Raw genomic sequence first — 62,592 nt, 5'->3', positions numbered from 1 at the left:
CTCCACAAAACTTTTACCAAAGGAATCTTCTTGTTACATAACTCCTGCACTTTCCTATCCAAAATCTGCACTGGTACCTCCTCATACACTAGTTAATCACTGAACTCTAATTCATCATAGCTGATAATATGAGAAGGATCTGGAACGTACTTCCTCAACATTCAAACGTGGAATATGTCGTGCATCCTAGATAATACAAGTGGCAAAGCTATCCTATAGGCCACTAGCCCCACTTTATCTAAAATCTCAAATGGACCGATAAACCTAGGGCTAAGTTTACCCTTCCTTCCAAATCGCATAACCCCTTTCAACGGAGCTATCTTCAAAAATAAATGATTACCAACTTCAAATTCCAGATTTCTACGGTGATTATCAGCATAACTCTTCTGTCGGCTCTGGGCTGCACTGATCCTGTCCCTGATAAGCCGAACCTTATCACACGCTTACTGAACAAGCTTTGGTCCCACTACTCGTCGCTACCTCACTTCATCCCAAAATAAAGGGGAACGACATCTCCTACCATATAGTGCTTCAAACGGTGTTATGTTAATGCTGGTCTGATAACTGTTATTATACGCAAATTCCACCAGCGGCATGAATTGAGTCCAACTACCCCAAAATCTAATACACACGCTCGAAGCATATCTTCCAATATCTATATCGTCCTCTCAGTGTGTCCGTCAGACTGAGGATCGAATGTCGTGCTAAAATACAAATAAGACCGTAGAGCTTCCTGTAAACTCTTCCAAAATCGTGACGTAAAGCGTGGGTCTTGATCCGACACAATAGAAACCAGCACCCCATGAGAATGAACTATTTCTTGAATGTAAATCTCTACCAAACGATTGAGAGAGTAGCTGATCTTGATAGGCAAAAAGTGGGCGTTCTTAGTTAAACGGTCAACAATCACCCAGATGACATTCTGGCCATGCAACACTGTCGGCAGTCCTAACACAAAATCCATAGATATATGATCTCACTTCCATTCTGGGATAAATAATGGTTGTAATTGCCCTACCGACCTCTAGTGCTCAGCTTTTATCTACTGACACGTCAAACACTGGGCTACATATTCGGCAATCTTTTTCTTTATACCACTCCACCAGTACAACTCTCGCAGATCCCTATACATCTTCATATTACCAGTGTGACAACCTGTTTATTTTCCTCATTTTTTATAATAATAAAATCAATATCACAAATCCCAACTCAACAAATCATAATCCACCTGGACTTGTGGGTACCAGGGATACATCAGAAACACATCACGGAAGCCTATGCAGCAGGAAACATAAATCACAAACACCTCATTATACCATACATCACGATACTAGAGTTACTACAATCACTGTATACATATATACACAACACTCAACCCAAAAAGATGTCTTAGGGCCATTTTCACAAAATACATCCTACCATGTCAAAATACTTACCCTTCTGGAAGGGCAGATTTACCGTACTAGATCAGCGGGGCTTTACCCGCTGTCCTATCAGGGGCTCCTGAAAAGTTTATAAAATTTTCGAGTGAGACACCTCTCAGTAAGGAAAATAAACTAATACTAGTGTGTGGCAACAAGAGTATTCTGTGTTACACATATATCATATAGAAACATATTTAACAACTGTTATGTCATATTTGGGAAAACATATATATCATCATAACATGGTTGAACATACTGCATTTTCATAATCATATTTCATCTCATAAAGTATAATACAAAAACATTTCTAGTAGGTTAGCTGGCTGTTGATATATTACCCTCACATGACTGGGTTGTGTGGCCCGAAGACGAGACCTGACAATGGTTGGCTAACCACTGCCAAGTCAAAAGTACAGTCTGTAAGTCTGATGGGTCTACCAGACCTGGTCCGTACACCGGGGCACTTACACACTTCTTAAAAACCACATCGACCATCCAATCTCACACCACTCCATACAATGGCGTTAACACAAATATCATGATCACGAAGACCATGGACACATAGCAACGGTACCATGCAAGTGCTAGCCTAGACCAAGCTAACCAGGTTCTGATATCATATAACATATACTAAAATTGTGACACATGGATATTTCATATCATTAGTTATCAAATCAATCATATCATTTTGCATATAAACGTATATCATGAAAATCATCGGCTCGTACGTCGGTATTACACATTTTACCATAGCTCGGTCCGTACGCCGGTAAATCATAGCACAGCCCGTACGCTGCCAAATCACATCCATAGCTCGGCTCATACGCTGGCAAATCACATACATAGCTCAGCCCGTACGCTGGCAAATCACATCCATAGCACGACCCGTATGCCGGCAAAATATATCCATAGCTCAGCCCGTACGCTAGCAAATCATACACATAGCACGGCCCGTACCCCGGAAAAACATATAAAAATTTCGGCCCATACGCTGATTTTCCATTATAAAAATCCGTATCATAATCATATTTCCAGAAAACTGTATTTCAAAACATTTTCTACTCATGCCACACTAACAAGTTTTTCACATATTCAACATACCATCATTTTCAACAATGTTTTCTCAAATATAAATCATATATATGAACATAGTTACTTTCCTAAAATCAAATGCTATATATACATACATTTTCTTAAAAGAACTAGCTTATTTTATCCCCTTACCTGATTCTTGAAAATCCCCTAAGAAAATCTATCTCGCACCCATAAGGTTCCCTACTCAACACCCTGAAAACAACATTCCCCAGAACTAAAGTTTAATATTTCTACGTGTATATCACTTCCTACAACTGTTTAACCAAATACTGAGTAGAAAGTCTTACCCTGGATTTGGGATGGTTTCCAACTCAGCCCCACCGACGATCTGCTTCGGCAGACTTGCAAAGAACTTTCCCAGGAGCGTCGTGGTGGTTTCAGATCGTCGAACCGGCAGAAATCTGGCCCGAAATTGAAGAGAGAAGGAGGAAGGACCGAAGGGTAGGAGATAGAAATGATCTACGCATAAAATTTAAGCTAAAAATGAACTTTAGGCCTATTTAAACTGTGGCCTTCATCGACGAGCCACGTCACCTCGTCGACCAGGTTAATACAAAATTCATCAACGAACTCTCCCCTTCGTTGACAAAATTCAAAAACCCCAAAATCATCCTCTCGGTATTTCCTCGTCGACAAGCCACGTCACCTCGTCGACGAGTCCTGTAGAAAGTTCTTCGACGAACTCCAACCCTCGTCGAAGAGCTCCTGTTATACCCTTGTCAACGAGTCCCCTATATTTGTCGATGAGGAGCTGAAAAATTATTGAGATTATCCTTTCCAAAATGTAATGTCGTCGACAAAGTCGACTGCCTCCTTCTGTTTCTGGTTTCCATTTCCCTTTCTTTTATTATTTAAATACCATTATTTTTTGGGTCGTTACAACCAGGATGAATTGTGTACAAAGATCTGTGACCCTCCTCTAAAATAGTCTTTATGATCTCAGTATCAGCAAGAACGCATAATCTAGAACGGAACCGCAAAGCTCCGTCATTTGCAACACTGAATTCCTCCCCTTGGCCACTCTGCACTCTATCCCTCACCTCTGCTAATTCTGGGTCTTCTCTCTGAGCAGCTTTAATCCTTTCCTATAGAGTAGGCTGCACCACTAAACTAGAAGTACAAGCCTACGAACCACTCTCGACCAACTCTATAGTGAATCTCTCCATATCCATCATGATCAGATATTGGATCTCTATAGCCGTCAACACTAATTCCCTAGATTTCCTGATCAACGCATCAGCAACCACGTTTGCTTTCCCTGGGTGATAACTAATGGTATAATCGAAATCCTTAATTAGATCCAACCACCTTCTCTACCTCATATTCAATTCCTTCTGCGTGAAAAAGTACTTCAAACTCTTGTGGTCAGAAAAGATCTCATACTGCTTGCTATACAGGTAATGCCTCCAAATCTTCAATGCGTGTACAACTACAACCAATTCAAGATCATGGGCAGGGTAGTTCTTTTCATATTCTTTCAATTTCCTGGACGCATACGCCACCATCCTGCCATGCTACATCAATACACAACCAAGTCCTTTCAAGGACGCATCACTGTAAATGACAAAACCCTCACCCCCTGACGGGATGATCAACACTGGTACTATGACTAACCTCTACTTCAAGTCCTGAAGCTCACAACTGTCATCCCACTCAAACCTAACATCCTTCCTAGTCATTCGTGTCAGAGGCCCCAATCCCTCAACGAAACGACGGTAATACCCAACTAGCCCCAAGAAACTCCTGATCTCCTAGACATTCCTCGGTCTAGCCCAATTCACTACCGCCTCAATCTTATTAGGATCCACATAAATACCATCTCTAGATATAACATGCCCAAAGAACACGACCTTCTCAAGCCAGAAGTCACATTTTTTGAACTTAGTATACAACTTCTTTTCTTGAAGCTTCTACAAAACCTACCTCAAGTGTGTCCCATGCTCCTTATAGATCCTCGAATAGACCAGTACATCATCAATAAAAACAACAACAAACTGATCTAAATATGGATGAAAATCTTATTCATCAAATCCATAAATATAACAGGAGCATTCATCAAACCAAATGGTATAACAAGGAAATCGTAATGCCCCTACCTGGTCCTAAAGGCCGTCTTCGAGACGTCCTCTGCTTTCACTTTTACCTAATGATATCCTGATCTGAGGTCAATTTCAAATACACCCGTGTACCCTAGAGCTGGTTAAACAAATCATTTATACAGGGTAGAGGATATTTTTTCTTGATTGTCACTTTATTAATCTCCCTATAATCAATACACAACCTCATAAACCCGTCTTTCTTCTTAAAAAATAGAACTAGAGCTCTCCACGGAGATACACTGGGTCGTATGAAGCCCTTATCAAATCTTGTAACTAATCCTTCAATTTTGCCAATTCAGTTGCCGTCATTCGGTAAGGTACTTTGGAAATCAGCGCTGCACCTAGAAGTAGATCAGTAGGGAAATCTACCTCACGATCGGGTGGCAAGCCTAGTAACTCATCTGGGAAAACATCTGTAAATTCTTTTACTATAAGAAAGTTTCAATTCATTCTCTAACATCTCCTTCACAACTACCACAAACCCTTGACAACCACTCAGCAGTAGTCTCCTGGCCTGGATAGTTGAAACTAGTTGAGGTGGAGATTACACTCATGACCCTACGAACTTGAATTCTGCTCATCCCGGAGGTTTAAATATCACTTCTCGTGAATAGCACTCTATGTTGGAAAAATTAGCTTCTAGTCAATCCATGCCGAAGATCACATCGAACCCGTGCATATTCAGTATTATTAAATTGGCAAACAAGATTTTCCCCTGAATATCCACTGAACAACCCCGAAGTACCCTACTACACCTCACTGCTAACCTAGTTGGTGTAGATACCAATAGTTCAATGTCTAACAACTGTATTTCTGCCCCACATAGTCTAGTGCACTCTGAAGACACAAATGAGTGTGTAGCTCTTGACTCAAACAATGCTATAACTTTAAAAGAAATCATAATAACCATACCTATCGCCACGTCGCCGGCTATCTCAGCATCACCTGGCGTCAACGCGAATACTCTAACTGGAGTCATATTCCTCTATTGGCCCCCTCGTGGTGCCTGATAACCTCCCATGTATGGTCTAGGAGCAGGAGCTGCATCTGGTGGTGTAGGGCAATCTCGCACCATATGACCCTGCCTACTGCAACGGTAGCAGACAACTCCACCTGCGCAACACTCTCCCTAATGTCTCCTCCTACAAGTCTGGCAAACTGGAGGATCCTGCACTGCCTATACCTCACGACCTCTAGTCTCCTGCCTCCATCCTCTACCATGGTTTCCTCTCCTCCACTGATTCTATCTAGGACCCTGCTGCTAGCCCGAAGGTGCAAATCTTTTCTTCTGTCCTTGCTCCTCTGCATCCAGACGCTCACCAACCTCTGCCAAGGCTGCTCTATCAACTAGCTCAGCAAAATTTTGAATCCGTAGCACTACCGCCTGCTTGAATATGCTTCGCCTCAAACCTCTCTCAAACTGCCTCGCTTTCTTCACCTCATCAGGGACGATGTACAGAGTGAAACGAGAGAGTTCGATGAAACGCGCTACATACTGCTGGACTGATAGCTGGCCCTGTTTCAAACTCAAGAACTCCTCCACATGTGCCTCCCTAACAGTAGCTGGGAAATATCTATCAAAGAACAACTCTTTAAATCAATCCCAAGTCATGTCTATCGGCGTAGTCCTCTACTACTCCAGAAGACTCACAGCAGTCCACCACCTATCGGCCTCTCCTGTTAGTTTATTGGTGGCGAAGAGGACCCTTTGTTCTTCCATGCACTACAACACGACCAAGACTTTTTCAATCTCCTGCATCCAACTCTCAACGACTGCAGGATCAGCCCCTCCTGAAAATTCTGGACGATTCATCTTCGTAAACTTCTCGACAGTGCATCCATGGCCTATAGATGGACCACCTTGCTCTCTAGAACTCCGAATGATCTCAGCCATAAACTTCTAAGCCACACTATGTAATACTACATCAGAGTTGGTCCCGTCCACACTCAAGGGCCTGCCCCATCACTGCCGCTCGCATGGGCACTACCTTCTCCTAGATCCATCCTGAAAACAACAAACGCAACTCAGTAATCTTATCCTTATAATTTACCCGCTAAACTTAGCCTCCTATCACGACACTCTCAGCTTATTTCTAACCCCAGTCCTACATTCTAGGAACATAACCCGACAATAGTTTATTATGGTTTCCCTGACGTCGTCACCCTATGAAAAACACAGAAACCACAACAGAAGTCCTTCCTCTAGACTGTAGAACAAAACCTTAAATCATTTCCTATACTCTGGTATCATTTCTGCTGCATTCTAAAGTCTACAGAACGTAACAACCTAGGCTCTGATACCAAACTGTAACAACCTGCTTATTTTTCATATTATTTTTTTCTTTTAAATAATAAAATACAATATCAACATATCAAATCCAGTAGGTCATAATCAATCTAAACTCGTGGCTACCAGGGATATAATAGACACACAAAACGAAAGTCTAAGTAGCAGGAAACATAAAATCATAATATCATAAACACAAAACCATCCATCTCAACACCAGAGTTACTACATCCATTGTATTTAGGTATATGCATCCCAAAAGGAAAGTCCTAGGGACATTTCCCACAAAATCCATTTGTCCCCACCAAAACTTACCCTTCAAAGAGGACAAATCAATAGTACTATCTTAGCGAAGCTTTATCCGCTCTCCTATCAGGGGCTCCCGAAATGTTCATATAATTCAGGGTGAGACACCTCCCAGTAAGGAAAAATAAACTAATACTAGTGTGTGGCAACATGAGTATTTGTGTGTTATACCTATAATCATATACATAAACATATCCAGTAAAACTGTATGTATCATATCTAGGAAAACATATATATGCTCATTTCAAAGCAGAACATAATGGATTTCTACAAGCATAATTCATCTCATAACATAATAATAATACGAAAACAACCCTAGTAGGTTAGTTGGATGTTGTCATGTATTACCCCCACATGATTGGGTTGTGTGGCCCGAAGGTGGGACCTGACAATGGTTGTCCAACCACTGCCAAGTCAAAAGTACAGTCTGTAAGTTCGATGGGTCTGTCAGACCTAGTGCGTACACCAGGGGTGCTTACACTTCTTAAAACCACATCGACTATCCGTCCTCACGCTACTTCGTACAGTAGCATTAACATAATATTGTGATGATCACAAACACATAGCAGCGGTACCGTGCAAGTGCTAGCCTAAACCAAGCTAACCAAGTTCTGATAACATATAACATATAATGAAACTATGATACATGGATATTTTATACCTTTAATTACCAAATCAATGTCATCATATCGTTTTGCATATATACGTATATCATGAAAATCATCGGCTCGTACGCTAGTATTTCACATTTTACCATAGCTCGGCCTGTACGCCAGCAAAACATATCCATAACTCGGCCTATACGCCGCCAAAACATATCCATAGCACGACTCGTACACTGGCAAATCATATCCATAGTACGACCTGTTCACCAGCAAATCATATCCATAACACGGCCCATACGCGAGCAATACATGTAAAAATTCTCAGCCCGTACATCGATTTTATTATAAAAATCCACATCATTATCATATTCCCAGAAAAATAGTATTTCATTATAAATTTTACTTATGCCACACGAAACAAGTTTTATACATATTTAAACATATCATCTTTTACAGCAGTATTTCCCAAACATAAAGCACATATAAATAAATTTATTTTCCTAAAATCATATGTTGCAATAACATACATACATTTTCATAAAATAACTAGTTTAGTTTATCCCCTTACCTGATTCCTGAGAAACCCCTAAAATAAGTAGTCTCGCACCCACTGGGTTCCCCGTTCAACACCCTAAAAATGACATTTTCCAGAACTAAATTTCAATATTTCTATGCGTACTATACTTTCTACAACTATCAGAAAGTCAAATATTGAGTAGAAAGTCTTACCTTGAATTTGGGATGGATTTCGAACTAGCCCCACCAACGATCTACTCCAGAAAATATGCAGAGAACTTTTTCAGGAGTGTCGTGGTGGCTTCGGATCATCGAACCGGCGAGAATCCAACCCTAGATCTTAGAGAGAAGGAAGGAGGGACGAAAATCTAGAGAGAGAAGGAGTTTCACGTGTTATTTCTACTGGAAAATTTCGATTTTAGCATACTTATACACTAGCCTTTGTCAACGAAGACCTGCTTGCCCCCTTTTAATTTCCTTTTCTCCCTTCCTTTTATTATTTAAATATTATATATTCTCTAGGTCACTACAATGGAAGCAAAGTAGGCACGGTTTTCACATTGGAAAAAGCATAGGATTTAGGGAGAGAAAGGAAGAATTAATGGCAAGAAGAAGAAGAATTTGTTTGATTTGCAAGAATAAAATATAATGAAATTGGTCTTTGTAATTTACATATTTGTCATAGAATTTATCCCTATATTCCACTTTCTATCCATTCTATTCAATTATCTGGATCAGAGAAGAAGAAGAAGAAGAAGAGGAACAAAGAACAGAATGAGAAATGGAAGGCGAAAAGGGAGAAGAGGGAGATTTAAAAGAGTAAAGAGAAGAACATTAAATAGAAATAAACTTTATCAGAGTTTTTTATTCGTGAAGATATGACCTAGAGCATCTTTTGCCCTATATTTATAGATTCATTGTGTTTACCTTACATCTAATCACATGCTAGAATTTAGGAAATAATATTTGCAAAAATAATAATTAGATAATAATACAAATAAAAAAAATTAAATATTTTAAGACAAAAGTCACTAACTTCTTTTGAGATTTAACAAAAAGATAAGGACTTTTCCTCAGGTATCAAAAACTTTACGAGCCTCTCTTGTACTCAAATCTTAAGAGAGGTAGAAGGGATATAGAAATAGTGATAGTCTAAACCCGATGTGTGTTCTCATTTGAGTAGAAAAGAAATATAGAGTGAATCTGTAACAACCCGACCCTCTACGTGGGCCCGAAGTGCTACTAATCCATTCATTACCAGGTAATCCACATACTAATATCATGTACGCAGCGGAAAACATAATTATAATCTTCCAACAAATATAATACCAAAGTTTTCAAAATCTATCTACACATCATAATAAACCATGCATCCAAGTATCCCCATATATACACATATCTCCAACAATAATCAGTATTCACAATACCAGTATGTTTCACAACCATTCATAAAATCTAAAAGACTTAAAATATAAAATATAAAATATCTACATTCCCAAAAACATCATTAAAATGTGTATACCCTTTTTTCTTATATCTCCCAAAAATGCTATAAAATCTCGAGCTCTCTAAACTCGATCTCGAGGAAATCCTAAAAAAGATAAATTCATATTCGAGTAAGACACATCTCAGTAAGAGAAGAAACTATATATTAAAATAGTGTGTGGCTAACATGACTTTATATAACAACATATTAATAACATTTGCAAAACACTTCCATAAACGCTGAAATCATTCTCTGAACCTAATCAAACACATGCAAAGGTTTAATCCACGAGATTACCTAAGGATAGGGGTGATTACCCGCGCATACAAGTAGCACCCCTATGCTCTAATACATTAGGCAACCCAAAAGTCACAGTTAAAGCATATCAGGGCACTCATCTTACTCAATAAGTCCTCAAGTGATAAATTAATCTCGTACTCACACAGTTCATACAAAAGTTTATCGATGAAGGCTCCCAAGAATAGGGAAATCTACCCGCCCATACAAGTAATTTCCCTCTTCCCTAACACGTTATGCAGCCTACTACTACACCTGATACAACCAGGGCACTCGCCTTTCTCAGCAAGCCCTCGGGTGAAGAGTTTGTCTTGCCCAAACGTAAAATGTTCTACTAGCATAAATACTGTTAATACCATAATACATGATTTTGTTTGCCATTATTTTGCATTTCTCAACTATTCATGTTTCCATCTTTTACTTTTCATTTCATTTCACTTTACATGGCTCTTTCCTATATTACATTGTTCACATTTCACATTTTATTTCCATTTCATTCAATTCCTTTTTCATTTTTTTTCATTTCATACCAGGTATCTTTCAGTTGTTTTATCCAGCATCTTTCAACTGTTTTACCCAGCATCTTTCAGCTATTTTACCAACATCTTTCAGCTATTTTACCCAACATTTTTCAACTGTTTACTCAGCATTTTTCAGTTGTTTACATGATTGCATTAACACACACAATCAACATAGTTCATATCATATTTCATTCTCAATGTATTACTTACTTAACCTGCATCTCATACATTAAACATATATTTGCACAGAACTTACATTTACTCATGCTACACAATTTAACAATAAAATTCATACACTACCTGCAAAATAAGCCAACCAACATTTAATATTTATATACTGAAAATACCTTTCATTTCTTATATAATTATCCTGAAAATATTTTCCACTTTCATCAGGTCATTTTCGTATATATATATATATATATATATATATATATATATATATATATATATATATATATATAATAAACAGCCCTAAACTTGAAAAAACATAATTTAAATGGTTGGCATTTTAAACTTATACCGAAATATATACACGTATATATAACGTAATTTATTTTCCATCAAATTTATAAAAATTCTGATTTAATATATATTTTTTCCCTTACCTAGTTTCTTGAACTACGCCAATGGGGACCTTAAAAAGATGCCTGCGGCGTTCACCCAGATCCTGAATCAAAAATCCTAATTTTATTAAATTAATCCTAAGTAAAATATTATTTTAATATTTCCTAGGCCCTTAAATACAAAATAAACAGTTATACCCTCAAATATAACCAATTTGCCAAATTTCTCAAATCTCACTCTCGCTTTGGAGTAGGGCCTAGAAAACCCCAATTAGAAATTTACTCATGTCAAAATAACGACGATCACGACTAGGACTCCGTGGTGGTGTCTGATTGTCGATTTAACAGCAGATTTAATGAGAAATTAAGAAATTAGGGAAAAATTGTCTTACCCTAGGAATGGTACCTACGCCGTTTCACGACAAATCCGCTCCAGTAAAAATGTCAATGGTGGAGTTAGGAATCCAACGATACCTTTCGTTTCTCGATCGGCACTCGTTAGGCCGACGAAATTGAGGAGAGAGAGAGAGACAGGCGGAGACGGAGACGACGAACTGAACTGAGAGAGAGCCTCTCTCTGCAATTCACACTCAGGCTTCCTTATCCTTTTTTTTTTTTTCTTTTTTTCCTTTACTTACTTTAAGAAGACATCATATACTTATATTTATATATATATATATATATATATATATATATATCATATTATTTATTCAGTAAATTAAATTTAACCATACTTAATTAATTAGTTGATCAATAATAAATCATTTTAATTTAATTTAATTAATTTTTTTATTCCTTTTATTTATTTAATTGATTTACTAATGTTTAATTAATTAACTAATCAATAATTACTCTTAATTTTAAATTTTTTTTTAATTAATTTTCTTTTAATAATTTTTTTTTTCGAGTTATTACATTCTTCCCTCCTTTAAAGAATTTCATCCTCGAAATTTTGTTAGCTAATCAATCATTTCCTTAACCTTTGAAATCAACTAGTCAACCTCATATAACACATTTTCATATACTCCAATTTAAATATCAAACACCTAATTGACCACAAACCATTTAAACCACAACACTTAAATTATTTTCCTTCAAAGATTTTCCTCTACAAATCAATAAACCTAACCTTCGAGTTCAAACTCTAAGTTCTTATTTCTCTGCTTTGAAACATCACTATCAATGGATTTACTATAATTTTCTGAAGTTAGTTACTTCTACAAAAAAACACAGAAGACCATCAAAGAATTTTTGTCTTCAAACTTATGAAACATAACTCAGAATTCCTAACGGTATCTTAATCTACCCATTCCTATCCTTATCGCAACTCAATTCTATACTCTAGTATAAATCATTCCTAACCTAATACTATAATATTACTATATCCAGGCGATGTGAAATTAATCACACTTCCAGCTGGACATTGCTCTGATACCATAATGTAACACCCCAAACCCTTAAATCCGAGTCCGTCGCGTTATACCTAATAAAATCTCTGATAATCCATAATATAATACCATAATTTTCTAAATCTATCTGCACACCATAATAAACCATGCATCCACCTGTATTCTCATATATACACATATCTCTCGAAAATATTCAGTATTCACAATACCAGTATGTCTCACAACCATTCATAATACCTAGAAGACTTAAAACATAAAACATAAAATATACATCTCAAAATTAACATAAAAATATACCATTTTCTCTTTCTATTTCCCAAAAATACTATAAAACCTCGAGCTCTCTAAGCTTGATCTCAAGGAACTCCTGAAAAAGATAAATTTATATTCAAGTGAGACACATCTCAATAAGAGAAGAAACAATATATTAAAACAGTGTGTGGCTAACATAAGTTTATATAACAACATAATATTTAACATTTGAAAATCGTTAACATAATTTCTGAAATCACTCTCTGAACCTAATCAAACACATGCAAAAGATTTAACCCACGAGATTACCCAAGGATAGGGGTGATTACCCGCCCAAACAAGTAGCACCCTTATGCTCTGATATTTAAGTAACCCTAAGGTCATTACTAAAGCATACCAAGGCACTCACCTTACTCAATAAGTCCTCAAGTGTTAGATTGATCTCGTACTCACACCGTTCAACAATAGCTTACCGGCAAAGACCCTAAGGATAGGAAAATCTACCCGCCCATACAAGTAGGTTCCCTCTGCCCTAGTACGTTATGCAGCTACTACCACATTTGAAGCTACTAGTGCACTTGCCTTACTCAGCAAGCCCTTAGGCGAAGAGTGCACCTCATCCAAATGTAACATGTTCTACATACATAAATACTTTTAATATCATAATACATTATTCTTTTTGTCATTATTCAATCATACACATCTGTTCATGTTCATAGCTTAAACATTGCATTGCATTTCACTTTACGTAATTCTTCAACATTACATCATTCACATTGTCATTTCATACCATGTCATTTCATTGTCATTGCATAACATTTTCATTTCATTTCCTTCGTACTACAGCTGGTCTTTAGTCATCATCAATTAGTCTACAGCTCCTTTTAGCTGTCATTACTATAGCTTCTCTTAGCTATCATTAGTTAGTCTACATAGAAACGTGTTAGATCTACTAACATGGCTGTCTTTCAACTGTCTTACATTTACATGGTTGCATTTAGCATACACAAGCAACACAGTCCATAACATATTTTATTCTTAATACTTAGTTACTGCATCTCATACATATAGTTGTATAGAATCTCATGCCACAAAATTTAACAGGAAAATTCATACATATTCCTGTAAAACAGGCCAATCCATATTTAGCATTTAATTACTAAAAATACAATTTCCATTTCTTTTGTAATTATCCAGAAAATTCATTCCACTTTCTTCAGTTCATTTTCACAAATACATAACTAAATAAGTGGTCCTAGGCTCAGAAATCATAGTTTTACATGGTTGGCATTTTAATAAACATACATATATTATAACATAATTTAATACCTTTAATTTCATAAAATCTACTTTAATATATAATTTCCTCTTACCTGGTTTCTTGAATTATGTCAATAGGAACCCCGAAAACATGCCTGCGGCACTCACTCGAACCCTGAATCAAAAATCTTAATTCCATTAAATTAATCCTAAATAAAATACCATTTTAATATTTCCTAAACCCTTAAATACCCAATAAATAATTATACCCTTAAATATAGTCAATTTGTCAAATTTCTCAAATCTCACTCTCGCTTTGGAGTAGGGTTTAGAAAACCCCAATTAAAAATTTACTTATGTCAAAATGATGACAATCACGACTAAGACCCCATGGTGGTATCTGATCGTCGATTTAACAGCAGATTTAACGAGAAATTGAGAAATTATGGGAAGGTTGCCTTACCCCAGGAATAGTGCCTACGTCGCTCCCACGATAAATTTGCTTTAGTAGAAATGACGGTAGCGGAGTTAGGAATCCAACGACACCTTTCGTTTCCCAATCGGCGCCCGTTAAGCTGACGAAATTGAGGAGAGAGAGAGACAGAGAGAGAGAGACGGAGACGGAGGAGGACGTTGGGAGAGATGCGGAGGGAGAGATGAGAGACAAGTTGCCTGTCCAAAATCTCCTGAAGCTTCTTTAAGCTTGAGGAGATGATAAGTTTAAAAATTATTTTATTATATTCTTATATATATATATATATATATATGTTTATTCCAATTATTTTTTTTTTTATTTTTTATTTTGTACTATTCCTTTTATATGTTTATTTCAATAATTAATTTAATAATGTTTACTTAATTAATTGATTAATGATATTATTATTTTTTTACTATTTATTTTACTTGTTAATTTAATTAATATTTAATTAATTGATTAATTAATAATTTTAATTATTATTATTTTCGGGTTATTACATTCTTCCCTCCTTTAAAGAAATTTCGTCCTTGAAATTTTTACTAATCCACCATCCATAGCCAAATTAATTCATTATTATCTTATAATACTGAATATTTTTGGAGATATGTGTATATATGGGAATACAAGTGGATGCATGGTTTATTATGGTATGTAGATAGATTTAGAAAACTCTGGTATTATATTTGTTGGAAGATTAAAATTATGTTTTCCACTATATACATGATATTAGTCTATGTATTACTAGGTAATGAATGGATTAGTAGCACTCCGGACCCACGTAGAGGGTCGGGTGTTACATTAAAATACTACTAATATCATAATACATTATTTTTTCTGTCATTATTCAACCATTCACATCTGTTTATGTTCATAACTTTAATATTTCATTTCATTTCATTTCACTTTAAGTGACTTTTTCCCGTTTTACATTGTTCACATTTCACATTTCATTCATTTCTCTTTTCATTTCATTTCATTTCATACCCAGCATCTTTCAACTGGTTACCCAACATCTTTCAGCTGTTTTACCCAACATCTTTCAGTTGTTTACCCATCATTTTTCAGTTGTTACACATTTACCCAACATCTTTCAGTTGTTTTACCTAACATTTTTAAGCTATTTTACCTAACATTTTTCAACTATTTACCTAGCATTTTTTAGTTGTTTACATGGTTGCATTAACACACACAATCAACATAGTTCATATCATATTTCATTCTCAATGTAATACTTACTTAACCTGCATCTCATACATTTAACATATATTTGCACAGGACTTACATTTACTCATGCCATACAATTTAGTAATAAAATTCATACACTGCATGCAAAATAAGTCAACCAACATTTAATATTTATATATTGAAAATACCTTTCATTTCTTATATTATTATCTTGAAAATATTTTCCACTTTCATCAGTTCATTTTCGCATATATGTATCTAATAAACAACCCTAAACTCGAAAAAAACATAATTTAAATGATTGGCATTTTAAACTTATACCGAAACATATACACGTATATATAACACAATTTATTTTCCATCAAATTCATAAAAATTTTAATTTAATATATATTTTTTTCCTTACCTGGTTTCTTGAACTGTGCCAATAGGGACCTCAAAAAGATGCCTGCGGCGCTCACCCAAACCTTAAATAAAAAATCCTAGTTTTATTAAATTAATCATAAATAAAATATTATTTCAATATTTTTTAAGCCCTTAAATACTAAATAAACAGTTATACCCTCAAATATAACCAATTTGTCAAATTTCTCAAATCTCACTCTCGCTTTGGAGTAGAGCCTAGAAAATCCTATTTAGAAATTTACTCATGTCAAAATGACGATGATCACGACTAGAAGTCTGTGATGGTGCCTAATCATCGATTTAGCAGTAGATTTAACGAGAAATTGAGAAATTAGGAGAAAGTTGCCTTACCCCAAGAATGGTACCTACGCCGCTCCTACAACAAATCCGCTCTAGTAGAAATGTCGGTGGCGGAGTTAGGAATCCAACATTCCGTTTACCGATCGGCGCTCGTTCGGTCAATGAAATTGAGGAGAGAGAGAGAGAGGGAGGTGGAGACGGAGACGACGAACTGAACTAAGAGAGAGCCTCTCTCTGCAATTCGCACTCAAGCTTCCTTATCCTTTTTTTTTCTTTTTTTTTTCCTTTATTTACTTTAAGAAGATATCATATACTTATATATATATCATATTATTTATTCAATAAATTAAAATTTAACCATACTTAATTAATTAATTGATCAGTAATAAGTAATTTTAATTTAATTTAATTAATTTTTTTATTCCTTTTATTTATTTATTTATTTAATTGATTTACTAATGTTTAATTAATTAACTAATCAATAATTACTCTTAATTTTAATTTTTTTAATTATTTTTTTTAATAATTTTTTTTCCAGGTTATTACTGAGTCAATGATCGCATTAAAAAAAATATGTTTTTTACTCTCATCTTGCATCTTGTGTCTTAAAGTACATATGATTCAGTTATTCTCATATCCTTTTATGTCATGGTATCATAGTTTTTCTTTGCCATGAGCAAGCTTATGCTCATGGCAAATCAAAATAAAACAAATGATAATGCAAAAAAGTCAATAAATTGAGAATATGCAATACAGTGACTAATTGTTCCCTATTTTTACTATGAAAATACCTACTGTAGTAGACCCAAAAATTTTCGCTTAAATTTCTATGATACCACCTATAATGACTTGAATATTTCATACAGCGAAAGACCTCCATAATAATTAGTAGAGTACTAAATTATCCCAAATACAATAATAATATCATTTCCAACATCACAATTTATATATCCCTAAAAGAATAGTCTGAATATAGAAAAAACATAATTTAATTAAATATGTGATGACCCAAATATATATATATATATATATATATATATATATATATATATACGATTAAAGCATAGTAATAATAAAATAATAAAAATGGTCATTTAGTTAATATTAATACAAGAGTATATTTTTGTAGGATCCTTGATTTCATGTTTGATGCCTAAGAAAGACCTTGTCTTAGCGAGTGCTTAAAAACCATTGCGGCTCAATCGCTCCCTAGAGGTTGGCCTGGTCAAAATGGAATTTCATAGGATAAACACTATTTGTACACGTAAACATAAAATAGTATTTTGACAGACATAATTTGTAGAAATACATAATAATAATAATAATAATAATAATAATAATAATAATAATAATAATATAAGTGTAACGCCCCGAACCCTTAAACCCGGGTCCAGCGCGTTATACCTAATAATATCTTGATAGATCATAATCCATAACATATACGCAGCGGAAAACATAACCATAATCTTCATATAACATAATACCAGAGTTCACTAATTCTAACTATCAACTATAATAAATTAATCATCCACCAGTATTCAAATATATACATGTCTCCAAAACATTATCCACTAATACCAGTATGTTTCACAACTATCCTTTCATAACTGACTTAAAACATAAAGGCATAAAACATAAAATATACATTTCAAAATTAACATAAAAATATACCCTTTTCTTATATTTTAAAATAAAATGTTATAAAATCTTGAGCTCTCAAAACTCGATCTCGAGGAACTCCTGAAAAATATAATTTCATATTCGGGTGAGACACATCTCAATAAGGGAAGAAACAATATATTAAACTCAGCGTGTGACCATCATGAGATTATAAATATCATTTTATAATATTTGCAAATCATTAACATAATACTGGAAGTCATTTTCTGATCATAAACAAACACATGCAAATGTTTAACCCACGAGATTACTCGAGGATAGGGGTGATTGCCCGCCCATACAAGTAGTACTCTTCTGCTTTGATACATTTAGCAACTCGAAGGTCACAATTTAAGCATACCAGGGCACTCACCTTACTCAGTAAGCCCTCAAGTGTTAGATTGATCTCGTACTCACGCATTCAATAATAATTTATTGGTAAAGGCCTTAAGGATAGGGAAATCTACCCGCTCATACAAGTAGGTTCCGTCTGCCCTAATACGTTATGCAGCTACTGCCACATCTTTAGCTACCATTGTACTCGCCTTACTCAGCAAGCCCTCGAGCGAAAGGTACGCATCGCCCAATCGTAACATATTTTACGTACATACATACTTCTAATATCATAATACATCATTCTTTTCTGTCATTATACATTTATGCACATTCATTCTGTTCATAACTTAATTTTGCATTTCGTTTCACTTTAAGTGACTCTTTCCCATTTGCATCATTTACCTTTGTCATTTCATTTCATTGTCATTTCATCGTCATTTCATTGTATAACATTTCATTTCATTACTTCGTACTACAATTGGTCTTTAGCCATCATCAGTTAGTCTACGTAGAAACGTGTTAGATCTGCTAACACAGCTCCTTTTTGCTGTCATCAATTAGTTTACACAGAAGTGTGCTAGATCTACTAACATGGCTGTCTTTTAGTTGTCTTACATTTACATGATTGCATTTAACATACACAGGCAATATTGTCCACATCATATTTTATTCTCATTATTTTACTTACTTAGTTTACATCTCATACATTTAACATATAATTTGCACAGATTCTCATGCCACACAATTTAGCAGTAAAATTCATACATATTTCTCATAAAATAAGTCAACCCACATTTAACATTTATATACTGAAAATACCTTTCATTTCTTACTTAATTATCCTGAAAATATTTTTCACTTTCATAAGTTTATTTTCGCATATACATATCTAATAAACAACCCTAAACTCAAAAAAATATATAATTTAAATAATTGACATTTTACCCATATTGAAATATATACACGTACATATAACAAAATTTATTTTTTCATTAAATTCATAAAAATTCTGATTTAATATATATTTTTTCTCTTACCTGGTTTCTTGGATTACGCCAATAGGGATTCCGAAAAATACGTGTAGCGCTCACCCGGACCCTGAATCAAAAATTCCTAATTCCAATAAATTATTCTTGAATAAAATATTATTTAAATATTTCCTAGGGCCATAATTCTTAAATAAATAATAATATCCTTAAATTTAGCCAAATTGTCAAATTTCTCAAATCTTACTCTCGCTTTGGAGTAGGGCTTAGAAAACACCAATTGAAAAATTACCTACGCCAAAATAACGACAACGACGATTAGGACCCTGTGGTGGTGTCTGATCGTCGATTCAACAGCAGATTTAATCATAAATCGAGAAATTGAGAAAAAATTACCTTTCCCTATGAGCAGTACCTAAGCCGTTCCCACGACAAGTCCGCTATAGTAGAAATGTCGGTGGTGAAGCTATGAACCCAACGACACCTTCCGTTTCCCGATTAGTTGAATATTCGTCAAGAAATGAGAGGAGAGAGAGAGGTGGAGACGGAGAGGCGACGGAGACTGAGATAGTTGCAGAGAGAGATAGAGACGTCTGAGACTATCATCTTCTTCTTTTTTCTTTTTTTTTTCTTTTTTTTTCTTTTACTTACTTTATCATAATACTATTATATCATATATATATATATATATATATATATATATATATATCTTTATTCCAATTTTATTTATTTTTACTATTCTTTTATTTATTTATTTATTTAAATAATATTTAATTAATTCATTAATTAATTAATAATTAATTTTTTTCATACTATTTATTTTTATTTGTTTATTTAATACATTAATTTAATAGTGTTTAACCAATTAATTAATTAATAATTTTAATTTTTTATTTTTTTATTTTATTTTTTTCAGGTTATTACAATAAGTATCCTATGTAGGGCCTACATGAGTCCCGAAGTCGTGTGAGATTCACATGAGTCCCAAAGTTGTGTAGGATTCATAAAATCATATGAGAATTATTGAAATTACGTAAGACTCACTTAAGTCTCGAAGTTGTGTGGGGCCCACATGAGTTTCAAAGTCGTGTAGGATGTACATGAGTCCTAAAACTATGTAGGGCTCATAAAATCGTATGAGAACTATTGAAATTACGTAAGACCCACTTGATTCTTGAAGTTTTGTGGGGCTCACAAAACCATGTGGGGCCCATATGATTTTTCAAAATTTGAATTTAATTCTTTTAAAAAAATAATATTAAAACATAACTTAATAATAATAATAATAATAATAATAATAATAATTTTAAAAAATAAAAAATAATAATTAATTAAAAATTTATTAATGGGAGTGGTGATAAACACTCCCACATAGTCTCCATCCTTATCCCATACTCAACACATACTTAGTACATCCCTTGTCCATTTTTTAATTTAAAAAAATTATAATTTCACCCCTCTCCTTACACTTTTACAAATTCAATTTTCCTCCTCAAAATTTTCCTATAAATAAGAAGCTCTCAACTTTTATTTTTCACAAAAAATTTTTAAAGGAAGAGAATGATTAGTGAGTGAAAGAATTAGTGATGGAGGAAGAATTTTTGCTATAATTAAAATTCTCACTCGCCCACTCTTTCCGATCTCATTTCTTAGAGATATTCATTGTGTTTGTAATACAAAGTAAAAGAAGAGGTAAATAAATTTGATTATATTAGATTTTAATTTAAAATTCATACCCGAATTTATTTGTAAGTAAATTTCGATTATGTTAGTTAGTTTCATAAAATACTATTGAGTTTATTTTTACCCATATTTAATTATACTAGTTTTATTTTCAATATACTTGCATTTATTTTTGAGTTAAAAAATATTCTAAATCCCTTGGGTATTTTACATCATTAATTTTTATTCAAGAAAATATTTTTAATACAAAAATTGTTTGGCATGAGTTTATTTATACATTACATATTTCACGAAAATATAAGTAAAGATTACATGAGTTGATTTTTTTACGTTGCATATTTCACGAAAATATGAGTAAAAATGAGATTTAATGATATTATTTTTAATTGTAAAAATTATATAGTAAAAATATTTTTAAAACCCCTTTATGGCAAAGAAAGTTCAAAGTTACAAATGTTCGGTACTGCAACTTAAAGTTTAAACGGATCAGAGTGTACCCACAATGTTTACAGAATGGTTTTATATGGTAGTGGATTTCTCCTGAGTGACCACTTAGGTCGGACCAGGGTTTAATAAGGAAAATTTTATTTAATGTTTACGAACGTTGATTTAATTTGATCGGCCAATCAGCTAAATCCAGTTTTCAGGCCGCATAACCCAGTCATGGGGGTAAACATAACTTACTATTAACAGACCTAATGGTGATTTTACAGTATATGTATATACATATTTAATTACGTGTATAAAGTTATTGATGATTTGAAGGTAAAGTATAAGTTTATATTAACATAACCATTATTGTGCCTAAATGATGATTTAAAGGAAACGTATAAGGAAAAAATATATATATATATATGTATATAATTAAAAATTATAATTACTATTTTTAAAGTCAAAAGTTTAATTTAACAGTTATAGTATATGATTATAAAATTTTACTGTTGTAATTGATGGCAAAAGTTTTTGTGCATAAATTTTTAAATTTACATTTATTTTAAAAGCATTTTTAAAGTTATAATATTAAATATTATTTTATGAAATTAAAATATTTTGAAAGCTCATTTTGGCCACACACTAATAATAATCTTATTTACTTACTGAGCGTCGTCTCACCCCAATCATTATTTTACTTTTCAGATCATTTTAAGGAGCGTACTAGAAATCTAGAATAGCAAGTGTATGAGCGGGAATAGAAATAACAAAGTAGAATAAGAAATTTAGCATAATACAATTTAGAATATGTTTGTGTATTTTAAAATTTTAGAAATTTGTATTTTAATAGTTGAGACATATATTTGTAATAAAGTTAATTAGTGCTCTGGTAATAAAAATAATTTAGATTTATTTGCGTCTACTGAAAAATTTATATGTAAGAACCCACTCGAGTTCAAGTCCTTACAAAATATCTGTTCTAAATAAAACATTTTATCCCACCCACACTTCTACTATCTTACTTTGATTACTGTTATACTTCTCATAACATCTGAAAAATATTTGATAATGATGAGATGAGACATCTCTCAATAAGTCGGAATAAATTATTATGAGTATGTGGCCACATGAGTTTTAATATAGTAAAAACACATCTATTAACTGATTTAATTAAATTTTATTTATTATTTATTATTTATTATTTATTTTATTTTATTTTTTTAAGATCACTACATCTTACTGTCTTCATTTCCTGCAATATACATAATGCTTATCCATTAAAGGGAATTAATTTTTAAATATATTTTCGATTAAAATTGAGTACGTGAATTTAATTAGATTTATGTTAATTAAAATATGTCCGATTTAAATTGAGTATGTGAAATTAAATTAAATTAAACTGTAAGGATTTGATTAAATTAGATTTTTTGGAATAATTTGGAAACCATAGCAGACTCGAAAAATTTCACTTAAATTTCTTTGATACCACCTATAATGACCTGAATATTTCATACAATGGAAGCCCTCCATAATAATTATTAGAATACTAAATTATCCCAATACAACAACAATATCATTTTCAATATCATAATTTACATATCCATTAAAGAATAGTCTGAATATATCAAAAACATAATTTAATTAAATATCTATTCTAAATAAAACCTTTTATTTCACTCACGCTTCCACTGCGCTACTCTAATTATTGTTATGTTTCTCATGGCACCTGAAAAATATTTGATAATGATGGGATGAGACACCTTTCAGTAAGACGGAATAGATTATTATGTGTATGACCACATGAGTTTTAGTGTAATAAAAACACATCCATTAATTAATTTAACTTTAACTGTAAAATCATGTAAAAGTGTACTCATACATATTTATTTAAGAATACTTACTTTTTTTTCCCAAAAACATGCTCTGACTTAATAAATTTCCCTATGTACATAAATTCACATATATGCATAAAAAAACCTTCCTGAATGGAGAATCATGTATTAACCCTACATGATCGGGTTGTGCGATCTGAATACTGGACTTAGTCACGACTGACCTATCATTAGGCTAAGCCAAACATACTATACTCTGAAGTACAATTTGCCTACCCCATGCTAGTCCGTGTACTGAGAGGGTACAACCCCATGCTGGCCCGCATACCGGGAGGGTACAACCCCATGCTGGCCCGTATACTAGGAGGGTACAACCCCATGTTGACCCGTATACTAGGAGAGTACTTTACTCTTCTCTGGCCAAATCGACTATCAATCGCCTACACTTTTTACAACAGTGTGACCGTATTAACATATCTCTATAGCTACAGTACCGAGCATCCTTTACATCTCTGGTCCATCAGGGTTCTTAAACCATATAATGTAATTTATAAAATAAAAACAATAATATGATCTCATTTTCATAGGCCTGTATAAAATCTAAAATGTTCACAATTCTGTATAAAATTTGTCATATCATTTTTTTGTATAAAACTGTCATTTCATAACTTGACATAAAGTCGTCTGAACTCGGCATAAAGCCAGTTGAATAGTCATTTCATACTGAACTTGACATAAAGTCGGTTGAATTGTCATTTCATAATTATATAGAAACTATCATGTTTAATTATACAACAATAACTATTCTCATGCCACTCGATTTGACTAATAAATCATAATATAATAACTGCTCAAGAAAAATATATTTTTTCTGAAAACAAGTGTATGCTAAATTTCACCTATTTAATTTAATTCTATTATATTTCAAGAACTCGATATAATCAAATCCCTGCAGTTTAACTTAATTCCAAAATATTCCTAAAAATCTAATTTAATCAAATCCTTATAGTTTAACTTAATTCTAAAATGTTCCCAAAAATTTAATTTAATCAAATACTACAATTTAATCAGTTAATTTTTCTGAAAATAATTGACAGAATCTATTTTTCGTACCTTAACTGTAGAGTGGTGCCTACGACGTGTAAACGACGAATCCACTTTGGTTAGAAGCGAAGTTAGGACCCGAATGTGATGTTCGTTTTTCGATTCGACTGGGAAATAACCGAGACATTGAAGGGAGAGAGAGAGAGAGAGAGAGAGAGAGAGAGTCGTGAGGGGGGTTGGGCTTTGAAAATGAAGTTCCAAATCATCCTGAACAATCAAGAAGATTACATCTTATATATATATATATATATATATATATATATATATTATAATATTATATTATATTATATTAATATATTAATATATCATATTATTGAAGTAATAATTCTTATTAATTAATTTTATTTATTATTATTGTTATTATTATTATTATTTAAGGATCACTACATCTTACTGTCTTCATTTTCTGCAATGTACATAATGTTTCTTCATTAAAGGGAATTAATTTTTAAACATTATCTAGTTTATTTTCAACATTCACGTATGCTAATTATGTTTATATACACTTATATGCATTTTTTTTTCTGGGACGTTACACCTATTCTTATCCTGCTCCATATTAGATGGAGTAACATAAAATTTTGTGTGAGTGACTTCTTGAAATCTGTTATATACATCTCCTATTCATGTTATTATTAAGAATAACATTTTTGTGGCGAAACATGTTTTATTTTGCAACATTGTTAGATAGGGAAATATTCATCCATATAAGAAAAAACATTGATTGATTTTGGCTAAGTGATTGTTGAATACTTATTGCCTTGGAATAAATGGAATAAAATGGATTGATATTGGTGAATCTGATCCATTATAACATATCAATCTTGAACCTAACGAATTATTTCTTTTTTCGGATTATTCTTAGGAAATCTTGAATCAAATCATTTGTCCTTACTTCAAGAAAGGAAAAATGGAGCCCTTTTATCAAAGAGTCTTTTTAGCCTTGGTCCCAATTCAATACTAAACATGCTGAACGAATTGAATACTTGTACTAAAAATTTCTCAAAGTTTAAAATTAAAGAAAAGCTTTAAAATTCTCTAAATAATTAAAATGTTTGAAATTTGTTGGAGATAAAAATGATGGAACTAATGATGATTGCATTGATTATGTCATTAATTTGAGTAGAAGATATTAAACTCTTCTGAGATTTGGTAAAAATATATAATCTCCATTTATGTTTTAAAAATTATGCAAATCTTTTTTGACATTTGATTTTTGGAACAATTACATTTCGCTTCAATTTATCATCAAGTAATTAAGTAAATTTTTTTTTTATATTAAGTATTTTGTTTTCTTCTCCCCTAAATAACATAAATATTATTCAAAAACACACACAAAAAAAATCATGTACTCTCCCTTGAAATTTCGTAAACTATATTTCCCCTAAAAATTACAAACTCTATCATTGATAGTAAATTTCTTATTATTGCTATGTCAATAAATGTGTGAAGAAAATAGAACAAAATATTAATTTTTAAAAAATTTTACTTAATTAATTATGAATAAATTAATGATAGTGTGAGTGTCTAAGAAATTAGCCGAGCAGTAAAAAAAAGTATCAGAAATTAAATGTACAAATAAATATTTTTTTTTTATTTACATAAGAACTCCAACCACTAACGAGTCCTTTGGACCCCCTGGTGTGGCACCAAACTTACGGATCAACGTCTTCCGCCCCCAAATCTCGCTGATTAGGGTAAAGTTCGGATGCGGACACGACTTCTATACATTAGTTAGACGTTTGACCAATTCGACTCTCGGGACATATCTCCATTACCATCCACGGTCCTCGCTGGCTCACAGAGAACTCTCACCATTCACAGTCCCCATTAACTAGTAGAGCAAATTTTTACCATCCACGGTTCCCACTGACTCATAGAGTAAATTTTTGAACTTCTGATGCTCATTCTTATTTGCTGATGTCTCGATGTTAAGTGGTTGACGTCATTTTGCTTTTGCCCTTTCGTAGGGGAGAGGGTAGATGCGTAATTGCAGCGAGCGCTGGCCATTTCGTTGCCATCGGCTCCGACGATTGAACGCCGATACGATCACTAATTGATTGCTTGCCATAGGAGGTGTTGGTCCGCCAGTTCGCCATTTCTCCCCCCATGGCGTCGGCGGAGCAGCCTCTGAAGAAGCGGAAGCTATACGAACCCTCACTAGAGCCGCCGTCGCCGTCGCCGCCGCCTCCAGCACCACCACCACCAGCGCCAGGTCCGCCTCAACAAACCCTTGCTCAGGGTTTCTTACCCCCTATTTTGACTCAGGAAGAAATCCTCAGAAAGCGTAGAAACAAGGAAGAGATTCGGAACTTATACGACTGCTACAAGCGAATTAGGTTTTGCGTCTCTCAAAAAGATGCTCGCCTCATGCCCGACCTCGAACAGACTTATCTCGCTTTCATCACTGCTTCCAGAGGTGACATTTTTAAAACTCCTTTGTTCCTCTCCACCCTCTAAGTTTTCTTTGCTCATGCAACTCTTAATCTGTGGAACTTGTTGTCTTATATGATTGGCGTGATCTATGAATGGGCAGAAGATAATTTGCGAAGAATTTTGACCCCTCGTTTTTTTTTTGAAAGATAATTTCCTTCTATTTCATTATTTCCTATCTTTAATAGCATTTCTTCATACTCGCATGAATGTAATTTGTTTGGAAAAAGCCAAATCGACAAGACTCCGTAAAAGAAAATTGTTATTCCAATTCTTCAACTCTTTAATTTCTCACTATCAGGTTCAATATCCAATACACCCACACAAATCCTCGTTGGGGGGTACTAGCGCTGGGCACGCTCTTCGTGTGCTGAGCAGTGAACTGTAAACTTCTTATTTTTGTATTTGAAACAAATAATGTCAATTCTACTCTTTAACAGAATAAATTTCAAAGTTAATTTTAGAAAAAGGAACGCTAGGAGTAGTTGATTCATGCAGTCTCTTCATGCATTCTTGTTATGATTCGGCTACTTGGTAATTTTTTAGAAATATAATATATGAAGCAGCCAATTCAATTGGGTTTGAATCTTCAGTGCTGTTTTTTTTTTTTTTTTTTCATTTCTTAAATTAAATAGGTATCCTACCTTTTTTTCAAAAAAATAATGTGATGCTGATTAATCATAGGGAAAGTGTATGAGGAGAGTGTTCCTAGCGTTCATCCCTTTAGAATTCAAAAACCACACAAAATTGGAGAATCTTCTTTCTAATTCTTTAGATAAAACCCTATAACTACCAGTGATGCTCATCATGCTCCTTTGTGCTACCGCGTGCAGTCTCTTATGATCCCCTCATTCTAAACTAAACACAATGTATGTAACACCCATAGAGTAACAGCCCAGCAAGAAAATCAGAGCCCTAAGAAATCATGTTTCCTTTTTGTAAGAAATAAGGTCAATACTTGGGTGCTGACTCACAAAGCCTTTTGCTTGGGCAAAACTACCAGACAGATACTCCTTTGTGCTGCCGCATGCAGTTTTGTGATCTCCTCATTCTAAACTAAACACAATGTATGTAACACCCAGCCCAGCAAGAAAATCAGAGCCCTAAGGAAATCATGTTTCCTTTTTGTAAGAAATAAGGTCAATACTTGGGTGCTGACAAAGGCTTTTGCTTGGGTAAAACCACCTTTTTTCAATTTTCATTTCTTGCGAAGTCAAAGGCAAAGGAACTACTTCAAGATGTGCTACTCTATGGTGTACCATTCCCCCCTAATTTGAGCCTCATTTCAACAAATCTGCACCTTGGGTTGTAGCACATGAAAATTTCTTGTGTTTAGTCAATTCTATCCTTTGCCTTTTAGTCTTCTAACTCCAACACTTGACTTTTGTAGACCCTTATATTTGATATAATGCATGTAAAGAGTTTCTTTATTTACATTGCATTTTCAATCCTAATATATTTGTGTCATTATTATATCAGGCTGGTTGGGTTAGTAAATGGCATGTCTCCAACTTTCAGTGAAATCAAAATAAGTAGGTTTGCAACAAATTGTTCTTCCTTCGCTTAGAAATTGCATTGCTTTTATTCACCAACTAGATTCATCATAGGTTGTCTAGATGGGGCTAAATTTTTCCTGGAACGTTTTACGTATTTGCATTACCCACTCCCCACTCTAAGAAAAGGAGGAATAATGTGCTGCTAACTTTGCAGGTTGTACGAGTGTCCAACGTATTGTCGCAGATCATTCCTTGACATGATTTGCAACAAATTGTTCTTCCTTCAATTAGAAATTGCATAGCTTTTATTCACCTACTAGAGTCACCATATGTTGTTTAGATAGGGCTAAATTTTGCCTGGAATGTTTTACATATTTGCATTACCCATTCCCCCCTCTAAGAAAAGGAGGAATAATGTGCTACTAATTTTGCAGGTTGTACGAGTGTCCAACGTATTGTTGCAGATCTCATTCCTAGATATGCATCATACTGCCCAACAGCTCTTGAAGCTGCTGCCAAAGTTGTTATCAATATGCATAACTGGAGTTTGGCATTGATAACCAGAGGAGAGGATGCTGATGGCATCGCATTTCAGACTGCAAAAACCTGTATTCTTGGTCTAGCTGATATTTGTTGCACTGCTTCAGTGGAGGCACCAACATCATCTGTTATCCGTGGGATCTGTTCTGCAGTTTTTCTAAATGTGTTGTCCTTCTTCATATCCTCTTTTGAGGGAAGGAATATCTTTCAGATTGTTGATAAAGAAATAATAAAGATTCAAGATTCCACTGAGTTTTTTTTTGAGCTGCAGCAAAAGTTTTCAAATAAAGATGAATCTGCATTGGTGAAATTATCCAAGTTTCGTGTACTGAGCCTTCTTAGAATTTTCTTTTCTTGTCCGAAAAATTCACTTGCAGCCTGTTTTGAGCTTTTCAACTCCACTTCTACAGAGGGTTTAAATAGAGGAGGGCATTTCTTTTTAAAGCAGGTGACAAGCAAACTTGATGTTGATGGCATGGATCATCTTCCAAACAGTGATGGACCTGAGTCTTGTACAAATTCTATCAAGATGAGTTCAAAAGGCAATGAGGTTAGCAACGAGGGGTTAGGATCAGATGGCAACCATGTTTCAGGGGATGCATCTCCTTTTCTGAAGAATTGCTTGTTGGGACTGGTAATACTGGAGAGCTGCTTTAGATTAAAATATTAAATTGATGCTGCATCTTGGGTTCTTGGTTAGATCTGGTATTGCGCTATAGCAGCAGTAAATCTAACTGCTTTGTTAAGGTGCTCTTGTTTATTTATATTTAAATTTGGGTTACTTGATCATTGGCCAAAGTTAGAGCAATGTCAATTCTTTTCTTATTTTTCTTAACCAGTAAAAATGTTATATTCATCAAAAGGATTTTCGATAAAAGCAATCAAATGTACAAAAAATATCCTTACAGCCGTGCAAAAGGGAAAAGGATGCTATCAACAAAATTTGCGACGTCATTACAGTTTGAGCTAGAACTTTCTTCCCTGAAGGTAAGGTGTTTGAACTTTGAAGCTATATCTCCTTTATATCTGGCCTTTCAAAAGTTCTGCCGTTCCTTTCTCTTCAAATGATCCAGAAGACAGCAAAGAAAGATTAGGGATCAAATACCTTGCCATGCAAATAGTTGAAGCTTCAAAGAATTGGAGAACACCCAACAAATTCCCTTCATTGCACATGTCAAACCAATGACCTCTAGCAAGTGGATAAATGAAAAAAATTTTGGATTTCTGTGTCTTGCCACGTTATTTCACTGAAACCATTTTTTGACTGGTTAACACTAAACACTAACTGCTGGATCCTAGATTCAACCCTCTGCTCTCTATCCCTCCTCTCCTTTTGGGACAGCTTAAACCTTCCATAAGTTTCTAACAAGAATTATTTTTTGTTAAATACAATTTTCTTTGGAGATTGAGCTTGAAGGAAATATTATGGCAGGTCTATTTCTACTGTTATTCAGACAACACAACAACAACCAAGCCTCAAGTCCACTATGTGGCATCTGCTATACAATCCTTTTCCATCACTCCATATGTTTTGTAACCTCAATCAATTACTGCAAATGTAGTTTTATTTCTTTGCTCTTCATTTCATATGTTCGAATTTGACAGAGTTTCTTCTTTCCTTGTTTGGTTGCTTTATGAGGTTTTCCGATACACACTACTTACATACTCCATTTGTGACACATGCACCGGAGTCCTTTCCTTTATTGTAAATATGAGGTCTGTAGAAAGGCAGACATCACTACTATGTGCAATAGAATTTTGTCTTGTATGTACATATACTGATGTTAGGTAGAATGATTACTTGAGACCCGGCCCTGAAAGTTGATGGATGTGGCGAAAATGATACAGATGGAATAACAAATTAGGCAGCACTGTTGCCTAAAATCTGGCATCCCCCTAAGAGGTGGTATGACAGTGGTGTAGTGTCATAGTGATCTGACAAAATTTTACACTGGCTGCCAGCTACCTAACGCAACCCTCCTCCTAAACCCGGGCTTGGGACCGGCTGTGTGTGAAAAAATTAGGACATTTAAGTGCATCACAGTGGTGTAATGTGCTGTTGTTAAATATTATTGATTTAGTATTATCAAATATCGCTGCATGCATAACTGTCGGATCAATGTGGCCTACGTCCAAAATCTCTCCCAACTGCCAATCCCACTCCCACAACTGTGCATTTGTTTATTAATGCCTGCATGCCGGCTTTTGGTGGGTTTCATGCTTGATGATGGGCATGCCCATGATGAAGCATTAGGATTTCATGGCCATGGATTGTTGATGGGGATCTCATGGCAGCATGATAGGCATGCTATGATGAAGCATGAATATGGAAATGTCTTTCGAGGTAGTGAATGTGGAATCGTAAGGGCGGGATTTGCAGATGGGAGAATTTTTGGACGCAAGCGATCCGACAGTTGTTCATGCAGCGCACACAGGAAAGAGGTTTGCGCCCATATCATTCTTGAAACCTCTTTTTTGTGTGTGTGTGCGTGTTCAAATATAAAAGTATCTACTGTTTTAAAAGGCTCAATCGTGGCTTACCTCATGATCATGGATGCCTAAAGTGCCTTTAGGCTCAATGTAAAATACCAAATCCCAAAATGCCTGTGCATTACACGCTAAGGCTTACACACTTGTTCAAAAGGCATGCCACTTTGCGCCTCTTTGGTTGAGGCTTACGCATTTTGGGTGTGTGAATTTTGAGTTATATTTGACTATAAAATTTTTATTACATGTTTAGATTGAAGGAATGTTGTAATATGAGTTGATTCTAGAACTTTTCAGCCTCAACCTTTCCAATCTTAGGTCTTGAAAATAATTTGAACTTTGTGAAGTTATATCTATGGCGTGATTTACTTATGAATTCAAGTTAGTGTTTTTTGAATGGCCAACGACAACAAACCTGGCCTTAGGTCCCATGAGGTGAGATCAGACATGTATCCTTTTCCACCAATTTGCGTTATCATGGGCAATTTCTTTGACAAAATCCAGGGCTATTAAATCCTTACTATTCCATTCTCAAGTTATTTTAGGTGTATCTCTACCCCTTCTACTGCCCCTTGCAGTAGCTCACCCTTTCTTTCTCAATGGCATACTATATGGCCTACGTTGCATGTGCGCAAACCATCTGAGTTGTCTCTCCCTTATCTTATCTTCCACAGGAGTTGTACCTAACTTACTACGAATATGTTCATTCCTTAATTTATCTTTTAACATTATACCGCTTATCCATCTTAGCATTCTCATCTCAGCTACTTTTAATTTTTGGATATGTTGTTTCTCACACACCCTACATTTTAATTTATATAGCATAGCTAGTCTTACATTCGTCCTATAGAACTTTCCTTTCAATTTTTTAGAGTATTCTATGATTACACAACTTGGTTGAATGGCTAATTAGTAGTTAACAATTTTTTTTTTTACATTCTATTTGTGATTTATATATGTAATATATTTTCAAATTTTTATCTAAAAATAAAATCCTATTGTAGATTTTCTTTACATGCCTACTTGATCATGGAAAATAAGAGGCAATTTTTTTGGGTGGTTATTTATCAGATGACAAGATTATTTTATATCTATATCTCTTTGTTTTTTGTGATGTATTTTTTCATTGAGTGAAAATACTTTGTTTTCCATTGGTTCACAAAATGTCTATTCCTATGAATGGCTATAATAAAAGAGCGTGATAGTTTAACAAGAAAATGTGTTATCATCATAAAGCAAATAACAATGTAAATTTTTTTATGAATCCATAACTTGGAATAGAGAAGGAATAACTATTCCCAATTTTCACTATGGTAATGATAACATAGACTCTTGCATGAGTGATTTCTTTCTAAATGTACAATTTTCATTACATTCTCTTTGTAATCCTATTCCTAGGAATAGGTATTCCATGAACCAAATGTAACCAGCAGTCTCTTATGGTTGGCAAAACTCCTTTGTTTGTGCAACATGCTTGTTCTGGTGAAAATGCAAATTATATTCTTTTAGGAGCTTGAAATAAAATCACTAAGTGGCATTTGGTACCTTCCACTGGATTGAATTATTATTGCTTACAAGTTTTGTATCTGGGTTTCTTTTATGCAGGTTCTTCAAAAAGATTCCACATTGAGAAGTTGGATATCTTCAAGGTTCAAGAAGTTATCCAAATCAGCATCTACTCAAGCTGTATCAGAAATTACATCTGCTCTAGAAGGAATTTTTGAATCTTTTACTGAACTGGTTAGTGTAGAAGAATGTCAGTTAGATAATGATGAAGATTGTTCTGATCCATCCAAATACATTAGTCCACAATATTTGGTGTCTAGGATTTCTAATCAACATGAAACCTCTTATGAAATATCTGGAAAAGATTCTGCTTCAAGACTTAATGATCGATCTTGCAATGATGGTTCAATTGACAAAGTTTCTAGTCAATATCTGAAATCTCGTGGCTCAGTGGTTTCTCTTGAAACTGAGATCCAATCAAATTTAAGTTCTGAACACAATAGTGGAGGCTCAAGGTCCAGGGACTTTGAGTCTGGTGAGCAGGGAGATTCATCCCGTGGCAGGTCATCCATGCCCAGTGACATGTCAAGCAACCAGTTACTATCACCTATCCCAAGAAAATCATTAGATTTCAGAACTGATTCATTTGAAGGTAAAAACCATCTCATCCAAGTTGAAAATAGTCGAGCTTTGAACATGGATTTTGGTTTGCCTGCTTTGAGATCCTCTAGTGGAGGTGTAAATAATGCTTTGACAACTCATAAGCAGTGTTTTGGTGCACCATATTCTTTGGCAACAAGTCAAATTGTTTGGTATTCTGATTGTGATCCTGCAGCCATGGATATTTTTTCAGCTTCAAGACAGCTCTGGTTAGGCTCTTTAGGCCCTGATGCGTCTGAAGCTCAAGTAAGGTTTCAATTTGAAAAGTTTGGTCCTATAGAGCAGTTTTATTTCTTTGCGATGAAAAGATTTGCATTAGTTGACTATAGAAATATCATGGATGCTGTGAAGGCTCGGGAGTATATGCGGGGGCGTTCCCCTTGGGGAGCCAACCTTATCATTAAATTCTTAGATGTAGGATTGGGAACTAGGGGTGCTGTGCATGGTGTTGCAGTTGGTTCTAGTTGCCATGTTTATGTTGGAAATGTTACAGGTCCATGGGCCAAGGATGAAATTCTGCATGAATCAATGAAATTGGTTTACCAGGGCCCTCGTGCGGTTACTGATCTTACTAGCGAAGGTGCATTACTGATTGAATTTGAGACTCCTGAAGAAGCTGCCAGAGTGATGGCACATCTCAGGCAGCATCGTAGGGAAAGTAGTAACTACCATTTACCCCAGAATGCTGGCCTAGCTAATACCACAGGTTGTTATATGGATGGCACACGACCTGTGCCTGCCCTTATGTATGTTGATGTTAGAAGCACTAACCCTGCAATGCCTAATAATGTAATTGGTTCACCTCAAGCTCAGATGGTGGAGGGGAGCCCTGCTGACAGCTGTAGGACAAGGCAAATGTCTCATTTATCTTCCATGCTTTCATCATTATGTACAAAATATAATATTCTTCCCAACTCAAGTTATTCTGGCAACCATATGTCTGGAAAATATCAAACTACTGCCACAAGGGAAGAAGATAGATTGCCGACCAATACTGTTTGGATAAACCTATCCAACAGTAGCTCCTCATCCCTCGCTGATGATGAGCTAATGGCCATCTGCAATGTTGCTATTGGCAATGCCGGTTCTGTTGTGAGGCTGACTCGAGCAAATACACAGTTGGGTTGTTCTTGGTTTGTTGAATGCAGCAGCGTCGATGCTGCAGTTACTGTTTTGAAGAATCTCCGTGGTTGTCCTGGGACATTCTTTCAGTTAGAATTCAGGTCTGCATTTGCCATCCCAGATCCTTTTCTCATCTTTTTTTTCCCCATTTCTGTCTCCCTAAATTAAGTGTAAAACTCTCTGGGCTTTTGTTTGCTTTTTCTATTTTTTATTTGTTATTGAAAATTTCACTTCTATTGAGGGAGAATGTTTAGTGTGCTCAATGAACTTCTTTTGTATCATGTGGAACTCTCATAGCTTCAGAACCAATGAGTAAAAATGCAGTTTAAATCTAGGCAACAATTACATGAAGCGATTCTCCCAAAATAGATTAGCTCTGTTCCTCAGAACCAAATCATGATCTATTCCTTGGATAATACCCCATTTCTTTTCTTTCAGCAATTGTTCTTTCTCTAGAGGGGGTTTGATATTTCTCCTTTTGATATCAGTTCTATGCTTTTGACAAACTTACCAGTTGATGTGGTGTTTTTATGAGTTATTGTATTGCTCATGAATGAGAGCAAAAATGTTTTTCACTAGCGTGTGATTTAAGAGTCCAGCAACTCAATCTTTAAATGATTGCAAGCTTTAATTATTTTAGTTCTGGAAATATAAAACTAAAGATCCTTGAATGTTTACATTATCTGAGCATAATATTTTTTTTTTCAGGTTAGTGCTTTTTTGGAAAAATTAAGTTGGGATTGGATAATGCAGCATTGTTCTTTGTTCTAGTTATTTTGTAGTTTGTCTTTGCACTTGGTGTGTGTGTGATTGTTCTTCACTGTTTTCTTCCCCTTGGCTGCCCATAATCTAAAGTTTTCCTTGCTTTCTATCACTCAGGACTATGAGTTCTAGGATGTTCTGAAGTAGTTAGGTTTCAGTGGATTTTCTCCTATATGTATCATGCTTGATAGTGTTTGCTGATGCATGTTTTGTTAAAATGAGTTATTATTACTATTATTTTGCAGCACACAGAAGAATGTTGTTCTAGATGCAGCAGAACTTTTAACTTTTAAATGAAGTAAAAAAAAGTTTTACATATAAAAGCATGTAGCCTTTATAAAGCAGTGTTACATGCTTATGTTCCTTTTTGCAGTACACAAGCATGTTTGTGTCTTTTTGTTTTGATGCATTAGAAATTTTGTTCTTGAGTGGTACAATCTCATAATCAGTTTTCCTTTTGAATAGTTCCCATCATGCCCCACCTTACACAATCAAACCCGAAGCCAGTGCCGTAGAGCTTGCATCTCCAGGAATAAAAATGGAAAATCATACAACAGCAGTTCAAAGTGGACATGCACTTCAGTTGAGCTGGGCTTCTTCTGGTCATATAGAGATGCATGAAATTGGGGAGAGAAAAGTTGATAATCATGATAATAACATAGTAGTGGATCCTCCCCATGGAGGTAATATTCTCAGTAAAAACACAAATCAAACTCAGTTTTCTCTAAAATAAATAACTTGTGTGCTTATGTTCCTACTGATGATGTACTAGGTGGCAATGTTGTTTCTGGTGGTACTGAACAATTGTGGACATATAAGAAGCCAGAAATGCTCCAGCCCGCACCAGGGAGCATTCCATGTGTTCCCACAGCAACACATGGGCCTACTATCGCACCTCCACCTCAAATTCAGGTGTCCCCATACATACGACCTCTTTACCTTCCTCCAAACAGTTGCTGGGATGCACGGGGTCTGAATCATCAGTTGCCGTCAAACCTAATTTCGCCAGGCATGATGCCTAATAACTTCAACAGTAACACTGTTGCAGCTCCTTTTCTACCCGCTTCTGTGACCCCACTGGCGCAAATACAGGGAAGCTCAATGCAGCACTTTGACCAGATGTTCTCCATGCCTGCTGCACGTCCACCTCTGTCATGCCCTCCACCACCTTTATCATGCCCACTACCACCTCTGCCTGGCATGCCGCCGCTGTTACCTTCATCTCCTCCTCCTCTACCTCAGTCTCAACCACCTTTTGTTCCTCCGCCACCTAGTTCTCCTCCTCCACTTCCACCTGCTGTGGAATCTTCCAATGCTGCAGGTTCTGGACAAAGTCTGCAATACCAATGGCAGGGCACACTATGTAAAAGTGGAGTTCATTACTGCACAGTATATGCACATAGAGTAGATTCAAATATTTGCAAGTACTCAAATGCGATTTCTGAGCCTGCAGAGTAAGGACTTCATTTCCATCATTTTTTTTATTTAAAAATTGAATAAATTTAATCAGATATGGAAGCTTAATATTATTTTTCTTGATTATACTCTATGCAGGTGGCCAGCTAAACTAGATATGACAAAACGGACAGATTTTAGGCATGTGAAGTCCACATTTACTGGTACCCCTCCACATAAAGTGAGTCACTGAATATTGGAATGCTAAATTTGTTTCTTTTGAAAATTATAGTCTGTGAGGCAATTAGACATATCCTGGTATTCAGAATCCATTGGACATCAAGTAAAGTAATAAAACTCCCCTCATCCTTGCAAAAAACAAAAATAAAAATAAAAGTAAAAAAGTAAAGCACATTGGCGGTTTGAAAAGTTATGAGTGTAAGCCTTTTTGCATGTTTATATCATGCTGATTTACCAGAATGGAGTGAAAAACTTGCTTAAACTTTGATGAGATGATATGTGAATCGGTTACTTGAAAGCATTGGTTCTTCTATATGTGGTTTGATTTCCACAATTCCATTTGGGTTTTGTCCTTTATGCTAGGTTGAAGACATGAAGGTAAAGAGGTCTCATATGGTTATGCTCATATGTTAATTTGAGTTCCTTCCAAAATTTCTCTTTGACTGGGGTCTCTAGTTAAATTTCAAGCCTTGTATTAAAATCTTTAAAATATAAATGCAATCATCCAGCAGGAATTGTCCATGTTCATGCGAACTTTAGAAGGATGAAAATTAACAATTTTGTCTATCAAGGGGAAAAATACATCATGTTTGTCGCATGTAGCATTCATGCAAAATTTCTGTGCATGGATCTTAGAAATAGATTTAATTACCAAACTCGAGACATCATAATTTCTAATTTCATTCGTGCTATTATTCCTGCATATGTTATTTGATGTGTGTAAATGAAGTGGTATTTTGATAACTGGAACCAAAAACTGCTGACCATCTGTGGTTTCCCCTTTGTTGGGTGGTCCAAACTTCAGCAATTGATTTTTCACTAAAATTCTAGATTAAAGTATTGTCATGTATTATTTTCATGTTTCCCTAATTTTACTATCTCTATGTTTAATGAGATGCAACATGATTTGAAGTTTCTTTATAATGAAATTCTCATATTTATTTATGATCAGGTTTTTTCTGGCCAGTTAAGCTAGCGAACTGACTGGCGCCTGTGCTATTTGGAAAATTTGGCTAGTATTTCAATTATAATAACATTAGAATGATGAATGTAATATATGATATGAAAATTAATATGAATTTTAGATGCCACTAGTTTTCAGTTTTGGTGACAATTGCACTCAGTGCTCTTTATCCTGTTTCTTGTAATAAATACCATATGCCAATACTAGTGCATCCACTATCATTGTTATCAAATTTCTAGTAATACATCCCTTGTCCGTGCCAGCAAATATCCTAATGTTTTAGGTGATTTAGATGTGATTTGTACCATATCTGTGGAGCTATAGCCTCCTCCATCAGTTCAGTAGTAAGACATTGAAAACATGGATAAAAGATTTCCCTTGTAAAAATACACTCTCTGTGGGATTTGGCAAAGTCAGAATTGGACCTGTGCTGCCTGTGATGCAGGGCAAGGATCTGCAGCCATTGCGAGATATTGTAAGAAATTGAAGAGAAGGAAGGTGAAGAGACAAGAAGGAGATCCAAGGGGGAAAACTCATGTTCACTTCAAATTCAAATTCAACAACCACCTACAACATGGCTTTCACACACTATTTATAAGAAAGCGTCTAACACATGAAATCATGCATATAGCCCTTAATTAACATGAAATTACAAACATACTCTTAAAAATACACAAATATTACAAACAAGCCCCTAACATACATAATCAAAGACACATAATTAAACAACTAACTAAGCACATTTTACTTTAGGACCCAATAAACCATTGACCCTATGTTGGAATTACAAACAAGCTCCCAATATACATAATCAATCAAACTCACATTAAACTACTAACTAAGAACATTATTGACCTTAATTCTTAGGCCCCCAAATTGCGTCGAAATTATCCATCCAAATCTCTGCTTTTTGTCCTTCATCAATTCCTCCCTGAAAAGAACTTGACTCTGTCAAGTTGGGAAAGTACCAAGGAGTCCATCACAATGAATAGAATCATCTTGTTTCATAAGAAAGGAATCAGCACTACACTTCAATTTGGTGAGAAGGAGAGCCTGAGAAGGCATCTACTTATACTTCTTGTTGTCAATGGAGAGGGAATAAGAATTCTTATACCCATCATGCTTAAACTTCCTATCAAATAACTGTGAACAACCCAAAAAGATACGACAAATTTTGATAGGAAGGGTATCACATTGCACTGCCCTCATAATGGAACCAAACTTGAAGGTAAGCAACGATCATGAACGTTCAAGTTATTATTATTCACCCAAGCAATTATGTATGGTTTAGGATGAGGCTGAACTTCCAAACTTCTTCACAGCTTCTATAGAAACTACATTTGTACAACTACTAGTATCAGTAACCAAAATACAAAGCTGCTTTTGGCAAATCACCAAAGTTTGAAAGATGTTGATCTGCTTCCAATTTCCTTTTTTTTCAACCTTGTGGGAAGAGAGCATATGTTGAAGCACTAAACAAATTTTCACATTGCCATCATCATCTAAGTCACTTGGGATTTTTGTTTCAGCTTCAAAACTACTTGAGTGCTGTCATCATCATCATCGTCTTTTTTTTTTTCTGCAAAAGCCATGACTTGGTTGGTACATTGTGCAGCTCGATGCCCAAAACCTTGACATTTAAAGCATTTAAGTGATGTCTAGTTCTTAGAAATTATCCTGGAATGCTCAAGTGTCTTCGAAGGGGTATTAGTCTGAACTCAATTGCTCAACTGTCTTCTCTCATACAACTCCACCAGTGCTCTTCTCAAAATCAAAGGGCTGATGTAGCTTTAGGAGGATTATGTTGCATATCCTCCTCAATCCAAGTGGCAACTTGTACTGTGTCCCCAACTGTAATGAGATGACATGCAGCAAGTTTGGAGGCAATGGCTAGCTTCAACCCTTTTCTGTACAAAGTTATCATCACATCCTCTTTCCATTCTATGTCGGCACGAGTAGCCAAATGATAGAATCTGCTCGTGTACTTCATCACTGTCTTTTCTTCTTGGTTCAAATCAAAGATTGGAGATGAACAAGCTGCTGATAACTGGGAGGCACTTGCTCCTATATGGCTCGCTTCATCTCATCCCATGTTGTAATCTCACCAAATCTCCTTCTAAATATCTCCTGTTGTTTAATCCAGCAAATTTGAGTAGTTCCCCTCAATTTTGATTCATCCAAGTACAACTCTCTAGCCTCATTCATGTCATACCATCAGAAATAGTACTCCAAAGAACAGACTCAATCATCAAATTCATGAGGAGAACCATCACCATTAAATCTCCTCAATTATTCATGTTAACCTCAAACTTCACTCTCAATTTCTTAAGAACAATCTTCAAGGAAAACAAATCCTCATAAACAAGTTACAAATGGCAGCAATTTGGTCTGATTCTTGATGTTGGAAAGCAAATTCTAGCCTTTCAAATCAAACTGTCATGCCTGCTTGCAAATTATCAAGCTCACATATCAAAATATCTTCTTGTTGGTCAAATTATCAGGAAGAAAACCCAAAATATAGTGGCTGGAGCAATTTATCATGCATCTGGAAGCAGGGCAAGAATCTGGCAAATTTTCACTTGCAGTCGCGGGTGCGTGAGGCTTGTGTGCCACTGGCAAGGGTCCTCCAGTGATGAAACTTGGGGCGAAGGGAGATCAAGGGATGGGGATTGCACTGGTGTTGGTGTGTGATGACTGACGAGAAAAGGGTAGGAAGCTAGGATTTTGGGGGGCCAACGGCTGGAGATCTTTGGATGGCGCTTGGGGGCCCTTCGGTGGTTGGACGGCGACAAAAATTTAAGGAAAAAAGTTTCAGGGGGTTCTGTTTCTGATGGTACTGGAGGTGTCTAAAATCTGCTGGGCATGATGCGTTTGAAGAATGGGTACATGGCTGGAATTTTGAAAATGTTCAGAACTGCTTTGTGGCTTCCACCCCACCCCCCCCCCCCCCCCCCCCGCCCACTGAAATTTCAGGGCAGAGAAAATGGTTGAAGGGGATGAAGAAAAAAAGGGGAAAGAAGAAGAGTGAAGGAGAAGATGGCGGAATTGAAATGGAAGAATGGAGATAGTGGTTGGGCTCTGATACCATATGATGCTGGGGCAGCATCAAGGATCTGCAACTGCAACCATGGAGAGTTATTGAAAGAAATTGAAGAGGAGGAGGAAGGGGAAGAGAGGAGAAGAGAGATACAAGGGGGAAAACTCACATTCACTTGGAATTCAAATTCAACAACCACCTCCAACATGACTTTCACACATTATTTATAAGAAAGCTTCTAACACATGAAATTACATGTATAGATCCAAAATTACATGAATCTACAAACATACCCTTAAAATGCACAATGTTACAAGCAAGCCCCCAAAATACATAATCAAACACACAATTAAACAACTAAGCAAGCACATTTGGGTTTAGGACTCAATAAACCATTGACCCTATTCTTTGACATAGGCCTCCAAAGTCTGAATTGGGTCAAAATGATCCATCCGAATGCCCGCTTCTCGTCCTACGTTATCCGGCTAGAATATAGATCAACTATGGCTGATACAAATTCAACCTATTATTTATAAGCTGGATGGGTTTGGGTTAGCAGTTATTAAAGTCAATGGTAACGCTACACCATTGTCTTGGACATTTCATGAATTATAAATGTTTCCAGGGACAGAATTATAAGAAGAGGAGTGGATAGAGGTTCAGTGAAGGGATTAAGGTGAGGCTTGACCATTGATGATTTGCTTATCTCGCATATTCAGTACTTTCAAAGAAATTTGTTTCAGAAGAATGGTACTTCATTTTAGTTAAATTAAATCTGGCTTGGTGTGTAAATCTTGGTTTAAAGCTTGTTCTGGTGTTGGGCAGAGAGATCCACTTTCTCTGTTTCTTTTTTCATGCTTGGGGCTGATGTTTTGAATAGAATATTCAGACGAGTGGTTGGTGGTTTAAGAATATTCAGAGGAGTGGATAGTGGTTTAGTGAAGGGGATTAAGATGGGGTTTGACCATTGAGGATTTTCCTATCCTGCATATTCAGTGCTATTAAAGAAACTACTTTTGGAAGAATGGCACTCCATTTTAATGAAATTAAATCTGGCTTGGTGTCTATTGCTTTAAAGCTTGTTTGGGCGTTACATAGAGAGATCTGCTTTCTCTCTTTCTTTTCACGCTATGGTTGATGTTTTGAAGAGAATTATCAGAAAAGGAGTGGATAGAAATTTAGTGAAGGGGATTAGGGTGGGGTTTGACTGTTGAGGATTTGCCTATCCTGCATATTCAGTCTGTAGATGATATTGGTCTTTTTTGGTATGAGGTTATTAATACTTTCTGTAAGGTGTTAACGACTATTAAGTTTGTGAAGAAGTGTTGGGTTAAATACTGATTTGCATTAAATATGGAGTGGTTAGAAACTCGGATTCATGTTGCTTCAGATGTTCTCTCTTGATATGCTGTGGTGGCATGTTGTGGCATCTGGAGTTGGTCCCTTGCTTATCAAGGTGTTCCATTATGAGGTATTCTTTTAAAAAAAAAAAAAAATGGATAGAACCTTAGAAGGTAATCTTACACTTTCCTTTTTGAGGTCCAATGTATGTGAATGAGGTTGGGTGGTTGTAAGGGTGCATTTTTCACAGTGGGAGGTTCCCTTTTTAGGCATATTTCTCTTCTATATCATCATTTTTAATTATCTCTGTTTAGTATTCCATTGAGGGTGGCTTGTTTGTTTGAGAAGTTAATGAGAGATTAGTTATGGTATGTTTAGGGTTGGGGGAAAGCAGAGATTGCCTAGCAAGTTGCATTGTGATTTGTAGGTGTAAGATGGAGGGAAGTTTGGACCTAGGTAATTGGTTGTCTAAGAGTATCTCTTAGCTGGGAAATGGTTATGGCAGTGTCCTCTAGAATTTGGGCCCCTTTGACACAAGGTAATGCATAATGAGTATGGATTCCAACAGGACCGGTGGGAAGCTAGTGTTGGATAATGTTATTTATGTGAATCCCTTATACCTCATATTTCCACTCCCTCCTTTCCCCATGTTTGACCATTTGGTTGGGATGCTCCTTTTTCCTTGTTCTTGTCTTTTAAGTATAATCCTCCAATTTCTAATTTTTTTCTCACACGGGAGTGTGGAGTCTTAGGAATTTCATTTTCGGAGCAATCTTAATGAGTGGAGGACGGATGACTCAATTCATTTCTTGGGGTGCTTGTGTTCTTTTCGTTGTTCTTTAGATATGGATATCAGAGTTTGGAGTTAGATGCTACCGGGAATTTTTCTTGCAAATATTTTTCATAAATTTAAAACATGTTTTAATGTGAATCCTTTTCTCTTCTTCTCTCTTTGTTTCTGAAAACTAAGGACCTGTTTGCTTAGGTAAACATTTTTCATTTTCCAACAAATTATTCAACTATCAACATATTTTTCCTGTTCCATAGCATTTACGTGTAGGACTCAAAAGATAAAAAGAAAGAAAGATATTTTCCAAGTTCCCTCCACAAACGTCCGAGAAATGGAAAGTGGAAACAAGGTGACAGTTTTGTGATTACTTGGAAAACTGAAAATGAAAAGTGAAAATTGTTTTCTGCTTCTAAGCATGCTCTGAGATTCCCTTTAGAGCTTCCATTGTTAATAGGCAATAGGTAGAGGAAAAGAGCAAATACAGCTCTTCTCCTGATTGATGTTGCTTCAAAATCAGGTTAGGGAGATTTTTTTCATTTGTTTTTCCACGGATCATTCTCCCGTGTTCTCTAGAATAGCTTGATTTGTGTGTTTGGTGAACATTGGGTTTGTTCTTCTTTGGAGAGCTCTCTTGTTTGGTTTTGATGTTTTGGGAAGATGGAGAAGAGGCATAGTTTTGGTTATTATTGTATTTGGTTGGAGCATAATGCCAGTATCTTTTTAAGGGGTCAATGGTTCCTACTAGCATGGTTTAGAGTAGGATGGAATTTATTGCTTTAGCTTTGGTCCAATGATAATGGGTTTTTTAGAGGGGTTTTCTTTAGGAATTAGGAATGCTTTGATGCATTGATTTTCTAGTGCTCGAATTTTATTTCATTTATTTATTATTATTTTTTGTGTCTGTTCTATTTTATTTTACTTTTGGGTTTTAGAGGATGCCTCATGGCCCTCATCTTATTTATTGTATTTTCGTTGAATGTATAAGGTCAATCTAGTGCGTTTAAAATTAAATAATATATATATTCAGCGAAAATTAAACTGCACAAGTAATTTAATCAAGCATGCACAATAAAGCAGTAAATGGAGACGACACAAAAAATTTTATCGAGGTTTGGCAAACTGCCTACGTCCCCGCCTTGGCTCACAAGCACAAGGATTACACTATATGCTCACTTAATGGGTGAAGCGGCACCTAATACAACCAGGTCAATTAGCATAGGGCTGACCTCAACTTACACAACCAATCCTTTCGAGCTGGATTACCGTCCCCTCAGACCCGCCTGGAATACAACAGAATCTCAATACAAGATGGGTACAAATATAATGCTTCTTAGTCAAGCAAATTTGTACCAATAATAACCAGAATACATTAATAATGTATGAAATAATAAGTTCAATGGTGTATATGTGTATGCAACACTTAGTATAATGTATAATCTCAAATATGCACAAGAGTGTTCAAACAAGCTATTCTTTGAAAACCAAGTATACCAAATCTCAATGTCAGATTAATATTTCAAAGATGCTAGCAATAATATTCAAACAAACTCAAAAGTATTTTCTCATATGTAGTAAGCACAAGAGTTGCTTGAATTCAAGCTTGTAAAATATTTTGCACACCAAAAAATAATGCTTAAGGAATCTTGCAATATCAATGCAAAGTCCCCAAAGCCAATGAGTTTTCCCACACAAGATTTATTTATTCAAATCAGTGGGAAAAACTCTAGCCTAATAAAAATCAAGCAATACAAACTTCAAATGAGAGTTGTGGGCTTTTTATAATGGAGCATAAACAATTTAAATACTCTCACTAGGCTTGAATAATTAAGGAATGTGGAGTAGGAGAGTATTTGGAAGTAGTATGAACAATATAGGCTTGGAAAAATTCAGAGAGTTTTTGGCTTAATCATTTTTTTTAATCAATTTCTAATCCTTGCAAATGAACCCCTATATATAGAAGAGGGCTAAATTATGACCGTTGAGGACATATGAGTCTTTTTGGAAAAGATTAAATAGGGTTAATGAAAAATAACGGCGTTTTAACTTCAGTAAAAATTGAGCAACTCTAGAGGGTTGGTTGACCATTTTCATGGTTCGGTTAATCAGGGTGCTCAGTTCGGTCGACTAGAAAGAATTTGAACTTCGAGTTCGGTCTACCATTCATAAGGCGATTTCTGAACTTCGAAGGTTCTGTCGACCGTTTTGGGTTCGGTTGACCAAACTTTGGTGTTCGGTCGACGAGGCAAAATTTCTTCTCAGAGTTCGGTTGACCGGGAGGTTGGGATCTCCCCATGTGTCAGTTCGGTCGACCATAGCATTGCAGCTCATTTTAGGTTCAGCCAACCGGAGGGTCAAACTATTGACCCGGTGGAGGTTCAGTCGACCGAAGGGCCCTAAGTATTAGGGTTCGGTCTACCGAACATGCCAATTTGGACATTTCGGTCCTTTTCTTATAAGATTCTCCTTATTCATATGATGATTCACTTTAAGACAGTAGGACACATTTTCATGCAGAAATGAGGGTCCTAAGGTCAGTCTAAGTCCTTTGAGCTTATTGCATCTACATGCATGATATGCAGTGATTATTACAGACCTTTTCCTATGTTACTATTACAAACTCAAATAGAGCAATAATATAAATTACAATAAAAGGAAATCTTCTGGGTCTTTAGACTTTGAGTCTTCATCTGCCATCAAGTGATGTGCTAATATGGACCTGCACACAAGCTTGATAGACATTAAATATCTGAGTATTTGTCATTATCAAAACCGGGTATGACTTATAAGGTTAACAATTTGTTTGCAATATATTTCTTTGTTTATTATTTTTTTTAAAAAGAAAAAAATTAGCTGGGTGTTGATTAATTTAGCTCTTCTTGTTGGTAATCTACCAGCCCGAGTTCTGCAATATGTAAAACAAACTTTGAAAAAGCTCTTGTGGAAAGCTTTCCTGAATGATAGTGTGTTCACTGGTTGAGTTTGCCCAAGTTACTTTCCCTCAAATCTTGGACCTGCATGAATTTCTTTTGAATAGCGTTCTGTTCTGTCAAAACTAGCATGGTGATGGGTCTTGAGTTGTATGTATCAAAATTATGAACGTGCATAATTTGGTGCCCATTGATGCTTATTGGACATTATAACAAACTTTTTAGGATTTGCAGACAGGCCCATCACCAAAAAAAAAAAAAAAAAAGAGAGAATTTTGTAGAAAATGAAAAACAGCTAATTTTGAGTTGGTATATAATCTATTCTGTTGCTTTAAGCAATCCAAAGTCCTAATATTTCTAGTACATCTTTCTATTGCTGTGCTATGTTTGTGGGGAAACCACTCCCTTCCCTGTCCCCACCCCCCGCCACCTTGAAAGAAAAATAGAGGAATAAAAAACTGAATCAGAATATGTGCACTTGTTCCATACTTTCACATAAACTTTACGATTGCTTATTTAGTGAAATTTTGCCTAGTGGCAGTGGTTGTTCCTCTTGAAATTTTCCATAGTTTTCTGAGAAGTGCATATTCTCTGCTTGACCACAGAAGGCATATTCTTCCATAGCAAGTGGGGCGCATGGCCTCTGGGTCATTGTTAAGATGTCATCCAGCAAATTTTAGGGTCTGTTTAGTTGTGGAAAACAATTTTCATTTTCTATTTTAGTTTTTCAAAAATTAAAAAAAAAAAAAAGCTAATTTTTTTAGTTTCACAACATTTGTGACAAAAATGAACAATAATAAACAATTTTGGCACTATTTTCTTGTAGAAATAGTTTTTTTTTTTAATTTTTAATTTTTTAGATAATTACAAATTGTAACATTGTTTTCAAAATTTTCAAATTTATATATAAAATTTGGAAACATCTTTTCGTTATTTTTCTAGGTTTCTAACTCTTTGCGTGTAGGAGCATGGAATTTGGATCTTGAACATTAATTTGTCTAGATTATGTATAGAGTTTCTTGTAAATCCACACAAATTCAACTTCAAGTCCTAAAATCCATGATTCCAAATACTACCTTATATAAATTTTGAAAAATCAAACAATAAGTTGTCTTTTTTTGTGATTGTTTTGAAATCTAAAAATGAAAAATAAAAAATTATTTTGCACATTTAAACAAACTCTTTGTTATCTATCTTTTTAATATGAATCTTGAAAAAATTAAAAATAAGCTAAAAATTTTATAATTTTTAAGAAAATTAAAAATTAGGAATGAAATTTTTTCCCCAAAACTAAACGGGCCCTTAGCCTCTTTTCTTGCACTGTTTATGTTTGTGTAATAATGGGTAGAATCAGTTTATTTGCAGCTTATGTTGAACAAAGTCTAAATTGATGCAGTTTATTACTTTTTTTAGTTGCTTTTCCATCTTATATTCTTTATTGCTGATGTAATGCGAGTCTTATTGTCTTTGACATGTGTAACAGAGGGAGGTATGTTGGCTGCTCCCCTCTTCTGCAGGTGACCATAAAGGCGTAAGTTGACTCATCTATTTATTTTGATTATTTAATTATACATGCGAGGTATTTTCTTTAGCTATTTTTTTTAAAGGAATTATGTGCAAGTTATGAAACCTTCAAGCTGTTGTTTCTCTACCTTTTCGAAGAGTCAACGAATAGATGCTTATGCTGAGTTTTGACCATAACTGATTGTAGTCCATATCACAAAAGAAATTAAGCTTTTAATTTTATTTTATTTTTTTTTAAAGCAACCCCAATGACATGCTGAAAAAGTAGAATGGGGAATGGTCATCATGCTGGAGTCTTCATATAAGATGAAAGAGTAAATTAATGGCGCCTATATTAGCCAACTGCCTAACACATCGGCCGAAGGCTTGAGCATTACTGAAAAGGCATAATTGCATTCTTAATTAGAACTTTCTACTAACTTTGTTGTCCCGAATCTCGTTTTTACTAAAAATGCAGGAATCATAAGATATGGAAAGTGAATGGCAGTAATCAAGGTGATTAGATGAATTTCACTGAGATTTTGATTAAATATTTGGAGTATCCTAATCAAGGCAATGGGATATATCTCATTCACACATACCATTTTTAATCCCCTATCACCGCAATGCCTTCCAAAAGTATCTGATATGTAGTTAATGAGAAAGAATTCATATGGGATTAAAATCTTTGTTGTTTGTCTTATTGACTAGACATTACACACATTTGATTAGCTTTGTGAGACTGAGTTTGACAGGACATGTTTACTGTGTATTGCTTACCATGTTTGGTGAAAAACGGTTCCAGCACATTCTAATCATTTACATTTTTTCCATGCAGTTTCAGGATTTTATTTCATACTTGAAGCAACGGGAATGTGCAGGAGTAATCAAGATCCCAGCTGTGAAGTCCATGTGGGCAAGACTTCTATTCATTCTCCCGCATTCGCATGATGCCTGTTCCATGCTCTCTATTGCGCCTAACACCTCGGAGTATCTAATTGCTTTGGCTTTGCCAAAAGAAACAAATTTTGAATGGGTTTAATCTGCATGATCATCTTAGGGAGCAAGTTTTGTTTACGGGAAGAGTGCCCCATTTCCTGTGTCAAATGGTGTAATGATTCTGCAGGGAAGCGTGTTATGCATCACAGGACAGTGATATTATTGATGGCAAAGAAACGGGGCTTTCTTATTTAAACTCTGATCGACTCCAGCTTACCTGCAAGATGGATCATCTTCCCTGCAATGGTAGAAGTCGTAGGATTAATATTGTTAGCTGGTAGAGGAAGAGAAATCACTGTCACCGGCTCATTTGATAACTTTGTACAGAGCTGACCTAGCACTAGATATAGTATATATTTTCTTTTTTGGAGTTGTGTAGTATGGACCAAATTGCTGGTGGTTGCTTAATACTGCAGTTTTTGTAGTTATTTCAAAATTTCCAGTTTTTGTGTGTGTGTGTATTTATTATTGAGTATTGCTTGTGTTTTTTTATAACGTTTTAATAATGTCGCAGTTTTCCTTGTTCAAAATAATGTTCGGGGCTGTTTGTATAATTTATGTTTAACGTTTGTTACTTTCTTTGTGTTTTTTTCTTCTTTTTCTTTTTTGACAATTTTAGCTATTTGCAAATTAAAACTAAATTACATAATTTTTAGTTGTTTTATCAATTACTTGTTATGATATTTTAATATCCACTAATTTTTGTGGATTAATCATTCATTTTATACATACTGTTTTCTTAAAATTAAACTAAAAAGATTATGTGAATCTAAATATTTTTGAAATATAAATATCCTTAAATTTTCTTAAAATTTTGAAGAAAAATAATAAGTTATTTTAAAATTATATACGATAAGATTGTTTTTGTAGGACTAAAAAAGTAGGCTTTGAATTATAATAAATAAGTAAATTAATTATAATTATTTTTTTGCATCTTTATAGTAGTACTACATATTTTCATGTTAACAAAGTCTTGTAATACCAAATTCATTAATATGTTTACTTTCATATTGAGTTTTCTTGCTTAAATTAAACTTATTAATTTATTTATCTTGTAAAAATGTGGTACGAACTTTGCACAGGGGTGCGGGAGGAGGGGAGGGGAGGGGAGGGGAGGGGAGGCGTGGGGTTTTCACAACGGGAGGAATCCTTTGAAGCAAAGCTACCTGCTGGCTGCTGCTAGAGTGCTAACCCCTGCAGCTACTCTTTGGTAGCCCTGTAATGGCTTGCTGCCTGCTGTGAGCGCTAATGCGCCTCAGCCGAAGTGGGGAAATTACCTTTTCCATTCACTTATTTGGATATTTTTATATATTTTTTAAAACCAATAACTAAGCAAACTGACCAGTTAAACCGACCATTTGGCTTATGTTGAACCATTGGTTCTCAGTTTGGTTTCGTTTTATAAACTTGAAAAATTGTTTGATTCGATTTTGTAAATTTGTGTATTTCAAAAATGGCATGAGTCAAGAATTGAAGATGATGAAAGTTTTAGTCCTCCATTAGTTTGTTATGCTCTTGAAGTTTGTTTATTGCTAATTATTGCTTTTCTAATTTTGCTTCACATTTTTGTATGGGGTTGTGTAATAATTTTGTTATTCCCATCGCATTTCCATTTTGAAATCACAATTAAAAGATTGTTGATCTTACAAGACTTAACATCCTATTTTGATACTAACAAATAAAGTGAAACTTAACATATTTGATTGAGTGATGATGTTTCAGATCTCACATATGTGAAAGTAAGGTCAAGTACTCACAAGGATCAATTGAAACTTATATTTCAAAGGAACATAATCATATGAAGTTTAAAGAATACTTAAGGGAATGGATGATATATTAAAGCTTGAAGATATATAAGAACTCAATTAAAAGCTTAAAGTATCTTAAAGCTTGAAGATGAAAAGAACAAAGCATGGAGACTCAAAGTTTTCCAAGATTAACAAAAAGTTTAGAAGTCTTCATGAAAGTGCTTTAATATTTAAATATCTTTTGAAATATTATTGGAGCTCTTTAGGGGATGTTATATGGACTTAGAGACCTTTTAAAAACCCTGGAAAATGGTTTTATGAAAGATCAAAACATATGAGCAAAACTAAATTTGAAAAACCAAAAAGGAAAAAACAGTTAATGGTCTGCCCAGCCGACTGACCAAAAAGACCTTGGTTCAATCAGCCGATTGACAGAAAAGAACAGAAATAATATATGTCCAGCCGACTGACTTAATAAAGGTAAAATCACCCAGCCGACTGACGAAAAATGAACCGTGTCTCGCCAGCCAACTGACAATTTCTTGAATTAATTTCTAGGAGACAAAATGGTGTCAGCCGCATGTCCAGCCAACTGACCCTATGTTTTTTGAACTACTCAGTCGCCTGTCCAGCCGACTGACTCCACAGGTTGTATTTTTTAAACTCCAACGGGAAGATTTCAAAAATTGGTTTTTCAAAATATGAACGTTGTAGAAACTTAGGAAACACTCAAAGTCACTTGAATGCCTATAAATACTTCCTTAATCTCAAGATTTCAAAGAGACAAGCAATTACACAGCACACTTGTATCAAATCTATCAACCTCTTTCAAAGCTTTGAATTGCTCGAACTCTTGCTAAAGAGAGATCATCTGAACTGCTGTTGAAATACCAACCCAAGGTTCTCATACTGAATTTTATCAAAGCACAAAGGAACTCTTGGTGAATTCTACTCTTAAGCTTCAATTCTATTTCTTTGTGGTATTTAAATTATGGAAGTACCTAAAGCTGAAATTGTACTAGTCTACTCTATTTTGAGAGTGCTTTGTACGCAGTATTTTCTTCATATTTTGTGTAGTTCTTGGACGGTTCGATGTGTTTGGATCGTTGGCTAAGCAAGGGGATATTGCTTAGAGAGGCGGGCTCTAGCCTAATTAAGGAGTGACTGAACGAGGGGACATCATTTGGAGAGGCAGGCTCTAGCCTAATTAAGGAGTGACCGAACGAGGGGACATCGTTTGGAGAGGAGGGCTCTAGCCTAATGAAGGAGTGTGTAAAGGTTTTTTTTCTGCTTGGTAAAGGAACTGCAATAGTGGAACCCTTTGGTGGTTTGCCAAGGGCGAGGACGTAGGCTGTGTTGAAGCCGAACCTTGTACAAGTGTTTTTCTCTCTTTCCCTTACTCTTTACTTTCAGTACATATACAATTGCGTGGATGGTTTAATTGATAAATACACAAACTACGTAATTTGGAAGTTAAGTAAACTAAAGGTTCAATTTTGATTTGAGATTGTGGAAACCGAAAGGGAGTACGTTGGTTAAACCTTACTTTGTGGAAATCAAATGGGAGTACGTTACTTGGTTAAACACCCAAAGATAAATTTACTAAGAGTTTATTTGAATTCTAAATATTTGGAAAGAGTGATTGAATTTTATATTGAACATCATATTGAAGAAGCAATTTCTTATATATCGAGCTTTGTTCAAACTCACATTCATCACAGGACTGAACAGAATACAAAAGCTGAAAGTTACATATACTATAAATATATTGTGATTATATGATATAAAGCTTGAGATTGAGTGAGCTGTGTTTATATTTCAGAAAGTACTGAATCTTGAATCTTCCATTAATCTAATAATGCAGTAGTGAACTTATATTTGGCAAACAAATTGGTTGTTGGTTTAAGCATTGTGGTTGATTGGCTTGATTGGTTTAATTATTTGTGTGGTTGAATATTGAATGTTTTTAGTTGTATTGTTGATTATTTAAAAGAAACCAAGTTCTTGTTTGATTGACAAAATAGATATACAAGTCAAAGAATTGGTTAAGCAATAAAAGAAGTTAAGTATTCATAAAAGGAATTAAAAGAAAGTTTTTAAAAAAAATCCCAATTCACCCCCCTCTTGGGAAGTTATCCTAATTTCAATGATAATGTCAGCTAATGATGATAATCTATGGAAAGTGTTGACGTGCAGCGATTTTAATCTTTCGATCAACAAAATAAATAGCACAAAGAACATTCACAGAAAAAATGTAGACGAAATATTTTACGTGGTTCGGTAAGATTGCTTACGTCCACGGAACGTGTACCTAGAGAAAAATCCACTATGAAACGATGGTAGTACAAGATCTGATCAAACTCTCCCCGATCCTAGATCCCCTGTACACCCCTTCACCTCAAACCAGTGAAGAAAAATTCTTCCTAGAGAGAAAACCCCCTCTAGCTCTCCTTGCACAAAATGACAAGCAATACACTCTTTTTCCCATGGCTTACAAACATATATATGACACCACACAACCGTTGGATTTAGAGACGATCCAACGGCTGTGATAAAAGCCATAATAAATAAATAAATAAAAACATATTTTTTAATCTCCACCTTGGCTTTTAATCACAGCCAAACACAATATTCCATCCCCACGCTCTAGGATGCTCTGTTAACAATCAACAAGAGAGTACATTAACTAAGTCCAGCAGCGCTTGAACTTAGCTAATGTAATAGGCTTCGTGAACATATCTGCAGCATTTCCATCTGTGTGGATCTTCAATAACTGGAACATACCACTTTCAACCCAACCTCTAACTACATGGTACCGCACATCAATATGCTTCGTGCGAGAGTGGTAGACCCGATTCCTTACCAAGTGGATCGCATTCTAACTATCACAGAATACGTGTAACCTATCCTGCATAACATCAAGTTCCTGAATCAGTCTAGTTAACCACAAAGCCTCCTTACCTGCCTCTGCCAAAGCTATGTATTCAACTTCTGTAGTAGACAAAGCTGTAGTAGGTTGCAACATAGCCTTCCTACTAATGGAACCACCAGCCATGGTAAAAATGAAGCCAGAAGTAGATCTCCTCTTATCTAAATCACTTGCATAATCAGAGTCCACATAACCCTAAACATTACAATCATCAGTACTTTCAAACAAGATACCATAATCAGAAGTGCCACGCAAATATCTGAAAATCCATTTCATTGCATTCCAATGCATTCTACCTAGATTAGCCATATATTTGCTTACCAAACTAACTACACATGACAAGTCAGCTAGAGGTGTACTTACCAGTTTAGCCTTATCCATATTAAACCTTTCCAACACCTTCTCTATATACTTACCCTATGATAACCACAGCTTTTTCTGTTGTCTGTCCCTCCTGATTTCCATACTAAGGATCTTTTTAGCTGCACCAAGATCCTTCATCTCAAACTCATCCTGTAACCTGGCTTTCGGCATATTCAACTCATCAGTACTGTTAGAGGCAATCAACATGCCATCCACATATAGAATAAGGATCACAAATACACCACTGTTAAGCAATCTGAAGTAAACACAACTGTCATAACTGCTTCTAACATACCCAATCCTCAACATATAAGAATCAAACCTCTTATACCCTTTCCTAGGGGATTGCTTTAAACCATAAAGAGACCTATTCAATTTACATACCAGGTGTTCTTTACCTTGTTCCACAAACCCCTCTGGTTGCTCCATAAAGATATCTTCCTCCAACTCACCATGAAGGAAAGCTGTCTTTACATCCATCTATTCCAGATCTAAATTATGCATGGCAACCAATGTTAACAAGGATCTAATAAAAGCATGCTCAACAATAGGAGAAAAAATTTCATTATAATATATACCTTCTTCCTTTTTGTATCCTTTTGCTACTAACATGGCCTTATATTTTGTCCCGTATGATTCTGAAGTAGGTTTTTTCTTTTGGAAAACTCACTTACAACCAATTAACTTCCTGTCCTTAGGCTTTTGAACCAACACCCAAGTGTTATTCTTATGAAGAGACTCCGTCTCCTCAACCATGGCTCCAAGCCAACTATCTCGTTCAGAACTCTAAACTGCTTCCTGAAAATCAGAAGGATCTCCACTACTAATAATCAGAGCAAATGCAACTAAGTCCTTAAACTCATACCTGACCGGAGGCTTAACATTCCTCCTTTCTCTGCTGGTGGTTAGCCCTATAGGCTCATGTAAGAACTCAAACCGTGATATGTGGGTTTAAATAAATAAGAGAAGGGAAAATTTGGGATTTGAGCAAATTCATCAACGAAGTTAAAGTTCGTCAACGAGGTCCTCGTTTTTCTCATCGATGAAATTCAGAGGCTCGTCAACGAGGAGAAGCCGAGAGATTTCGAGAAACTGGGGATCTCGGGCTTGTCGACGAGTTGACTATATGGCCTCATTGACGAGGACGCCATTCGTAGACAAGGGCGGTCGGGTCAAGGGGCTATAAATATTAGTTTCATTGCTTAACCATTAAGAAATCTCAAATTCTCTCTCTTTCTCTCTAGAACTCATCCTACACTCTCTCTCTCTCTAGATTTCTTCGTCGTTCATTGCTGGAATCATAGATCCGACGTTACCACGAGGATCACGGAAGGATTCTCTACAAAACCTACGGATCGATATCCCGTTTCAAAGATTTTTTGGGTTTTGGCTTAAAATCGAGGTAAGGCTCGGTTTCCTTTTCTGATCCGGTAGTTTGGTAGAGGACGGAGTTGTGAGTATATTCTATACTGTGTTTTGTAGATTTTGAGAACTCAGTTCGCTGTTTAGGAGTTGTAAAGTTCGATATTGGTCTTTTAGGGGAAAGGTAAAGGAATACAGTTTATATTGGTTATTTTTGAATTCGGACTTGGTATAACTGTGGTTCACGGTCCTGTGTACGGTTTGGTTACTCATTTGGGGGAATTTGACGAGTAAAATTATGAGTTTTTCATGTTACAGTTTTGGGGAAAAATGGGTATTGGGTTGCATCCTTGGTTTTCATGAAAATCGTTGGTATATTGTGAGTTATACTGTGTATTAGGGATGGTCATACCTTGACTTCGTTGTAAACTGTATATGATTGGAAAACATGATTTTCGGATTACCAAATGGGTGTGGTATGTTTAGTTATATGAGTATGCATGAATGTGCTATGTTGAAATGCAATAGGAACTAGGTTCCGAATTGTTCCAGGTACTGAAAGAGTGTTCGGCTCTATATCCGAGGGCGTGTGTTTATCGCCAACCATGTTGGCAAGGGTGTCCGGCTCTATATCTGAGGGCATAAGCCTATACCGGTTGATCATCGAAGGGTGTGGATCCACCAAATAGCGTTGGTACGATGCCATGGGAGTCTGGGACTAGCCATGTGTCGGTGGCGCCATGTGTCGCGGTTTGGCTACGGGCCAACACCGAATATTGCAGAGCAGCTACAGACCTAGGGGTGTGATGGCACCGTGTAGATCATGGGCATGCGTATGCATGTGTGTGCGTGTATGCACTGTACTAGAACTGTATTGTGAGAATACTTGAATTGCATTAACTGTGTTTATTTGCTGTTATGATAACACTCGAATGCTACACACTAATATAACCTGTGTTTGCCTTATTGAGATGTGTCTCACCTCTGCTGTACATACATTTTTATAAGTCCTTCGAGTTACCGGACCTAGCGTCCTAGAGTTAGGAGCGTAGTGGCCGGTGTACTGCGGGTAGCGCTTGGGTAAGTGCTAGGCCTTTTGTTTCACGGGTTGTCATTTTGGGGTATGTTGGCACCCGAATGTACATTCTGTATGTATGGAACCAGTTCTCCATTTTGTTTTGTATAGACTCTGGTATGGTACAGTACTTGTATATAATGACATTTTCCGCTGTGTATATGATTTGCGTATGGATGCGTATAGAGTGCTTGGTAACCCCACGGGGTTGGACCCTCATTCATTATGTTTTATCATTGTTATTTGTATGGTACAGGGACAAGTTAGGTTACTAATACACCCTTGGGTTTCATTTTAGGGTTCGGGGTGTGACTGCTTGGTATCACCGCTAACTAGGTTGCTAGGTCTTGTAGACTTGGTTAGGAGTAGTTATGTGTACATACCAGAGTTTGGGATGTTGAAATGGGTAGAGTAGGTCGAGGGTAGTTTTGTTGCTAGACAATGATTCGTTGGTGATGTTTCGTGTTTTTCCTGGAATGATGATTCCATTAAAATCAGGGCAAACCATGGATGACTTTCATGTCGGTGTGATAGGACAAACCTAGGCCTGTGAGAGGGTAGTTAACATGATTGTGTGTCAATTATTGTGTTAACTGTACGTGAGATGGGAGTCCTAACCGATTCATATTCTGTTTTAGAATGAAGCCTAAGGATAATAACTTGGGGAGTAGTTCTGAGGAGACTGCCTGCGACGAGTCTCCATCAGTGCCTCGGGGTTTGACGAGGGAGGTTATGCGGGAAATTAGGCGGAGTGTCAGGAGGCGCGAACGCTCTCCTACTGCTGCGGGGTGTACCATCGAGAGTTTCACACGCATGCACCTGCTGACGTTTGTAGGGGGACCCGACTCGATTATAGCATAGGACTAAGTCGAGAAGACCGAGAGGATTCTGGAAGTCCTCCACTGTACAGATGAGCAGAGAGTCCTATACGCTACCTTCCAACTGTCTGGGGAGGCGGGGCGTTGGTGGACTATCATGAATCTACTAGAAAAGCGGAGAGCCGGTGTTTCGGAGATGTCTTGGAGCTGTTTCAATGAGGTGTTCTTTGAGAGATACTTCCTGGCCTCCACTCGTGATGCGAAGGCAGATGAGTTTTCTGCTCTATCCCAGGGGGATATAACGGTGCAGGGGTATGCTGCTCGGTATATAGAGTTATCCCACTTTGCGCCTTGTCTGATCTCGAGCGAGTACGAGAAGACTCGGAGGTTCGAGAAGGGTTTGAGGAAGGATATCCGTAGGTTGGTGGGTATGCTTCAGATCAACGAGTTTTCGATTTTGGTAGATAAGGCCATGGTGATCGACAACGGCCTCCAAGAGGATGAGGTGGATTAGGAATCGAGGAAGAGGACGGTACCTTTTGGTTGTCAGTCGAGATCTCGTCAGGGATCGTGGAAGAAGAGGAACAAATGATCGGGTTACCGTCAAAATACCGAGCGCCAGGGTACTCAGGCGAGTCAGACGTAAGATCGTTGTACCAAGTGCCTCAGGTGGCATAAGGGCAAGTTCCAATCATTTGGGGGTAACTACTACAACTATAGCCAGTCAGGCCACATTACTCGCAATTGTCGTGTACCGAAGAGAGATATGCCTGCATCTAGTGTGAATTGGGGGAGCAACCAGATACCTCGGGGAACCATTCAGGCGAATACAGCTCCTGCCAAAGTATACTCTCTTACTTCAGCGGATGCTGAACATACAGGGAATGTAGTGACAAGTACCTTATTATTGCTTTCAAATAAAGCTTCTGTTTTGTTTGATTCGAGTGCAACCCATTCTTTTGTATCTGTGAGTTGTGTTAAACTGTGTGGGGTTGCGACCTAAGTCATAAACGAGGCACTATCTGTTGCTACACCATCTGGGAGTATATCATTTTGTAGTAGGATGTTAGCAAACTGCCCAGTGATAATTCAGAGAAGGCTGCTATCGGCGAATTTTATGGCATACGATATGTCGGGGTTCGATGTCATTCTGGGGATGGATTGGTTATTCTCTAGTTATGCTATGATCGATTGTCGTAGGAAGGTAGTAGTTTTCAAACCTCTTGGGAAGCAAGAGTATGAGTTTGTAGGATCGTGTGTGCGTTCGACGCCACAAATTCTATCAGCACTACAGGCGAGGAGGTTACTCTTGGATGGGTGTCAGGGGTACCTAGCTTGTGTGAAGGAACCTCCGCAAGATGAGTTGAGACTCGAGGATATTCGAGTAGTCAGCGAGTTCTCGGATGTTTTTCTAAATGATTTACCCGGTTTACCTCTGGATCGTGAGGTGGAGTTCATGATAAAGTTGCTGCCTGGTAAGGCACCGATCTCTAAGACTATGTACCGGATGGCTCTAGCGAAACTTCAGGAATTAAAGGAGGAATTATTGGACAAGGGCTTCATCCGACCGAGTGTTTCGCCCTGGGGAGCTTCAGTATTGTTTGTGAAGAAGAAGGCGGATCGATGCGTATGTGCATTGATTACCGTGAGATCAACAAGGTGACTATGAAGAACCGTTACCCATTGCCTCATATTGATGATCTCTTTGACCAGTTGTAGGGGATGCGGGTCTTTTCTAAGATTGACTTGCGATCAAGATATCATTAGGTGAAGGTTAGATTTAAGGATGTGGCGAAGACTACTTTTCGAACCAGATATAGCCACTACGAGTTTTTAGTTATGCCTTTTGGGTTGATGAATGCTCCAACGGTATTTATGGATCTGATGAACAGGGTTTTCCATTAGTACCTGGATCGGTTCGTGGTGGTATTCATCAAAGATATTATGGTATATTCGAGGAGTTTGGAAGAGCATGAAAATCATCTGAGGTTAGTATTACAGATTCTATTGGAGAAGAAGTTGTATGCTAAATTGAAGAAGTGTGAATTCTGGTTGAATCAGGTGGCATTCTTAGGCCATGTGGTGATTGGTGATGGTATATCCATTGATCCTAGCAAGATTGAAGTTGTGGTTGACTGGGTGAGGCCGAAGAATGTGTAGGAGCTTCAGAGTTTTCTGGGACTAACAGGTTATTATAGTCGGTTCCTGGAAGGTTTTTCTAAACTTTCTGGGCCTCTGACTCGATTGACCTGGAAGGGGGTGAAGTTTGAATGGACCAGTGATTGCAAGTAGGGTTTTTAGGAGTTGAAGCACCGACTGGTTACTGCTCCAGTATTGACCATTCCTTCGGGGGATGGTGGGTTTGTGATTTATAACGATGCGTCTCTGAAAGGTTTGGGATGTGTTCTTATACAGCAGGGCAAGGTAATAGCGTATGCCTCTCGACAACTGAAAGATTATGAGAAGAATTATCTTATGCATGATCTAGAATCAGCTGTTGTGGTATAAGCACTGAAGATCTGGCGACACTATTTATATGGTGCGCAATGCGAGATCTTTACTGACCACAAAGCCTCAGTTATTTCTTCACGTAGAAGGAGCTGAATATGAGATAGAGATGGTGGCTTGAGTTAATCAAAGACTACGATTGCGTTATCAGTTATCACCTAGGGAAAGCTAATGTGGTAGTCGATGCGTTGAGTCAGAAGTCGGAACATGCTGCAGTATATGTAGTTGTAACTCAGCATCACATCAGGCAGGATCTGGAGAGCTCAGGTATAGAGTTAGTGTGTGGTGATCATCAGGCTTTCCTTGCTAGTTTGGTGGTCCAACCAACTTTGTTTGAGTGTATAAAAGCCACACAGACTAGTGATGCGGAGTTAACAGAGGTTGTGGAAAAGGTACAACAGGGATTGGCCTCGGAGTTCAACATCTTTGAGGGGGGGTGTGTTGAGGTTTGGGACCAGGTTATGTGTTCTGAATGACGATGAGATCAGAAGGACGATTCTAGAGGAAGCGCATCGTTCATTGTATACGGTACATCCTGGTAGTACAAAGATGTATTGAGACTTGCGTGAGACCTTCTGGTGGTCTGGTATGAAGAGGCAGATTGCTCAGTTTGTGGAGCAATGTCTGACGTGTCAGCAGGTAAAAGCTGAACATCAGAGACCGGCAAGGCCGTTGCGGCCTTTGCTTATTCCAGTGTGGAAATGGGAGCATATTTCCATGGATTTTGTGACCGGATTGTCGCCAGCACTTCACGGGCAGAATGCTATTTGGGTGATCGTGGATAGATTGATGAAATCTGTTCACTTCTTACCGATGAAGGTTAGCTATCCTTTGAGTAGGCTAGCAGATATGTACGCGCATGAGATTGTGAGAATGCACGGGGTAGTGGTGTCCATTGTATCAGACTGAGGTTTACTTCTCAATTCTGGACGAGTTTGCAGGAAGCATTGGGGACGAAGCTTACTTTTAGTACAGGGTGTACAGCGTTCCACCCCTAGACTGATGGACAGTTGGAGAGGACGATACATATCTTGGAAGATATGTTTCGAGCTTGTGTGTTTGACTTCAGTGGTAGTTGGATACAGTTTATGCCACTAGTAGAGTTCGCTTATAATAATAGCTTCCAGGCTAGCATCTGGATGGCACTGTTCGAGGCTTTGTATGGTCAGAGGTGTCATTCTCCTTTGTATTGGGATGAAGTTGGTGAACGTCGGGTGTTAGGACCTGAACTTGTGAAGTAGGTGTCTGAGAATGTGGGTTTGATCTGAGAGAGGATTAAATCAACTCAGAATCTGCAGAAGAGTTACGCATATGCCACCGTGAGTTAGAGTTCGAGGTGGGGGTATGGTATTTCTGAGAATCGCTTCGATGAAAGGGATGATGAAATTTTGGAGGAAGGGCAAGCTGAGCCCGAGGTACATTGGACCATTCGAGGTTCTTAAGTGAGTGGGTCCAGTAGCCTACGGGATTGCACTACCCCCAGCACTCTCGAGGGTCCACGATGTGTTTCACGTGTCTAAGTTAAGGAGATACATGCTGGATCCATCACATGTTATTAGTTATGATGATTTTGAAATTGGGGATACTTTAGCGTATGAGGAGATACTTGTTCAGGTTCTGGACCGTAAAGTTCAAAAGCTTCGCACCAAAGATATACCGTTAGTGAAGGTATTGTGGCAGAACCACGGGGTTGAGGAGGCTTCTTGGGAACTAGAAACGGAAATACGCCAGAAGTATCCACAGTTGTTTTGAGTACGTATACGTCATCCTGCTTTGGGTTTTGATAGGTGGTTTGTCTTTGGGGGTGTGTGTACTTGTGAACTCCTATGACATGATGTATATGTAACCACGGTATTCCTTTGCCATAAGTGAGGGTATGTTGTATATATATTATGATGGGGCTGTGTTGTAGTAGTCTCTAGTTTCTTTCTAGAGTTGTGTATATTTGTTTGATTGTACGAATGAGTTTGTGAACAAGAGATGGCAAATTTCGAGGATGAAATTTTTGTAAGGAGGGGAGGTTGTAAGAACTCGAACCATGATATGTGGGTTTAAATATATAAAATAAGGGTAAAATTGGGATTTGAGCAGACTTCGTCGACGAAGTCAGAGTTTCTCGACGAGGTCCATGTTTTTCTCATCAACAAAATTCAGAGGCTCATCGATGAGGAGAAGCCGAGAGATTTCAGGAAACTAGGGATCTCAGGCTCGTTGACAAGGTCACCGTCTCGTCGACGAGCTGACCATATGGCCTCGTCGACAAGGACGCCATTCGTCGATGAGGGCGGCCGGGTCAAGGGGCTATAAATATCAGTTTCGTTGCTTAACCATTAAGAAATCTCAAATTCTTTCTCTCTCTCTCTAGAACTCATCCTACACACTCTCTCTCTCTAGATTTCTTCACCATTCGTCACTGGAATTGTAGATCCGACATTACCACGAGGATTATGGAAGGATTCTCTACAAAACCTACGGATCAGAATCCCGTTTCGAAGATTTTTGGGTTTCGGCTTAAAATCGAGGTAAGGCTCGTTTTCTTTTTCTGATCCTGTAATTTGGTAGAGGATGGAGTTGTGAGTATATTTTGTACTATGTTTTGTAGATTTTGAGAACTTGGTTCACTGTTTAGGAGCCGTAGAGTTCAGGATTGGTCTTTTAGGGGAAAGGTAAGGGAATACAATTTATATTAGTTATTTTTGAAATCAGACTCGGTAGAACTGTGGTTCACTGTCCTGTGTGCGGTTTGGTTACTCGTTTGGGGGAATCTTACAGGTAAAATTATGGGTTTTTCATGTTACAGTTTTGGGAAAAAGGGGGTATTGGGTTGCATCCCTAGTTTTGTTGAAAACCGTTGGTATATTGTGATTTATACTGTGTATTAGGGATGGTCGTGCCTTGAATTCGTTGTAAACTGTATATGATTAGAAAACATGATTTTTGGATTACCAAATGGGTGTGATATGTTTGGTTATATGAGCATGCATGAATGTGTTATGTTGAAATGCAATAGGAACTGGGTTCCAAATCGTTCCAGGTACTGAAAGAGTGTCTGACTCTATATCCG

The 62,592-nt window shown here is 36.2% G+C and overlaps 1 protein-coding gene across 2 annotated transcripts; it reads left to right on the top strand.

Moving 5' to 3' along the window:
• The first annotated feature begins 26,464 nt into the window (after nt 1–26,464).
• On the top strand, nt 26,465–49,161 carry LOC131161610 (uncharacterized). Of its 2 annotated transcripts, XM_058117479.1 has the most exons (8): nt 26,465–26,942; nt 28,887–29,626; nt 33,085–34,868; nt 35,995–36,212; nt 36,302–36,983; nt 37,084–37,165; nt 47,707–47,754; nt 48,565–49,161. In XM_058117479.1, the coding sequence occupies exons 1-8, from the start codon at nt 26,633–26,635 to the stop codon at nt 48,766–48,768; spliced, it is 4,068 nt and encodes a 1,355-aa protein (XP_057973462.1). In that variant the 5' UTR covers nt 26,465–26,632; the 3' UTR covers nt 48,769–49,161. The 2 variants fall into 2 exon arrangements, with proteins under 2 accessions (XP_057973462.1, XP_057973463.1); XM_058117480.1 differs by lacking the exon at nt 47,707–47,754 and having other exon boundaries at nt 26,518–26,942.
• The last annotated feature ends 13,431 nt before the right edge of the window (nt 49,162–62,592 follow it).

Source organism: Malania oleifera, chromosome 8 (genome assembly GCF_029873635.1).
Source record: "Malania oleifera isolate guangnan ecotype guangnan chromosome 8, ASM2987363v1, whole genome shotgun sequence".
NCBI lineage: Eukaryota > Viridiplantae > Streptophyta > Magnoliopsida > Santalales > Ximeniaceae > Malania > Malania oleifera.
This window is presented reverse-complemented; position numbering and strand designations above follow the sequence as displayed.

Coding starts and splice junctions, on each gene's coding strand:
- LOC131161610 (XM_058117479.1), top strand. CDS start 26,633: ATGGCGTCGGCGGAGCAGCCTCTGAAGAAGCGGAAGCTATACGAACCC. Junction 29,627..33,084: donor AGAATTGCTTGTTGGGACTG/GTAATACTGGAG, acceptor TCTTTTATGCAG/GTTCTTCAAAAAGATTCCAC. Junction 37,166..47,706: donor CTGGTACCCCTCCACATAAA/GTGAGTCACTGA, acceptor CATGTGTAACAG/AGGGAGGTATGTTGGCTGCT.